This window comes from Hordeum vulgare, chromosome 5H (genome assembly GCF_904849725.1).
Source record: "Hordeum vulgare subsp. vulgare chromosome 5H, MorexV3_pseudomolecules_assembly, whole genome shotgun sequence".
Lineage (NCBI taxonomy): Eukaryota > Viridiplantae > Streptophyta > Magnoliopsida > Poales > Poaceae > Hordeum > Hordeum vulgare.
Window position 1 is genome coordinate 298,313,360 of NC_058522.1, and position 72,089 is coordinate 298,385,448.

A 72,089-nucleotide genomic window follows, 5' to 3' on the forward strand; every position below is an offset into this window, starting at 1 on the left:
TTCGGGCTCCCAGTGGGAGATTTCTTCGCCCGCTTCCTCAAATTCTTCGGCCTGCAGCCGCACCATCCGGCGCCTAACGCCATTCTACAGCTTGCCTCCTTCATTGTCCTATGCGAGGGCTTCCTGAGGATTGAGCCCTGCCTCGACCTCTGGCAGAAGCTGTTTTTCTTTAAACAACAATCTATGAAGATGGACAAGGTCGAGGTGGCCAAGCTCAAGGGCCCCCGGCCAATGATGTCGTGTGGCGCGGTGCTGGTGCATCACCGGACGTCGTCTGACTTCCCCCAAATGCTTCTTCCAGACTCCATCAAGATGTGGCAGAAGGGGTTCTTCTACGTAAAGAACGTCGATCCCTCCCGTGACTGCATCAACCTCCCCCCCCTTCGCCATCTCTCCTCCAACGACGAAGATGAACTGGAAGTCAACGTACCCGAAGCCCATCGCCGAGGTGGTGCAGATATGCGCCCACCTCGAGAACCTGAAGATTCGCGGCCTTCTAGGCCGCGACCTGCTCGCCACCATGGTCTCTCGCCAGATCATGCCTCTATAGAGACGGCTGCATCTAATCTGTCAGATGGGTGGCCGCCACGACCCTTGCCGGCTCTCCACCAAGAATTTCCAACCTGACACGGTGGTCCGGAACGTGAACTCGATCTCCTCCGCCAACATGGATGACGACGGAGACTGGGATTGGGGAATGCCCCCCTACGACCGAGCCCATCCGGCTTCGGCGGTAAGTACCTCCCCAAATGCCCTTTATTCATCATGCACTTGCTGTTTTGCTTTCTTGAGCCAGATGCCGACTCGTTTATCTAGATGTTCGAGCGCCTACACGAGCTTGATCCGCCAGCCGACGACGTGGAGGCGTCAGACCCCTCGGAGATTGAGGATGAGGGGATGATGATCCATGAGCAGCCGCCTCCAGAGATTCGGAGGAAACATTGGAGTCGGAGGGCTCCGAGCCGGCTGATGAGCTTTTAAATCCTTCCCTTCTTGACTGCACGGACGATGATGAGACGCCGCCTACTCTGCACGATGCAGCCTTCGGAGAGGACCCAGTGGATCTCGAGGAAGTCCCCAGCCATCCCCTGACTCGAGGCCTCCGCACTGCTGGCGACATGGCAGCGCCTAGCGAGGCGGCCCGGAATAAGGGCAAGCACTACAAGAAATATGTCAACTAAAGACCTTCAATATTGGTCACTGAATGGTCATTGATTTCCATTTGTGACCTTTTTATGACCAAGAACAGAAGGTCTAAAGCTGAGGGTCTTTAGTGAACTATAACGACCTTTTTTCTGGATTGGTCGTAGGATTTTATGACCAAACAGAAGGTCGTAGGTTTAATGACCAAAAGATTTGGTCACTAGCAATCTGCCCGCACCATGTCAGATCCACCGTGGCATCTTGACGTGGCAGAATTATGACCAAATGAAAAGGTCGTAAATAAGATTCAGCCCCGTCCATTCCAATCGTCTACATGGGCCGGGCCCAATAATTTGGCCTTTTATTTTCTGGGATAGAATCTTTTACTGAGCAGGTTTTTTATTAGTCCACTTTTCTTTTGGGCCTTGGCCTACTCTTTTTTTAGGCCCAAGCCTTCTTAGTCTATTTCTTGTTTGGGCCTCGGCCTTTTTGCTGTCCAAACTAACTTTAGTGCCCAAACAAAATGGTCGAAACAAAACTTAAATAATTGACAACTTCACAGGTGCATAGCTTCACAAAATAGAGCAAGACATTGTTTCATCACCAGAATAACCAATCAAGTGGGCTAACTTCATCAGGTTCTTGAGAAGTTAGCCCACCTCACTATTTCTAGGACAGGTTCTACGACAGGTTCAACTTCTACAATGCTTTAGCGCCGAAGAGAGCCATCAAGTGGGCTAACTTCTCTTCCTGTTCCTGAGACTTCTTGCACAGCAGCTCAAGTTCCTTGTCGCGTGCAGCTTCATATTCTTCCGCCTTTAGCTTGATTGCTGCCATTTATTCTTGCATCACTTCAGCTTGAAGCTCCAACCTCTCCAGCTTCTGCTGAAGATCACGAACATGAGCAGCCACAACAGCAGTTCCTTTGCCAGAGTTGTTACTAGATGACTTGAGCCCAACATTCCTGAGGAATGTGCTTTGGTTGACTTCGGTCTTGAGCACTTCTTCAACAATCTCAGCATCAGACTTTGGTTCTTCACCTTCTGGTATCGGCGCGTCCTTCATTTTTTCCATCTCAAGCTAGCATATGGAGAAAAATGATAGACGTTAGTGGCAGATCTATTTCACATTCTGCAAGAGAAACCAAACAAGAATGCCACCAAACCAGACCAAGAAATGGATTATTTGAAGTAATCAAACCAGCACACAAAATCTATATGTAGATATTTTACTCAAACTCAAACAAAAGTAGATGATAACTACTAAACTTAAAGCATTATTTGAATGTGGCTACAACAAGTGTACACACTTATGTGATGTAGAGACATTCAATCGGAACAATATGGTGGTTCTATATAATATGGCTTCTTTGTTGAGAAATAACATTCAGATCAATTTTCATCATATCATAAAAATGCAACAGATAGCTATAGCAAATTCTGATATCTTTGTTGAGAACTGTACAACAAATTCCGATATCTTTGTTGAGATACCAAACCTATCTTAGGCTCTAGCAAACAGCATCAAATCATGGAACGTAGTGTGTGTTCTTGCTCGCTGTGAATCAAACAGGGCTGAGGTCTATAGACAAAAGTTTGAACTAGCTGGACAAAAGCATGGAGTGACTTACTATAGCAATCTTGACTCGCTCTGAAAACCCGTGCTTCTTGCTGTTGTGGGTGGCCTTGAACAAGTCAATCGCAGACAGCTCCTCACCCTTACGCTGTTCTTTCTGAAATGTTTTTCAACAAAAATCGAAATGTTATTCAACAAGAATAAGAAATGATATTCAACGAGGATCAAATAGTAAGGTCTTTAGAAAAAGGTACTCATAGTGGCAAAAATGTGTGTGGTGTAGTGCTTGGAACCAGTTCTCTGTTGGTACACGACCTTTTCTCGATTAATCTTGTTCGACACACAGGTTTCCTACAAAAACGCATAATGTTATTTGCCAAGTTGAAAGAAAGTGGAATAGGCAATAGTATAGTAGGACAATACGAGTCTAAGCATATTTTATTTGGAAATATTTCAGTTATCCTGCACTAGCACAAGTACATGAACAACTAGTACTATATAAGAGTCAGTGTATTACATATGGTGTTGATTTTGAAAGTTGATGCTCTCTATTGTTCCTACTCTGATCAAAAACATGGAAGAGGAAGAAGGGGACCATGGCCCATTCCCATCCTGATGTGCAGAACATAAATCAGCAAACATAGCATATACATACCTTGTGTCTTGGGGTAGACCACATCTGCACCAGAGCTTGCCATTCACCGTCCCTCAGATCTGGCACCGGAGACTTGGTGCTCCCTTTGTTTGCTGCTACGGTATCAAAATACTTCTTCTTGATATTATGGCATCGATTCTTTGAACTTTTCTGCAGAACATCTTTGCACGCGTACTTGATGGTCTCCGAGTCTGTGTTTATCTCAAAATTTGCCTACCAAGACAACAAACAAGGAAGTAACAACATTAGTGATCATTAACTACATAACAGAAAATAGAGTAGCACATTAACTATAAAACAAGTAGCTTACATCAACTTTCCCAATGTAGTCCTCCACTAGAGTAGCATTATTTTTGTATTCCTTGAAGTGAGGAAGAACCGGAAGATGGCTTCTTGCAACGCGTCCACACTCAGAAGCAAACTTTGCTGCCTGTAGAGGTTTCTCTGGACGCTTCATCCCTTGGGCAATTTGGATAGGCACCTTTCTGCCAAGCGCCTTGGTGATTCTCTCTAGCCCTTTGCCCTTTCTAAGTCTATGCTTGTTAGTCATTGCATATGAAAATGAAATTGAACTCGTAAATTAGAAGAGAAATCGACAAATGCAGGAATGGTTCTGCTAAACAGGTAAGCATACATGATCACTTACATATGCAAAATGCACTAGTAAAAGAGAAGGTGAACTTGGCTGGTTGAAGCACAAGCTGCTGTTCTTCTTCACTCACGACATCATTCCTGTCAATAGAAGGTGCACCACGCCTGAGGGGTACGCACATAGTGTCTCTTTCATCCATGCAGACAGTGGTTTCTTCGTCCATCGGCGAAAACTCATCACGCATTTCCACCGAGCTCTCAAAGTCCATGCCCAGCGGACTTTCCTGATGGTCTGTCGCAGCCGCCATAGTTGCTTTCTTCCTTGTGACTCTATGAGGTTCATCAGGTCCTAGGATCCTCTTTGTTTGTCCTGGAGGTGGGGCCATCACCCTTCCTGGAGGCATTGCAGCAGATGCTTCTTAGCTCTTCCTATTCTTGCTGGTTGTCTTCTTAACACCAGGCCTCTTCGTTCTAGATTCCTTCAGTGCCTTGTATAAATAGCACAGAAAAAATTTAGATCACAAGATAAATATGTGAGCACAAGGAAACACAGACCAGACAAGAACCCGAACCCTCCAAGCAAGACAGAGTTTGCACCTTAACATTCTTGTGCACTACAACTTCATCCTCCTTAGGATTGTACTCTGGGTCATCACTGATAACTCCACTACCTTCTTGAACCCCATTAGTTGTACCTTGTTGTACATCATTCGTTTTCCTAATCATTGACGCTATTGCATCAATGCCAAGGGACTGGAATATCCGATTGTTCCTCGTCATATTTCTAGCCATAACCTTCTCGTACTCGGTGAGAGGAGGTTCATCTTTGCAAGGCAAAGGAAACATAATTATTAGGTTAATTGTTGGAATGCATGGACAGACACCCAAACATATCTTATGATATTTTATTATCATTTAATCCTACTTATTCAGCTAAGGAAGAGTAACAGCACACAGGCACAACTAAGACAACTAATTCAGATTACACCAATGTATTTGCATAATAAAATCTGACAGTATTTTACATCACCAGCCTCCAAGATATTTATAAATCTTGCAGTATAACCACAAGGAGCAACTTGCATACCACTGGTTGGCCTCGGGTTTGACCTTGTCATCCTTGACATGGATGATCTTGAGGTGGTGCTTGCAAAATAGAATAAACAACAATCAGATACAACATGGATAAAGTAAAATGATGCACTTATATCAATAAAGGAAAGCATTTAGACGAGCATGCACATACATGTGAAGCAAACTTGTTGGATCAACAATATAGTGATGTAGTTAATGCATCAGTACTAATACATGTAAAACACTTGGACCAGCATGCACGTACACGTGTAGCAATGCACATACAGTTAATGCATCAGTACTAAACTGATAGTTGAAGCAAGCAACTAAGCTGAAGCACTTGGACTAGCATGCACATACAAGTGTAGCAATGCATGTAAACTCTAATTAACCATGTATGCTAGCAAGCAAGCAAGCCATAGTAGTCAAGCAACATGAACCCTAACCTTATGAACCACGTCAGCGGACATATTTACCCCATGAACCCTAACCCTAACCCCATGAATGTACCGAACCATCCCCATTGATCCAGCCCCATGAACCCTAGAAGAACACATGAGGGGGGTCTATCAAACCCTAGAAGATCTACTAGAAGAACACATGAGGGGATCTATCAACGGGAGATGGGTCGAGGGGAGAGGTACTATCGTCGTCGATGTAGTCGTAGCCATCGACATCGATGTAGATGTAGCCGTCGTCGTCGATGTAGATGTAGCCGTCGACGTTGTCGATGTAGTCGTCGTCGATGTAGATGTAGCCGTCGACGTCGTCGATGTAGTCGTCGTCGGGGAGAGGGGAGAGGGGCGGAGGGGCGGCGGAGCGGCGCGGAGCAGGGGAGGGGCGGCGGAGTGGGGAGTGGGGAGTGGGGAGTGGAATGGAGAGGGGAGTGGGAGAGGGAGTGGTGGGTTCCGCGTGGTAGTGGGAGAGGGAGTGGAGGGAAATTTTGGTGGGGTGAGAGGGAAAATTTGGTGGGGTGGGAGGGAAAATTTTCACTAGTTTTTTGGGGTTTGGAGGAAGACTTTTTCTTTTTCTTTTTTATAAACATTGTAGAAATAATGGTTAAAGTCATACCGAATAGTTCAAGAAGACATCGGTACTCAAATTTATATATCTTTTCTAGTTGGCAGGTCACATGTGATGATGCGACATGAAGGTTTCCCATTTTTTTGATTTTTTTTTTGAATTTTTCATGGCCATTTCGAAATGCGGTCGAAACGGCGGGCATGACCATTCCTACCTAGTGGTTCGGGAAACCTTTTGGAGTTTCTATGATTAAATAGATACTTGTGTACCTACAAATGATTTTTTCAAAAAATAAAGAGAAAACTATAAGGCAGCCGCAGTTCAAATTTGACCCGCTTCCAACTGATTCGACATAGATTTGTCTTCTTCACGAGAGATGGATAAAAGCTTTTGACACCCAACCATTTTGTCAATTGTACATTAAATATGGCCTAGTATGTTAGAAAAATGATTTGGACCAATTTTGAAACAAATATATGGTAGGTCCTTCACAAAAAATCTCATTTCGGGCACTTGAGAAATGAAAAATAAATTTTTCATACAAGGAAGATGAACACTTCCTCAATCAACATTGTTTGTCATCCCAACATGCACCATTATGCAAAATATGAGACCATTTCAACAAACTATGCCATTAGTATGGCCATGAGATTGATCATGTGGCTTGAAAGCGATGAATCTTCACACATGATAGCTCATTTGTGTGAACACTTTTTAAAAATAATTGTCGTATTACAAGTTTATTATTTTACATGGTAACTTTATCACATATGATTACATAATGCAAAGGTTTCCCTTTTATTTAATTTTTCATGGCCGTTTCAAAATGCGGTCGAAACGGCGGGCATGACCGTTCCTACCTAGTGGTTGAATCTTGGAAACCTTTTCGTGTTTCTATGATTAAGTAGATACTTGTGTACCTAGAAATGATTTTTTGAAAAAATAAAGAGCAAACTATAAGGCAGCCGCAGTTCAAATTTGACCCGCTTCCACCTGATTCGACAGAGATTTGTCTTTTTCACGAGAGATGGATAAAAGCTTTTGACACCCAACCATTTTGTCAATTGTAAATTAAATATGGCCTAGTATCTTAGAAAAATGATTTGGACCAATTTTGAAACAAATATATGGTAGGTCCTTCACAAAAAAACTCATTTCGGGCACTTGAAAATGAAAAATGAATTTTTCATACAAGGAAGATGAAAACTTCCTTAATCAACATTGTTTGTCATTCCAACATGCACCATTATGCAAAATATGAGACCATGTCAACAAACTATGCCATGAATATGGCCATGCGATTGATCATGTGGCTTGAAAGCCATGAATCTTCACACATGATAGCTCATTTGTGTGAACACATTTTAAAAATAATTGTATTACAAGTTTATTATTTTACATGGTAACTTTATCACATATGATGACATAATGCAAAGGTTTCCCATTTTTTGATGTTTTTGAATTTTCCATGGCCGTTTCAAAATGCGGTCGAAACGGCGGGGATGACCGTTCCTACCTAGTGGTTGAAGCTTGGAAAACTTTTGGTGTTTCTATGGTTAAGTAGATACTTGTGTACCTAGAAATGATTTTTTGAAAAAATAAAGAGCAAACTATAAGGCAGCCGCAGTTCAAATTTGACCCGCTTCCACCTGATTTGACATAGATTTGTCTTTTTCACGAGAGATGGATAAAAGCTTTTGACACCCAACCATTTTGTCAATTGTACATTAAATATGGCTTAGTATGTTAGAAAAATTATCTGGACCAATTTTGAAACAAATATATGGTAGGTCAATCACAAAAAAATCATTTCGGGCACTTGAAAAATGAAAAATGAATTTTTCATACAAGTAAGATGAACACTTCCTTAATCAACATTGTTTGTCATTCCAACATGCACCATTATGCAAAATATGATACTATTTCAACAAACTATGACATGAATATGGCCATGAGATTGATCATGTGGCTTGAAAGCCATGAATCTTCACACATGATAGCTAATTTGTGTGAACACTTTTTAAAAATAATTGTCGTATTACAAGTTTATTATTTTACATGGTAACTTTATCACATATGATGACATAATGCAAAGGTTTCCCATTTGTTTGAATATTTTTGAATTTTTCATGGCCATTTCAAAATGCGGTCGAAACGGCAGACATGACCGTTCCTGCCTAGTGGTTGAATCCTGGAAACCTTTTGGTGTTTCTATGATTAAGTAGATACTTGTGTACCTAGAAATGATTTTTTTAAAAATAAAGAGCAAACTATAAGGCAGCCGCAGTTCAAATTTGACCCGCTTCCAGCTGATTCGATATAGATTTATCTTTTTCACGAGAGATGGATCAAAGCTTTTGACACCCAAGCATTTTGTCAATTGTACATTAAATATGGCCTAGTATGTTAGAAAAATGATTTGGACCAATTTTGAAACAAATATATGGTTGGTCCTTCACCAAAAAACTCATTTCGGGCACTTGAAAAATGAAAAATGATTTTTTCATACAAGGAAGATGAAAACTTCCTTAATCAACATTGTTTGTCATTCCAACATGCACCATTATGCAAAATATGGTACCATGTCAACAAACTATGCCATGAATATGGCCATGAGATTGATCATGTGGCTTGAAAGCTTTGAATCTTCACACATGATAGCTCATTTGTGTGAACACTTTTTTAAAACTAATTCTCATATTACAAGCTTATTATTTTACATGGTAACTTTATCACATATGATGACATAATGCAAATGTTTCCCATTTTTTGATTTTTTTTGAATTTTGCATGGCCGTTTCGAAATGCGGTCGAAACGGCGGGCATGACCGTTCCTACATAGTGGTTGAATCTTGGAAACCTTTTGGTGTTTCTATGATTAAGTATATACTTGTGTACCTAGAAATGATTTTTGGAAAATATAAAGAGGAAACTATAAGGCAGCCGCAGTTCAAATTTGACCCGTTTCCACATGATTCGACATAGATTTGTCTCTTTCAAGAGAGATGGATAAAAGCTTTTGACACCCAACCATTTTGTCAATTGTACATTAAATATGGCCTAGTATGTTAGAAAAATGATTTGGACCAATTTTGAAGCAAATATATGGTAGGTCCTTCACAAAAAACTCATTTCGGGCACTTGAAAAATGAAAAATGAATTTTTCATACAAGGAAGATAAAAACTTCCTTAATCAACATTGTTTGTCATTCCAACATACACCATTATGCAAAATATGAGACCATTTCAACAAACTATGCCATGAATATGGCTATGAGATTGATCATGTGGCTTGAAAGCCATGAATCTTCACACATGATAGCTCATTTGCGTGAACACTTTTTAAAAATAATTGTCGTATTACAAGTTTATTCTTTTACATGGTAACTTTATCACATATGATGACATAATGCAAAGGTTTCCCATTTGTTTGAATATTTTTGAATTTTTAATGGCCATTTCAAAATGCGGTCGAAACGGCGGACATGACCGTTCCTGCCTAGTGGTTGAATCTTGGAAACCTTTAGGTGTTTCTATGATTAAGTAGATACTTGTGTACCTAGAAATGATTTAAAAAAAATAAAGAGCAAACTATAAGGCAGCCACAGTTCAAATTTGACCCGCTTCTAGTTGATTCGATATAGATTTGTCTTTTTCACGAGAGATGGATAAAAGCTTTTGACACCCAAGCATTTTGTCAATTGTACATTAAATATGGCCTAGTATGTTAGAAAAATGATTTGGACCAATTTTGAAACAAATATATGGTTGGTCCTTCACAAAAAAACTCATTTCGGGCACTTGAAAAATGAAAAATGAATTTTTCATACAAGGAAGATGAAAACTTCCTTAATCAACATTGTTTGTTATTCCAACATGCACCCTTATGCAAAATATGATACCATGTCAACAAACTATGCCATGAATATGGCCATGAGATTGATCATGTGGCTTGAAAGCCATGAATCTTCACACATGATAGCTCATTTGTGTGAACACTTATTAAAAATAATTGTCGTATTACAAGTTTATTATTTTACATGGTAACTTTATCACATATGATGACATAATGCAAAGGTTTGCCAGTTCTGAAAACAATAGCAACATGCAACATCTCAATTCAGTTCTCTGATGTAGATAGCAACAACTTTGTGATGTAGTTCTGAAAATAGCTCTGAAAACAACATCTCAATTCAGTTCTGAAAACTTCAAGATAAGCAACAGTTCTGAAAACAACAGCAACATGCAACATCTCAATTCAGTTCTCTGATGTAGATAGCAACAACTCTTTGATGTAGTTCTGAAAATAGCTTTGAAAACAACATCTCAATCAGTTCAAAAAAACTTCAGGAACATCACAACCAACAGTTTGCAATATTTTGAATTACAACACAACAGTTTGAATCAGGATCACATCACAACCAACAGTTCTCACCAAAACTAAGAAAATGGCACCAAAACTACATCATTTTGCCTCTCCAACCATTTCTGAATACAACATTTTGCCTCTCCAGCCATCATGATCACCAAAACTACATCATTTTTCCTCTCCAGCCATCATGATCTTCACCACCTGCCTCTCCAGCACTACAACCATCAGTCTCATGCATTTGGCTACCTGGAGAGAATTGTAGTACATAAACTACATCAGGATCACAACAACAAAAACTATAGAGAAGGTTGATCACCAATCAAAACAAGGAACATGCAATAATAGTTTTAGATCACCAAGGAGACAATATTTACCTTCATGTCTATTCGCTACTCATCGTCGTCGATACCAAAACCAGGAACTCTATGCCCACTTCTGTTTTCCTCATCGTCACTACAATATTGTAGCATAGTATGATCAGTCCTATTTTCCTCATCCTCGCTCTCATGTCCATGCTCTACCACCTTTCTTCTTTTCTTGATGCCTTCAACTGCTGCAGCATCAATGAGCACACGTTCCCAGTCCCTACGCACTCTGCTTTGCACCGGAACTTCCATAGAGTCATCACCATCTTGCACCGGAACTTCCGTATAGTCATCATCCTGATATGTTAGGCCACTACCACTAGGGCCCTTTTCCACTTCAGTTTTAGTTTCAGACACACTCCACAAGTGTCTATGCTCAAAGTTTTGCACAACTCGCCATTTTCCGTGCAAAAGAGTGTCTGGCAGGTAAAACACCATTGTTGCTTGTGTTGTTAGAATAAAGGGATCACTCTTATACCAGCACCTTGAAGTGTTGATGCTTTTGAAGTGGCCATCATACTTGACACAAGAGCGTCTCTTCTTCTTGTTACCAAGATCAAACCAGTCACATCGAAATAAGACAACCGAGCGATGGATGCCTCCACTAGAGTTGTACTGCAACTCTATGATGCTTCTCAGCTGACCATAGAAGTCAATGTTCTCCGATCATGTGACCCCTCAGTGACGATTCCACTATTTTGTGTCTTCCTTTTTTCCTTGCGATCAACGGTGTGGTACCGTACACCATCAGCAATGCATGTTGAATACACTCGCACTCGCTTATCTAGTAAGCATGCCAAAGCAAATAGATCATCGGTGACTTTCTTCTCCTCATGCAACTTTCCAACATGACTCTTAAACCATTTAGCAAATCCCTTGGCAACCCTTGTATCAACATTGATCTGGATTTCTTCCTAATTTAACTCTTCCTTGCATTTCCTGGAATGCCAACAAAACATGTGAATTAAAATATTAGGCTGGTGCCAACAACCCAAGCAAAAGTAAATAAATAACGAGTGCACAAGATATAACGTACTCGATATATGGTATAACCTTGGCGCAATTGCTGAGCACATACCAAACCATCTTGTCATACTCATCACCAGCCTCCAAGTATCGCGAGGCTCCAAGAAAGTTCACACCATGGTTGAAAACCGAGACATCACCAATATGCGAATCAGATCGCTCTCTATTTCTGCCCGGCCGGTTCCATGTTGTTTCCACATTGCCAAAGTATCTAGAGCAAAATTTCAAGCACTCGTCAACGACATATGCTTCAGCAATCGAACCTTCAGGTCTTGCCGTGTTTCGCACATAACGCTTACAAGTAAGCAGCCTTCTTTCGATTGGGTACATCCAATCGTATTGCATAGGGCCTCTAAGCATTGCCTCTTTTGGTAAGTCCACCGCCAAATGGACCATCACGGTGAAGAAAGCTGGAGGGAAAATCTTCTCAAGCTTGCAAAGAATAATTGGGATTTCTTTTTTAAGTCTTTCCAGAACAGTTAACTTAAGTGTTTTGTAGCACAGTTCTCTAAAGAAATTTCCCAGCTCAGCAACCGCTTCATATATATCATTGTCCATGATTCCACGGAGGCCAGCCAGTAAAATCCTTTGGAGGAGGATGTGACAATCATGGGTTTTCAGTACTGAAAGCTTGAATCCATCAGAAGTAACACACTTTGCTAGGTTAGAAGCATAACCATCTGGAAATCTCACCGCTCTTATGAATTCACATAATGCTAGTTTTTTTTCTTTACTCATTGTATACCATGCTCGTGGCATTTCAAATGTATCTTCAGCTTCATCATGTTGTAGATGCAAATCTTCTCTTATGCCCATGTCCTCCAAATCAAGCCTAGAACTAACCGTGTCCTTTTTCTTCCCTTCAATGTTCAGAAACGTCCCTAGTAGATTCTCACATATGTTTTTCTCAATGTGCATTACATCGAGATTATGCCTTAATTTCAGACCAGCCTAGTATGGCAGGTCCCACAAACAAGACCTCCGGTCCCAACATTGACCTTTCGCGCGCTTTATTTTCTTTGCAAGATTTCCTGGTCTCACATCCTTCACCTTCTCAAGTTGCTGCTCCAGCTCTTCCTTAGTGAATTTAGCTGGCTTGTCACGGGTTTCATTCTCACCATTAAAATCTTTGCTTCTTCTCCAGCGATGGTTTCGGGGAAGAAAGCGGCGGTGCCCAATATAGCAGATCTTGCTCCTTATTCTCTTTGAGCAAGGGTCTTTGTCACAATGTACACATGCCTGATAACCCGTTGTGATCCTCCCAGACAGAGTGTGTACTGCCGAGAAATCGTGGATGGGCCATATGACTGCAACACGTAGATTGAACTTTTCTTCTGGACTAGAGGCATCGTGTGTACGTACACCAGTCCAGAGCTGGAGCAGTTCTTCTATGAGGAGCTCCATAAAGACATCAAAATCCTTTCCTAGAGACTCTGGACCCGGGATAAGCAGTGACATCATGAAGTTGGACTCATCCATGCATGCCCATGGTGGCAGGTTTGACGGCACCACAAAAACGGGCCACATGCTATAAGAAGTGTTCATGTTCCCAAACGGATTAAAGCCATCTGTGGCAATGCCGAGTTTTATATTCCTTGGATCTACAGAAAAATCTCCATGTTCACTGTCAAATTCTTTCCATGCCTCTCCGTTCACTGGATGGCTCAGCTTATTGTCCACAGGTTGCCGCTAAAGCTTGTGCCATTGTACCTCCAACGATGATTTCTTCGAGATAAACATCCGCTGCAGCCTTAGTATTAATGGAAAGTGCCTCAGTACCTTCTCTGGTATTGACTTCTTCCCATCAGCATCTTTCCACCTTGAGGCATTGCATTTTGGACAGTTGTCATGCCTCGCAAAATCCTTCCGCAACAAGACACAGTTATTTGGGCACACATGTATTGAAACATAACCTAGCCCCAACCTGCGGATTATGCTCAATGCTTCATCATAAGACCTGGGAACACAACTATCAGGGAATTGCAAGGTCAAAAGGCGGAGTATTGCGTTTAATGCAGCATTGCTAATCCGGTAGAAAGACTTGATGTGGAGTAACTTCACGGTGAAGGTAAATCTTGAAAATTTACCCCCTTCATGAGCTGCGCGCTTAGCCTCCTCCAACACCTCAGCAAACATTCACTTCTTCCAATCAGCACGATCTTCAGCATCGTACAGATCCTTCAATAGGTCAGGAATCCTATCATCTTCATGCCCATCCTCTTCATCCAAACCAGCATTCTCTCGCAAAATATTTTCCATAAAATTAATGCCAGCATCACCACCACCCATCATATGAGGGGCCTGTGTATCAGCTTCAATATGTTGAGGTTGTCCGGCTAAAGGTTCTCCATGATATATCCATCTATCGTATGTGCTGGCCATCCCATTAAGAAGAAGAAGATCTTCCACTACTCCTTGAGCTTTTCTCGAACGGTTGAGGCAATTACAGCATGGGCACACAATGACAACATCCTTGGAAACTTTTTCCCGAACAAATTGCATGAATTCATCAACTCCTTTCATATGTTCTTTCGAAAACCTTCTAACTCGTTTTCTAATCCAGCGTCTGTCCGGCGGCAGCAACGAGTCCCCCATGCTCGGCGGTGAGTCCCTCATGATCGGCGGCGGGGATTCCCCCATGTGTGGGCGAGGTCGCTGTCCGAGGCGAGCGGCACCACCACCACTACCAGTGGGCGAGGTGGCTGAGGCGAGCGGCACCACCACTGGCCGGGCGAGGACATCGTGGCCGAGGTGTAGCCGATGTGGCCGTGGCGTCGGCACCACCACCACTGCCGATGGGTGAGGTGTCCGTGGCATCAGCACCACCACCGTTGGTCACCGCCCCCGTCAATTGCCGCCGCCCGGTCCCCGTCGTCGGCGCCGCCCCCGAGATCTAGATTTGCTCGTCGGCAAAGTATTGGCCAAGTGTTGGCCGTCCTACTTGTCAATGATACGGGAGACCCGCAATTTAATATAATATACCACCAAATACAGATACCTGAGCAACAATCCCTCTCTAGCCCAGCGGTAGCAAACACTTAGCGGAAGCGCTTGGTCGTGGGTTCGAGTCCCACGGGAATTAAGGGAGGCTCGCGCATGTTTTTCGCCTCCTCACCTGCCTGTCAAATGGGTCCTACCTCAGTGACAAGTAAGCGAGGCTGCTGAGGTGGCTGCCTAACCAGCCTAGTGCATTCGAACTATTTAGTAACGACCATTCATATTGGTCATTATCACCTAGAAATAAGGTAGTGCCAGGTGATGTCTGCTTTATGACCTTTTCCAGTAAGCCAGTGATGACCTTTTTGATGAAAATGGTCATTGGTTTTTGGGGCTAGGACCCCTCCAGACAGCTTACGACGAAATGATCTCAAATGGTCATAGATTTATAACCATTCCTTCCAGCATCACTAACAAAAGTTCGTTAGTTGACATATTTCTTGTAGTGAAGGGGGCCGCCACATCCAAGCCGGCTCCTAAGCATGTCGCAACAGGACCTCCAGCCGGATGCCAAGGCGGCAGCGCTAAGAAGCACCGCGCCGGCACCGGCAGGAAACGGGTGCCCGTCGTGGCTGGGTAAGCTCTCTTTGTTATCTCCTTTTCAATTTGCTGTGCGAGGATAGATTCCTCAAATTGTACTTGACAGGGAGGCCGAAGATGTGGAGGAAGAAACCGCCTCCGCCGCCGAGCGAGCCACCTGGAAGGCTGCTGATGCTGCCAAGAAGGCGTTGGACGATGAGTCCACCCTTCGCTGGGAAATAGCGGCTCGCTAGACGGCCGCGGGCCAATCTAAGGCAAGCCGGTCCGAAAAGCCCACAAAGGAGAAATGGTCGAAGACCAAGCACGACCCCGCCAAGCAAGCGCACGTGGAGGAGCCAGCCAGGGAGGCGGCTCCGAAGCGCGCCCAGGGGGCCGAGCCAGCCGATCCACTCCAGTGGACCTTGAGGTGATCCCCGACACGCCTGAAGCTGATGTAGACGGCACACCAGAGATGACCATGGAGGCGCCGGAGACGGCCGATCCACCCCCTGATGCGGAGGCGGCTCTTGCTGGAACGTCAAGGGAGCCGGCCACCAACCCACGACCTGGAGATGGCACCATCATCATGGTCAACCGCGGCCCAACCGCCCCAGGAGCCGGCCCCATCACCGGGAGCCGGCCCATGAGCATGCAGCACTGCCCCCAGGCGCCGAGCTCAGCGGCATCCCGGAGCAGGTGTCGTTGTTCTCCAGCAGTCGTGACAAGGTGAAGCAGGCAGCCCTGGTGGCCAAGTACGACTTGGAACGCCTCGAAGACCAAACCAGGGTGAGTCCTCTATCTTTTGCATCTTCTCTACTTTGGTTTGGATTTTTCTTTCTTGCTCTTGAATCAGTGGGGGGCGCCAACGCACCCACTGGGTGTAGCCCCCGAGAATCGGCCCGGCCAAGCATTGGTCGGGCCGAATCTCATTGCGCTATGCTCGTATTTGCTTTTTTAGTGGGGGCGCGCTAGCGCACCCACTGGGTGTAGCACCCGAGAATCGGGCCGACTAAGAGTTAGCTGGGCCGAATCTTACTTTTTGCTTTATTTTTCTTGTTTGTAGGAGCTTCATGACGTCGAAGTGCAGGCGTATAACATACTGTGGGCCTAGATCCAGGCGGCTGAAGGCCAAGTCGGCGATCTTTAGGGTCGGCTGGTGCTGCCGTCTCGGAGCGAGATGCCTTGCGCGAGGCGGACAAGCAGCTCTAGCAGCAATTGGGTCTTCTCCAGACAGAGAAGAAGGATCGCGATGCGGACCGTCAGGCTGAGCTGGAGCAGCTGCCCGCCTCCCATCAAGAGAAGGACACCTCCCACGCTGCCGACACGGAGCGCCTCAAGGCGGCTCATCTCGAGGAGATGAAGCTCACGGACGCTGCCGTGAAGGAGAAGGAGGCTGCCCTGACCCAAATGCAGGCGCAGTTGACGAAGGAGACGGAGGCGGCCCAGGCCCTCCGAGGCAAGCTCTCCCACGTGGCTCAAGAGAGCGCGACACGGGAGCGCGAGGCCTTGGAGGAGGCCTGTGGGACCGACATCCATTTCAACCGTAATTTTTTCTTCATCTTGGCTTGATCTTTTTTTGTTGGCCTCCCCAGTTATTATTCTTCGCACCACTTCCCATACCCTAGGGATCTTTTCTGGGACACAGGAAGCGGATGGAACGGCTGTGGAGACCAGACGCGAGGAGTGTCGCGCTGCTGGTGAGGAGGTGGATGCCGACACCGGCTGGTATGTGAAGGACATCGCCATCGGCGTCAAGGCCCTCCTGCTCGTACTGGCCAACTCCTATGGAGAGGCTCCAGAGCACAGGCGTGGAGACGATGAAAGCGCTGTGGCCCGACGTTGTGGAGCCGGCATCAATGAGCCGACTGTCCCGCTGGCTTGAAGCTGCCAGCGCCCGCCTCGACGCCTGGCGCACCTCAGCTGCGCGCGCTGGTGCATACCTGGCGCTTCGCTTGGCCAAGTCTTGGTACCGAAACCTGGACTTGGGCAAGCTCACAACAAAGCGCGGGGACTCGGAGGGAAAGCTGGCCGTGGAGGATCAGCTGCAGGTGAGGGCCAACGGCATTGCTTCTTTTGCCGCCTGGGACGAGTTTAGCTTGGAGCGTGATGAAGATGGCAACGTGGTCCTTGAGGACTTGTTCCATCTTCATCCTTACGACGCCGAAGGCAGTTCTGCCGAGGCGACCCTTGAGGAAGAGGCTGCCAACTCCAGCAGTGAGGCCTACGCGGACTCGACCGGAAGGAAAGTGCCAAAGGCTCTTGCGGTGGAGACGACACATCCGCCTCAGGCGTAGCCGCCGATAGTAATTCCACCACTTCAGGAGCTGCGGCCAGGGCCGCAGACAGAGCCGCCGCCCCTTAGCTTGTCCTTTTTGTTTTTTGTCTGCATTTTATCATCAGTCCAACAGTTCTACCCACCGGGGTTGTCTTTATTGTAATGAACTTCGGTCGTGGGCCTTTGAATGATTTTGAATGTGATATATGCTATGTTATTCTGCATTAAATTTGTAAGCACTATGCTTGTTGGCTCGCTCTTTCGTCCTTTGATTCATGTTTGACTCCTTTTCATCCAACTCCTTTGTTCTCTCTAACATCTGCCTCGCCAGCCCGACAGCCGGGAGCCCGTCTGTGACTGGGACGAGGCTTCTGCCTTTGAGAACTTTTGGACATAGATTTTTCGAAGCCATCAAGACTTTTAGACTAGAAAGTGAGCCAGCAGAGGTTGGCTAGAGAATAAGATCGAAAGCAATCAAACCGACCCGAGTCGGCCACCATTTTTTGTAGTTGAGCTTTTTATGCAACCAGCCTTCCCTGCCACCACCTCGTTAGCCGGACAGCCGGGAGCCGGTCTATAGCTTGTGCGAGACGGCAAGGGTTCGACCTGGCGTACACTATACGCTCATCTATAACTAAGGAAATCGTTCGGGCCAGCTAGCGAGCCCCCGAGCCCGTAGAGCCGGGCCAGGGGACTCACTAATAAGTGAAAAAATCTTGGCATGAATATGAAAAAGGTGTGTCGCAAGCACCGGCTTGAAACACCCATTGCATTCATTCATTGGAAAATCCCGAAAAGGGAAAAATATACATACGTACATGCTATTTCTTTTGCTTTTGCACTCTTAGCAATAGAATGGGCGAAGCAATGCCGCGTTCCATGGACGCTCCGTCTCCTGGACGGAGTCGTCTCTCTTGCACTTCATTGGCTTCTGGGCGTCTATCAGATAGTATGCATTGTTGTGCAACGCCCGGCTGATGATGAAAGGTCCCTCCCATGGGGAAGAGAGCTTGTGTTGTCCAGCTGTTCGCTGGATTCTTTTGATCACCATATCCCCCTCTCTGAAGGAGAGAAGCTTGATCTTCTTGCTGTGGTAGTATCTCACCTTTTGTTGGTATATGGCCGTCCGGCTCAAGGCTAGATCCCTTGCCTCCTCGAGCAGATCGACGCCATCTTCTCTTGCCTCCTTCACCTCCGTCTCTGTGTATAAGGTGACCCGAGGCGAGTCGAACTCGATATCCGTGGGGATGATTGCCTCGGACCCGTATACCAGAAAGAATGGTGCGAAGCAGGTTGACCGGTTCGGCGTGGTGCGGAGGCTCCACAACACAGCCGTCACTTCTTCAATCCAGCAGACGACTAACCTGACATGTGGCGCCACCAGCCTTGGCTTGATGCCGGCTAGGATTAGGTCGTTCGCCCTTTCCACCTGGCCATTGGATTGTGGGAGCGCCAACGAGGCCAAGTCGAGCCGGATGCCTTCCTTGGAGCAGTACAGTGCGAAAGGACCCTTGGCGAAGTTGGTACCATTGTCGGTGATGATGTTGTGGGGGACGCCGTAGCGGACAGCGATGTCCTTGATGAACCTGACGGTCGTGGGGCAGTCAAGCTTCTTTATGGGCCTAGCCTCAATCCACTTGGCAAATTTGTCAATAGCCACCAAGAGGTGCGTCATGCCGCCTCGAGCGGTCTTGAATGGTCCCACCATATCCAAGCCCCAGACAGCAAACGGCCATGACATGGGGATGGTTTTGAGGATTGAAGCCGGCATGTGGCTCTGCGCGCCAAAGCGTTGACAGCCTTCACACTTGTTGACCATGTCCATAGCCTCCTCGAGGGTCGTGGGCCAGTAGAATCCACGGCGGAACGCCTTGGCCACTAGGGTTCTAGAGGCGGCATGATAGCCACACTCACCCTGATGTATGTCTCTGAGGATCTCCTGTCCCTTTTCTGACTCGACGCGGTGCTGGAATATACCAGTCACGCTACGCCGAACCAGCTCGCGATTGATGATGGCGTAGGCTGCTGACCGACGCTGACTCTACCTTGCCTTCGCCTCATCTTAAGGAAGTTCGCCGCGAAGAAGGAAGGCAAAGATGGGTTGATCCCACGACGAAGCGGACACAGGAGCTGGCTCCATCTTGACTTGAGTATCAGGGGCTTCTGCAGCCCCCGCGCTTGTTGATGTAGTCGCAGGCTCGAGACTTTCTGTCTCCGATGCCGCTGTGGTAGCCGGCACGCCATCTACCTCTATGACAGGCACCCACTAGGTGTCGAGCCGACAGGATTCGAGGCTTGGCGTAGCCGGAATTGTTGTTGTAGCCGGCACAACAGTTGGAGTCGGCAGAGCCAGTGTAGCGGACACAGTAGCTGTAGCCCGCGAAACTGGCGTTGTCGACGTTGTTGGTACTAAAGGATTTGCCGGCACAAAGATCGACGCCGACTCGGGAGACGACTTGATGGATGGCTTGTGCAATTTCTCGAGGGAGACGCCGGCTGGAATTGCCTGCCTTGTAGAGCCGATCTTGGCTAAGGTATCGGCCGCCTCATTGTCCGCTCTGGGGACATGATGAAACTCACAACCCTCTAAAGGGCCGCTGAGCTGCTGGATGAGGAAACGATAACTCGCCATGTTGGCATCCCTGGTGTCCCATTCGCCAGAGACTTGCTGCATCACAAGATCCGAGTCGCGGAAGCAAAGGATCCGCTGGATGCCAATCTCTCTGGCAAGCCGGAGGCCATGAGCGAGTGCTACGTACTCGACGACGTTGTTGGAGGCGGCGAAGTGTATTTGGAGTGCATACTTGCGTTGGTCTCCTTTCGGAGACGTCAAGACGATGCTGGCTCCCAGACCAGTTCGCATCTTCGAGCCATCGAAATGCATCCGCCAATGAGTGGAGTCTGGAGGTGGCGGCATGAATTGGGTTTCAGGCCAATCGAGGAGGAAGTCGGCCACCACCTGTGATTTGACGGGAGTGCGCGGCTCGTAGCGGATGTCGTGCTCGGCCATGGAGAAAGACCACTTGGCAATCCGGCCTGTAGCATCACTGTTGCCCATGATTTCTAAAAGTGGAGCAGTCCTCACCATAGTGATGGCATGCTCTTGGAAGTATTGCTTCAACGTTTTTGCGGCAAGGTAAACACCATAACACATCTTTTGATAGTGGGGGTAGTTTTTCTTGGAGGCGGACAAGACCTTGCTGAGGTAATAGATAGGGCGTTGCACTAACAGTACTTTGCCCTCCTCCTTGCGCTCTACTACCAGAACCACACTAACCACGTGAGTGGTCGCTGCGATGTATATGAGAATGGGTTCCCTTTCAGCCGGCGCTGCCAAGATTGGCAGGATTGAGATGACGCGCTTGAGGTCGCGGAAGGCTTCATCCACCTGGTCGTTCCACTCGAACTTGGTCGTTTTCTTCATTAGTAGATAGAGTGGAAGCGCCTTCTCGCCCAGCCGGCTGATGAACCGGCTAAGGGATGCCAGGTAGCCGGCGAACTTCTGGACGTCAAGGATTTGAGCCGGCTTCACCATCTGCTCGATGGTTCCGATCTTCTCAGGGTTCGCTTCGATGCCACGAGCGGACACGAAGAATCCCAAGAGCTTGCCGCCTCGAACCCCGAAGACGCATTTCTCCGGGTTGAGCCGGATCTTGTACTCGCGCACATTAGCGAACGTCTCCCACAAGTCTTCAAGGAGATTGAAGTGCTGCTTGGTCTTAACGATGATGTCATCCACATAGACATGAATGTTCCTGCCGATCTACGGCGGGAGGCATTGCTGCATGCAGTGCTAAAACGTAGCACCAGCGTTCTTCAAACCGAACGTCATGGTCATGTAGCAGTAGGCCCCGAAGGGAGTGATGAAGGCGGTCTTCAGTCGATCTACCGGATCCAGCTTGATCTGATGGTAGCCGGAATAGGCGTCCAGAAAGGACAGCAGTTCGCAGCCGGCTGTGGAGTCGATCACTTGATCTATCCTAGGCAAGGAGAAAGGGTCTTTCGTGCATGCCTTATTCAGGCTCGTGTAGTCGATACACATTCGCCATGTGTTGTTCTTCTTCACCACCAGGACTGGATTGGCTAACCAGTCAGGGTGGAAAACCTCCATTATGAAGCTGGCTGCAAGAAGCCGGGCGATCTCTTCTCCAATTGTGCGCCGCTTCCCCTCGGCGAAGCGGCGCAAGGGTTGTTTCACCGGCTTGGCATCCGGCCGCACATGAAGCTTGTGCTCGGCGTACTTCCTCGGAACCCCTGGCGTGTCTTTTGGAGACCATGCAAAGATGTCCCGATTCTCACAGACGAAGTCGACTAGCTCGCCTTCCTATTTGGTGTTGAGATTAGCACCGATGTTGACACACTACTTGGGGTTCGTAGGGTCGAGTGGCACCTGGTTGGTCTCTTTGGCCGGCTTGAATGATCCCTCGCTGGCCGACTGGGATGGTGGAGTAGGGATTGCCGGCTGCTCGGTAGCCTGAGGCACGAGCCGGTCGATCTGCCTTTTCTCCTCAGCAATCACCATGGCGTCGACCATACGGCTGCTGTCTTGTGCACACTCGAGCGACTTCTTGTAGTCGCCGACAATGGTGATGATGCCCTTTAGACCCGACATCTTCATCTTGAGGTAGGCGTAGTGGATGATGGTCATGAATTTAACCAGAGCTGGACTGCCCAACAACGTGTGGTATGGGCTGTTGAGATCCACCACCTCGAACCATATTGGCTCTCGGCGGAAGTGCGCCTTGTCACCGAAAAGGACATCCAGCTGGATTTTGCCGATCAGCGAGCAGGACTGTCCCGGCACGATGTCGTGGAATACAGTGCTGGTCGGATGGAGGTCCTTCTCTAGCCCAAGCTTGAGCAAAGTGTCATGGTAGAGGATGTTTATGCCGCTGCTGCCGTCGACCAGCACCTGGGAGAACCGGCAGGTGAGCCTCTTGGAGGCGAAAGTGGGTTTGGCATCACCGCAGGATGGTCAGCCCGTCTCCACGTAATTGGCTTTTCTGACCAATGCATCAATTGGGTAACCGGGGGGACCGTGGCGTTCACCACACGTCGGCGTTGTCGCTGGTTGTGCTTGTCATCACCCTCACTGGTGAAGACGGCGTAAGTTACGTCTTGACGGGGGTAATCGTCGTGGAGACGACCGTCATTGTGAGGCGGCGGTAGTGGACCGGAGCCGGCCCAGGAGCCGAAGCACGAGGCGCAGCAGCAACTCCTGGGGGAGCCGGCACACCCTCTCCTCGTGATAGTCGCTATGTGAAGCTACACTGTCGGAGCGCATGGGTGGCCGGCTTCGCCGCAGTATGCATCTTGCATTGCGCATCAAGCATTTGCTCAAAGGTTAGGTTGGGCTGCCAGTTGTTTTTGTTGGTCCGCTACCGCTGAGAGCCCGCTTGAGTAGCCAACGCGTCTTCCTCCATGCTAGCCACCTGCTTGCTTGTGGAGCGTGAATCAAGTTGATCCGCCTTGCGCTTCTTGTTCTGGCCGACTCGGTTGTCGCGAGCCGGCTTGGGAGTAGTCCGCGTGGGACAATTTTGTCCGAGGCGGTGACTTTGACTCGCATCACGCAGTCGGCCGTGGCGTACTTGTCCGCCTTGTTGGAAATATGCCCTAGAGGCAATGATAAATATTTATTACTATATTTCCTGTTTAAAGATAATCGTTTATTATCCATGCTATAATTGTATTGAATGAAAACATAGATATATGTGTGGATACATAGACAAAACAATGTCCCTAGCAAGCCTCTAGTTGGCTAGCTAGTTGATCAATGAAAGTCAAGGTTTTCTGGCTATATGCAAGTGTTGTCACTTGATAACTGGATCACATCATTAGGAGAATCATATGATGGACTAGACCCAAACTATGAACGTCGCATATTGATCGTGTCGTTTTATTGCTATTATTTCTACGTGTCAAGTATTTGTTCCTATGACCATGAGATCATATAACTCGCTAGCACCGGAGGAATACGTTGTGTGCATCAAATGTCACAACGTAACTGGGTGACTATAAAGGTGCTCTACAGGTATCTCCGAAGGTGTCCGTTGAGTTAGAATGGATCAAGACTGGGATTTGTCACTCCGTGTGACGGAGAGGTATTTCAGGCTGACTCGGTACTACAACATCACACACAAGCCTTGCAAGCAATGTGACTAAGTGTTAGTCACGGGATCTTGTATTACAGAACGAGTAAAGAGACTGGTCGGTAAGGATATTGAAATAGGTATCCGGATACCGACGATCAAATCTCGGGCAAGTAACATACCGAAGGACAAAGGGAATGACATACGGGATTATATGAATCCTTGACACTGAGGTTCAACCGGTAAGATCTTCGGAGAATATGTAGGATCCAATGTGGGCATCTAGGTCCCGCTATTGGATATTGACCGAGGAGTGCCTCGGGGCTTGCCTACATAGTTCTCGAACCCGCAGGATCTGCACACTTAAGGTTCGATGATCTTTTAGTATAGTTGAGTTATATGTGTGGTTACTGAATGTTGTTCGGAGACCTGGCTGGATGTCACGAGGGTTTCCAGAAACAAAGATTGATATATAGGATGGTTTCATTTGGTTGCCGGAAAGTTTTGGGCAATTCCGGCAGTGTACCGGGAGTGACGAATGGGTTCCGAGAGTTCACCGGGAGGGGCCCAACCACCCGGGAGTGAGCCCAAGGCACCTTAGTGGGCTGGTGGAGTAAGCCCAAGGGGCCCATGGCGCCACATAAAGAAATACCAAAAGAAAAGAAAAAGGAGAAGGGAAAGAGGGAGGTGGGAAGGAAGAGGAGGTCTCCTCCTTCCCCAAACCGAATTGGAGGAAGAGTCCTCCTCCTCCTAGTGCCGGCGCACCCTTGAGGGCCTTGTCCCTCAAGGAAATCCCCTCCCCCTCCCTCCTATATATAGTGGTGTTTTAGGGATGATTTGAGACAACTTTTTCCACGTGCAACTCAACCCTAGACCACATAGTTCTACCTCTAGATCGGATTTCTGCGGAGCTCGGGCGGAGCCGTGCAAGAGTAGATCATCACCACCACCGGAGCGCTGTCACGCTGCCAGAGAACTCATCTACTTCTCCGTCTTGCTTGCTGGATCAAGAAGGCCGAGATCATCGTCGAGCTCTACGTGTGTTGAACGCGGAGGTGCCATCCGTTCGGCGCTAGATTGAAACGGATCGTGGGACGGTTCGTGGGACGGTTCGAGGGACATGAAGATGCTCCACTATGTCAACCGCGTTTCTTAATGCTTCCTGCTGTGCGATCTACAAGGGTACATAGATCCAAATATCCTCTCGTAGATGGACATCACCATGATAGGTCTTCGTGTGCGTAGGAAATTTTTTGTTTCCCATGCAACGTTCCCCAACAGTGGCATCATGAGCTAGGTTCATGCGTAGATGATATCTTGAGTAGAACACAAAAGGTTTGGTGGACGGTGATGTTCGATTTTCTGCCCTCCTTAGTCTTTTCTCGATTCGGCGGTATTGTTGGGTTGAAGCGGCCCGGACCGACATAACTTGTACGCTTACCAGAGACTGGTTTCATGGATTGACATGCAACCTCGTTGCATAAAGATGACTGGCGGGTGTCGGTTTCTTCAACTTTAGTTGAATTGGTTTTTACCGAGGCGGTCCTTGGAGAGGTTAAATAGCAATTTGCACATCTCCGTTGTGGTTTTTTGCGTAAGTAAGATGCAATCATACTAGATACCCATAGCAGCCACGTAAAACATGCAACAACAAATTAGAGGACATCTAACTTGTTTTTGCAAGGTATGCTTGTGATATGATATGGCCAATGATGTGATGTGATATATTGGATGTATGAGGTGATCATGTTTTAATAGTTAATATCGACTTGCACGTCGATGCTACGGCAACCGACAGGGGCCATAGGGTTGTCTTTAAACTAACGTTTGTGTTTGCAGAAGCATTTACTATATTGCTAGGACGTAGGTTTAATAGTAATAGCATAAGTAACACGACAGCCTCGATGGCGACACATTGATTGAGATCATGGTGGCGCTGGTGACAAGAAGAACGTGCTGGTGCTTTGGTGATGGAAATCAAGAAGCACAAGATGATGGCCATATCATGTCACTTAGGAATTGCATGTGATGTTAATCCTTTTATGTACCTTATTTTGCTTAGAACGACGGTAGCCTTATGAGGTGATCTCTCACTAAAATTTCAAGACGAAATTGTGTTCTCCCCGACTGTGCACCGTTGCTACAGTTCGTCGTTTCGAGACACCACGTGATTATCGGGTGTGATAGACTCAACGTTCACATACAACGGGTGCAAAACAGTTGCACACGCGGAACACTCGGGTTAAGCTTGACGAGACTAGCATGTGTAGACATGGCCCCGGAACACATGAGACCGAAAGGTCGAGCATGAATCGTATAGTTGATATGATTAGCATAGAGATGCTTACCATTGAAACTATTCTCAACTCACGTGATGATCGGACTTGAGTTAGTGAATTTGGATCATGAACCACTCAAATGACTAGAGAGATGTACTTTTTGAGTGGGAATTTAGCAAGTAATTTGATTAGTTAAACTCTAATTATCTTGAACATAGTCGAAGTCCACTTTGAAATATTTGTGTTGTAGTTCAATGGCTCATGTGACAATCACCCTGAATTTTAATACGTTCCTAGAGAAAGCTAAGTTGAAAGATGATGGAAGCAACTTTGTAGACTGGGCTCGTAATCTTAAGTTGCTCCTGCAAGCTAGGAAGAAGAATTATGTCCTTAATGCTGCGCTATGAGATGAACCACCCGCTATGGCTGACCAAGATGTTAAGAACGCTTGGTTAACACGTATGGAGGACTACTTAGTAGTTCAATGTCCAGTCTTGTATAGCTTAGAGTCGGGACTTAAACGTCGCTTTGAGCATCATGGAGCATTTGAGATGTTCCAGGAGTTGAAGTTTATCTTTCAGAAGAACGCCCGGATCGAGAGGTATGAGACCTCCGATAAATTCTATGCTTGCAAGATGGAGAAGAATTCATGTGTCAGTGAACATGTGCTCAAAATGTCTGGGTACTCAAACCGTCTAGCTGAGTTGGGGATTGAACTCCCGCAAGAGGCTATCACTGACATAATTCTTCAATCACTGCCACCAAGCTACAAGAGCTTTGTGTTGAACTATAACATGCAAGGGATGAACAAGTCACCCGACAAGTTATTCGTGATGCTGAAAGTCGCATAGTCGGAACTCCGTAAAGAGCATCAAGTGTTGATGGTGAATAAGACCACTAGTTTCAAGAGAAATGGCAAAGGCAAGAAGGGTAATTCCAAGAAGAGCGGCAAGCCTGTTGCCAATCCGATGAAGAAACCCAAGGCTAGACCTAAGCCTGAAACGAAGTGTTATTATTGCAAGGGACTGGGTCACTAGAAGCGCAACTGCCCCAAGTATCTGGCTGATAACAAGGCGGCCAAGGAAAAATCAGGTATATTCGATATACATGTTATTGATGTGTACTTAACCAACTCTCGTAGTAGTGCCTGGGTATCCGATACCGGTTCTGTTGCTCATATTTGCAACTTGAAACAGGAACTCTGGAATAAACGAAGGCTGGCGAAAGATGAAGTGATGATGCGCGTGGGAAATGGTTCCAAGGTTGATGCAATCGCCGTCAGCACAGTTTCACTTCATTTACCATCAGGATTAGTTATGAACTTAAATAATTGTTATTTAGTGCCTGCGTTAAGCATGAACATTATATCTGGATCTTGTTAATTGCGAGACGGTTACTCGTTTAAGTCAGAGAATAATGGTTGTTCTATTTCTATGAGTAATATATTTTATTGTCATGCACCCAATGTGAGAGGATTGTTCATATTGAATCTTGATAGTGATGATACACATATACATAACATTGAGACAAAAGAGTTAGAGTTAACAATGATAGCGCCATGTTTTTATGGCACTGCCGCTTAGGTCATATTGGTGTAAAGCGCATGAAGAAACTCCATTCCGATGGACTTTTGGAGTCACTTGACTTTGATTCACTTGACACGTGTGAACCATGCCTCATGGGCAAGATGACTAAGACTACGTTCTCCGGAACAATGGAGCGTGCAAGTAACTTGTTGGAGATCATACATACCGATGTGTGCGGTCCGATGAGTGTGGAGGCGCGCGATGGATATCGTTATTTCCTCACCTTCACTAACAATTTGAGTAGATATGGTGTCGTCTACTTGATGAAGCACAAGTCTGAAACGTTTGAGAAGTTCAAGCAATTTCAGAGTGAAGTTGAAAATCATCATAACAAGAAGATCAAGTTCCTACGGTCTGATCGTGGGGCTGAATATCTGAGTTTCGAGTTTGGTGCTCACTTGAGAAAATGTGGAATTGTTTCACAATTAACACCGCCTGGAACACCACAGCGTAATGGTGTGTCCAAACGTCGTAATCATACTTTATTAGAGATGGTGCGATCTATGATGTCTCTTACCGATTTGCCGTTATCGTTTTGGGGTTATGCATTAGAGACAGTTGCATTCACTTTAAATAGGGCACCATCAAAATCCGTTGAGGCGACACCATACGAACTGTGGTATGGTAAAAGACCAAAGTTGTCGTTTCTTAAAGTTTGGGGATGTGATGCTTATGTCAAAAAGCTTCAGCCTGAAAAGCTGGAACCCAAAGCGGAAAAGTGCGTCTTCATAGGTTACCCAAGAGAAACAGTTGGGTATACCTTCTATCTCAAATCCGAGGGCAAAGTGTTTGTTGCTAAAAACGGAGCTTTTCTTGAGAAGTAGTTTCTCTCAAAAGAATTGAGTGGGAGGAAGATAGAACTTGATGAGGTTGTCGAACCTCTAATCCCTCTAGATGGTGGCGCGGAGCAAGGGGAAACCCCGTGTCGTTGCGACGCCGGTTGAGGAGGAAGTTGATGCTGATGATCATGAAACTTCAGATCAAGTTCCTATCGGACCTCGCAGGTCGACAAGATCACGTACTGCTCCATAGTGGTACGGTAATCCCATCTTATCAATTATGTTGTTAGACAACAATGAACCTGCGAATTATGAAGAAGCAATGATGGGTCCGGATTCCAACAAATGGCTGGAGGTCGTGAAGTCGGAGATAGGATCCATGTATGAGAACAAAGTGTGGACTTTGCAAGTACTACTTGAAGGCCGCAAGGCTATTTAGAATAAATGGATCTTTAAGAAGAAGACGGACGCAGACGGTAATGTGACCGTTTATAAAGATCGACTTGTGGCAAAGGGTTTTTCACAAGTTCAACAAGTTGACTACGATGAGACATTCTCACTGGTAGCGATACTTAAGTCCGTCCGAATCATGTTAGCAATAGCTGCATTTTTCGATTTGAAATCTGGCAGATGGATGTCAAAACGGCGTTCCTTAACTATTTTCTTAAGGAAGAGTTGTATATGATGCAACCCGAAGGTTTTGTCGATCCAAAGAATGCTAACAAAGTATGCAAGCTCCAGTGATCCATTTATGGACTGGTGCAAGCACCTCGGAGTTGGAATAAGCGCTTTGATGAGGTGATCAAAGCATTTGGGTTTATACAAGTGGTTGGAGAATCTTGTATTTACAAGAAGTGAGTGCGAGCTCTGTGGCGTTTCTAATATTATATGTGGATGACATATTGCTGATTGGAAACAACGTGGAGCTTTTCGAGAGCATAAAGGATTACTTTCATAAAAGTTTCTCTATGAAGGACCTAGGAGAAGCTTCTTACATTCTAGGCATTAAGATCTATAGGGATAGATCGAGACGCCTGATAGGACTTTCACAAAGCACATACCTTGATAAAGTTTTGAAGAAGTTCAAAATGGATCAGTCCAAGAAAGGGTTCTTGCGAGTATTACAAGGTATAAAATTGAGTAAGACTCGATGCCCAGCAACTACGGAAGATAGAGAACAAATGAGTTACGTCCCCTATGCTTCAGCCCTAGGTTCTATCATGTATGCAATGTTGTGCACTAGACCAGACGTCAGCTTGGCCATAAGTATGGCATGCAGGTTTCAAAGTAATCCAAGAGTGGATCACTGGACGACGGTCAAGAATATTCTGAAGTACCTGAAAAGGACTAAGGAAATGTTTCTCGTTTATGGAGGTGGCAAAGAGATCGTCATAAAAGGTTACGTCGATGCAAGTTTTGACACCGATCCGGATGACTCCAAGTCGCAAACTTGATACGTATTTATTCTTAATGGGGGTGCAGTAAGCTGGTGCAATTCCAAGCACAGCGTCGTAGCAGATTCTACATGTGAAGCGGAGTGCATGGCTGCCTCTGAGGCAGCAAAGGAGGGTGTCTGGATGAAGCAGTTCATGATAGATGTTGGAGTTGTGCCGAGCGCACTAAATCCAATAACTTTGTTATGTGACAACACTGGTTCCATTGCCTTAGCAAAGGAACTAAGATTTCACAAGAAGACCAGACACATCAAACGACGCTTCAACCTCTTCCACGACTATGTCGAAGGTGAGGACGTGAATATTTGCAAAGTGCACACGGATCTGAATGTACCAGACCCGCTGACTAAACCTCTTCCACGAGCAAAACATGATCAACACTAGAACTGTGTGGGTGTTCGATTTATTACAAAGTAAATCGCATGGCGATGTGAGGACTAGATTATTGACTCTAGTGCAAGTGGGAGACTGTTGGAAATATGCCCTAGAGGCAATGATAAATAGTTCTTATTATATTTCCTCATCAAAGATAATCGTTTATTATCCATGCTTAATTGTATTGAATGAAAACATAGATACATGTGTGGATACGGACAAAACAATGTCCCTAGCAAGCCTCTAGTTGGCTAGCTAGTTGATCAATGATAGGCAAGGTTTTCTGGTTATATGAAGGTGTTGTCACTTGATAATTGGATCACATCATTAGGAGAATCGTGTCATGGACTAGACCCAAACTATGAACGTAGCATATTGATCGTGTCGTTCTATTGCTATTGTTTTCAGCGTGTCAAGTATTTGTTCCTATGACCATGAGATCATATAACTCACTAGCACCGGTGGAATACCTTGTGTGCATCAAATGACACAACATAACTAGGTGACTATAAAGGTGCTCTAGAGGTATCTCCGAAGGTGTCCGCTGAGTTAGTATGGATCAAGACTGGGATTTCTCACTCCGTGGGACGGAGAGGTATCTCGGGGCCCACTCGGTAATACAACATCATAAACAAGCCTTGCAAGCAATGTGACGAAGTGTAATTCACGGGATCTTGTATTACAGAACGAGTAAAGAGACTTGCTGGTAACGAGATTGAAATAGGTATGCGGATACCGACGATCAAATCTCGGGCAAGTAACATACCGAAAGACAAAGGGAATGACATACGGGATTATATGAATCCTTGACACTGAGGTTCAACCTCTAAGATCTTTGGAGAATATGTAGGATGAAATATGGGCATTCAGGTCCCGCAATTGGATATTGACCGAGGAGTGCCTCGGGGAATGTCTACATAGTTCTCGAACCCACAGGGTCTGCACACTTAAGGTTCGATGATGTTTTAGTATAGTTGAGTTATATATGTGGTTACCTAATGTTGTTCGGTGTCCCGGATGAGATCACGGACGTCACGAGAGTTTACGGAATGGTCCGGAAACGAAGATTGATATATAGGATGGTTTCATTTGGTCACCGGAAAGTTTCACGCAATTCCGACAATGTACCGGGAGTGACGAATGGGTTTCGGGAGTTCATCGGGAGGGGCCCACCCACCCGGGAGTGATCCCAAGGCACTAGGGTGGCGCCAAAAGTCCTTAGTGGGCTGGTGGTGTCAGCCTAAGGGGACCATGGCGCCACATAAAGAAATACCAAAAGAAAAGAAAAAGGAAAAGGGAAAGAGGGAGGTGGGAAGGAAGAGGAGGACTCCTTCCCCAAACCGAATTGGAGGAGGAGTCCTCCTCCTCCTAGCGCTGCTGCACCCTTGAGGGCCTTGTCCCTCAAGGCAAGCCCCTCCCCCTCCCTCCTATATATAGTGGTGTTTTAGGGCTGATTTGAGACAACTTTTTCCACGTGCAACTCAACCCTAGACCACATAGTTCTACCTATAGATCGGATTTCTACGGAGCTCGGGCGGAGCCCTGTAGGAGTAGGTCATTGATACGTCTCCAACGTATCTATAATTTTTGATGGTTCCATGCTATTATCTTGTCAACTTTGGATGTTTTATATGCATCAATATGCTATTTTATATCTTTTTTGGGACTAACCTATTAACTCAGTGCCAAGTGCCAGTTTCTGTTTTTTTCCGTGTTTTTGGCCCATTTTCAGACGGAGTCCAAATGGAATGAAACTTTACGATGATTTTTTTTGGAACAAAAGAGACCCCCGAAGCTTTGGAAGAAGGCCAGAAGAGCTACGAGGGAGTCACAAGCCCTGACGCCGCCACCACCCCCTAGGTGGCGCAGGGCAGGCTTGTGACCTCCTCGTGGCCCCAACTGACACAATTCCACCACCATAAATTCCTATAAATTCAGAAACCCCAAGAAAGAAACCTAGATCTGGAGTTCTGACGCCGCAAGTCTCTGTAGCCACCAAAAACCAATCTGGAGCCCGTTCCGGCACCCTGCCGGAGGGGGAATCCATCTCCAGTAGCCATCTTCATCATCCCGATGATCTCCATGGCGAGGAGGGAGTAGTTCTCCCTTGTGGCTGAGGGTATGTACCAGTAGCTATGTGTTTGATCTCTCTCTCTCGTGTTCTTGAGATGTCTTGATCTCGATGTACCGTCGGCTTTGCTACTATAGTTGGATCTTATGATGTTCTTCCCCCTCTCCCTTCTTGTAATGAATTGAGTTTCCCCTTTGGAGTTATCTTATCGGATTGAGTCTTTGAGAACACTTGATGTATGTCTTGCACGTGTCTATCTGCTGTGATCAACTTGCGGGTTTGTGACAATTGGGAACCTATGCATATGGGTTAGCACACGTGGATTCATGTGAGTACTTGATGTATGTTTTGGTGATCAACTTGTGGGTTCCTGACATTGGGAACCTATGCACAGGGGTTGGCACACGTTTTGACTCTCTGGTAGAAACTTTGGGGCACTCTTTGAAGTTCTATGTGTTGGTTGAATAGATGATTCTGAGATTATGTGATGCATATCGTATAATCATGCCCATGGACACTTGAGGTGACAATGGAGTATCTAGGTGACATTAGGGTCTTGGTTGATATGTATCTTAAGGTGTTATTCTAGTATGAACTCTATGATAGATCGATCAGAAAGAATAACTTTGTGGTGGTTTCGTACCCGACAATAATCTCTTCGTTTGTTCCCCGCTATTAGTGACTTTGGAGTGACTCTTTGTTGCATGTTGAGGGCTAGTTATATGATCCAATTATGTTATCATTGTTGAGAGAACTTCACTAGTGAAAGTATGAACCCTAGGCCTTGTTTCCACTTATTGCAATACCGTTCGTGCTCACTTTTGTTACTAGTTACCTTGCTGTTTTTGTAATTTCAGATTACAAAAACCTATATCTACCATCCATATTGCACTTGTATCACAATCTCTTCGCCGAACTAGTGCACCTATACAACTTACCATTGTATTAGGTGTGTTGGGGACACAAGAGACTCTTTGTTATTTGGTTGCAGGGTTGCTTGAGAGAGACCATCTTCATCCTACGCCTCCCACGGATTGATAAACCTTAGGTCACCCACTTGAGGGGAAATTGCTACTATCCTACAAACCACTGCACTTGGAGGCCCAACAACGTCTACAAGGAGAAGGTTGCATAGTAGACATAAATCATCAGCACCACCGGAGCGTCGTCACGTTGTCGGAGAACTCATCTACTTCTCCGTCTTGCTTGCTGGATCAAGAAGGCCGAGATCATCATCGAGTTGTACGTGTGCTGAAGACGGAGGTGCCCTCCGTTCGGCGCTAGATCGGAACAGATAGTGGGACGGATCGCGGGACAGTTCGTGGGACGGTTCGTGGGATGTCAAGACGTTCCACTACATCAACCGCGTTTCTTAACGCTTCCTGCTGTGCGATGTACAAGGGTACGTAGATCCAAATATCCTCTCGTAGATGGACATCACCATGATAGGTCTTCGTGTGCGTAGGAAATTTTTTGTTTCCCATGCAACGTTCCCCAACATGCCTTGTCCATGAGCACCGCCAGAGAGGTGGGCTCGGAGCACATGAGCTTGTGCTTGAGTAGAATGTCATCTCGTCAGCCATCAATGAAGTATTGAATGGCATGTACCTCATGCACTCCTTCGCAGGAGTTGCACAACTCTGTCTAACGCGTACGTAGTCGCGAATGGGTTCGTCGGGCCTGTGGACCCACATGGCCAGCTCACGAGGCCGACCAGGGTGCTTGTAGGTGCCAGTGATGTTGCAGACGAACGCCTCCTTGAATTCAACCCAAGAGTTGACGCTGCCGGCTGGAAGGTTGTTAAGCCATGTCCTGGCCGAGCCGGCCAGCATTAGAGGCACGTAGCGGATGGCTACGCGCTTGTTGCCCCGTGCGATGCCGACTGCGATGGTGTAGTCGGTCAGCCAGTCTTCTGGCTTAGCTGTGTTGTTGTACTTGGGGGTGTCCCGAGGGAGAGTGAAGCCTCTAGGAATGGCTCCCCTCGGATCCAAGGGCCGAAGCATGCCAGATCAATGGGGCCATCCTCCTCAAGGAGAGCCGACTGTGCCAGGAGGTTGAGGCGTCTGCGAGCATCATTGTCGTTGTGTGTGACGCGAGGGCCGATCCGGGCCGTGATCGGAAAGGTATCCTGGGAGCTTGTGGCATTGGCCCCCTCCCGATTCTTTGGAGAAGGAACCTCACGCACCGAATCCCCCTCGTCGCCACCATCTCTGCGATGCTGGCTTGAAGACGGCTCGCTCTGGCGCAAAGAACACTTGTCTTCGCTGCCCTCGGCCTTCCGGCCGGAAGTGCGATGCGAGGAAAATCGTTTGAAGACTTCCTGCACTTCAGCTTTAGACATAATGATATGTACCCAAGTGTATCGAGAATAGTCATCAACGATGACAAAGCCATATAAGGATGATGCGTTGGTTAGAGTAGTATAATGAGTAGGTACAAACAGATCCATGTGAGGAAATTAAAACGTACGAGTAGTAGTCATGATAGTCTTCGAGGGGTATTTGGATCTGGTCATTTTTCCAAACTCACAAGCACCGCAGAGGTGGTCCTTGAGGATTTTGACTGACTCGATGCCAATGACATGCTTCTTCTTCGCCAATGTGTGCAAATTCCTCATGCCTTGTCGTTGTTTACTCACAACATATGCCATGGGTAGGATAAAGATGGTGTGAACCGAAGTGACACCAGCGGGCGCTGGGGACGGGGTTGGTATAAGCATGGAACACACGATGTACCCAAGTTTGGGGCTCTTCGTGGAGATAACACCCCTAATCCTGCCGGAATGTATAATGCACCAATGAGGCTACAATGTGCTACTGGAGCTGTTCTACGGAGGAGGAAGAAGGAGCAGCCGGCTTGTGTCTACCTCTTCTGTATGAGTGTATGTGTGAAGGATTGGCCGACCCTCTGCATGGGGGGGGTCGGGGGGTTTTATAGACGAACCCACCGACCTACAATAAAGATAAAAGTACATGAGTGGGACCCGGGTGGCAGGCTCGCCGGCTGGCCAGGGGCCCCACAGTGGTCTTGTCTTGTCCAGTGGCTGCGAGGTCCCATCTGGCTATGGGGACCGCCGGCTAACCAATGAGGCTCTCGCGTAGAGCCGACGCGGGACACATGTTGTATGTTCGGCGTCGCCTGGTGAGTTCGTCATGGGTTGCCAGTACGGCCGTCTCCATTGTTCCCACGCCGAGTGTGGTAATGGAGTGGGAGTTTGACGGGCCAACACTATACAAGATGATGGATCGGAGCCGGAGTAGGTCAGCGGCATGGCCGCTGACACTATACCTACCGTGCGCTCCAATCATGTACCTTGGCTGACGAGTATTCACCTTTAACCCTAGGGTATCGTCATGACCTACGGTGTGATGTGACTTGTGCTCCCCAGCCGGCTAGCCGCCTCACTAGCCGGCCTGGGAATGGCCGTCTCGCCTCTAGTCGGCCGGCGCAGTTTAGACGGCCAGAGGGAGGTAGCTGTCTCGCCCCTAGCCGGCAGGAGCTTCCTAGCCGGCCAGGGAGATTCGGCCGCATAGAATGAGTCGTGCTTTTCCTTCGAGGTAGAAGGCAAAGGAGTAGGCTCGATGAGCCTACCCCGAGGTTATCCCCCCATCATGCCTGCATGACCCAGACGTCGATGCCATAGTCACCCTTCTAAGGTTTTTGCTAGTAAGCATGTGGCTGGTTGAGGACCAGTGGAGAAATCAACAATGTACAAATCTCCTCTCCTAAAGCCTTCGAAGAATTTGGATTTGTCAGATTCCATGATGACTACGCATCTATATTTTCCAAAGATAACAACCATATCAAGATCTCAAAGCATTGAGACTGACATGAGGTTAAACCCAAGGGATTCGACAAGCATGACTTTGTCCATGTGCCTGTCCTTGGAAATAGCCACTTTGCCAAGTCCCAATACCTTGCTTTTTTCCTTTATCAGCAGAAGTGATTTGCTTGAGTGTTGATGGAGTCAGTGGCATATTCATCAACAAGCTTTTATCACCAGTTATGTGGTTTGAGCAACCACTATCAAGAACCTACTTGGTATTCTTGGGTTTGTTATCCTGCAGATGAATTAGTACATCTTACCATCTCACATGCTTCAGACTTGAAGAATATGATTTCAATTTCATCAGATAGGAATTTCATCATAAACAGTAAATTTGAGGATGTGTGAAATGTTATCATTTCATCAATTTTAGCTTGCGTCCAATCAAGCATTTTCCTCAGGTCTCCAGTAAATTGTTCATATGATGATTTTCATCTAGAGACCTGACCTGCAGAAGTGATTAGTTCAATTTCTTCACCACCCACATCTGAAGGGGTGGCAAAGAGTTCATCATCCTACGAGCACCATATGAGAAAGGGGCATTGAAGCTAATGCACTTCTTTTCACAATAGGGGGATTAGAGTACTCAAATGAATAGGCAGAGAAGTTCTTTGAGGATTTATGAACATAATGATTTTAGGAATAATGCTCATATTCATATCCCTTGTAATTTCCCTGCATATCAGAAGCATTAACACGAGTACGAGTATAGTATTGACCATTTGAGTATTTTGATCCTCTTGAAAACTTTGGTCCACCTGAGGAATTTGATCTGGGGTTCAGGTTCTTCATAGGTTGTGTCATGAGGACATTCACGTGAAGATTTTCCAAACAACTTTTGAGGACCCAGATTTTCCTCACGGGTGATCCATTCCCACAGTTAGTTCCAATGTATCGAGCAAATACTCCACAGATTGATTTTTGAACAGTTTATAGTTGGACTCAAATGACTCATGTGAGGAATAGGATAATTCACATGCAAAGCATGTAAGAGTGGATGGATCAACTGGAGGACCTTTAGCAGCAACCCATGAGGTTTTGGGGTACTACTCAGGTTTCCAGTATGATCCATCATCATTCAATTTCCTCTCAAGGCAATTCCTTCTTTTCTCGTGTTCCTGTTCAAAATCTGCCTTTTGAGCACATCGCAAAGGGTTTGATGCCCTTTGAGACTTTTGTATATGCCTGTCACATACAATTCCTTCAACCCTGCATTTTCGTCAGTAGAATTTGGGGTTTCCTCAAGTGAAGAATTTGATACCACAGGAACAATTAAAGAATTTGTAGCGATAGAAGCATTTGATGATTCTGGTGAAGAATTGGCACTTTCACACTCGATGCATCTGAGACATGGTGGAGTGATGAATTAAATGCAGCAAAAATAGCGCAGGATCAGAAGTGCAAAAATTACTACAGCATATTACTTGGTGAAGATTATGAGAATCGGTTTGCACAGTACGCAAGTACAGAGTAAGCAGGTGAAGATTATCTTAAGTGAAGAATTTGAGGTTGAGGAAATTCAAAGAAAGTCTTCAAGCAAATTCTTCAATAGTGCATATCAAAGTCTTCAACATACAATTTCAGGAATTGAAAGAGTTTAAGAAGTAGAACACGTATCACGATGAAAACAGTTGTTAATGACCCAGTTCCAACTACTGTGACAGTTGTACGTCTAGTTCGGAGCGGCTTGGTATTGAAACCAAAGGACACATAGTCCCTGTCTTATTCTCCTTGAGCTAAGGACACACAGTCCTCATCCTACACTCGTGGTAAGTCTTCAGGGCAGACATCCAAACCCGCACAAACTCGGTCACCCGGCGATCCACAATTGACTGCTGGATGCTCTAGACCATGACGCCTAACCATTTGGAGGATGCATAGTCCTCAAAGGTAAAAGGCTTCAGTTCCACATAGGAACAAATTCTTAAGTGATGCTCAATCACTTAGATTTTAGTTTCGGATTTGGGGTTTGGGGTATTTCCTCACTTGATGATTTTCTCTTGAAGACTCTGAGGAATTTTGGTTGCTCTATATGACAAGTGTCAGTTTCTCTCAGAGTAGCCAACCAGCTAGTGGTTGTGGGGGCGGCTATTTATAGCCTGGGAGCATCCCGACATGATTTGACATAAATGCCCTTAAATAATGTGACCGTTGGGTGGATAAGATCGGTGAGGTGGCGCATGTCGCGGCAGCGGTCGGAACTTTCAACCGTGAAAGTCCTCATGTCTCTCATATTCCTCACTTTGAGGCTTTGATAGGTTTAGGCTTGGGTTGAGCATCATGAGGAAATTCATTCCATAATATTACTTAGACCCTCTTCAACAGTACGGTGTTCCTATGACTCAAGAGAAAAGAAAATGATAGAGAAAGAGTAAATCTTCACGCTTCAAACTCTTCAGGCACTTTTTCTTCAGGACACACCGAATTCATCATCTTCAATATCTTCATGAGGAATATCAATTTCATCGAAATGTTTTCGCGATCAAAGTGTTCAAGGTAAGACCAAAGTCTTCACCCGAAAACATACATTTTTAGGGGTCGATATTCATCGTATAACTAAAACTCCTCAGCCACTTATAGAGCTTGTGTACGTTTACAAACACATTAGTCTCTTAACCTATAAGTCTTCAAAGCACCAAAATCACTAAGGGCACTAGATGCACTTAGACTTGGTCCGCGAAAAATTAATGCTATATAATGGTTAGACCTGACTGTATGCTTGTGCGACTCATATTTTAATGACCCCGTGTACTCTTGGCAAGTTAATCCATTGTGGAACCTGAACTTGTCAAAGTTAAAACATCGTGCTGCATCGCGTGAGAGCCAGTCTATGGAAAAATGATAAACCATGGGTTAACGTACCCGCTTCACTGAAGCTCGACTTGAGCCACATCAGTCAATCTCCTCGCACAGTCTCATTGAGCCGGCTTATCATATTTCTTATGGGTTATTACACCCGCCCAATTAAGGGTAAGACTTGAGCCTTGCAAGCCGGTCTCCCTGCCGAGTCTCACTGAGTAGGCTCCTTCATGGTAACACATTGCCGCCATATGGTATTTTCCTTCACTTTTACAAGGGTGATCGAATGACTACTACCGGCTCATACACAACGGCCGGGTTGTAGATCTCTGGTCCTATGATGGCGAGTTATGCAGCTCTAGTCCTATGATGGCGAGTTATGCAACTCTAGCCCTATGATGGATATACGGTCTCCAAAGCAAAGATGTAAAAGAAGGAGCAACACTTGATTCATATAATAGTCCTTTAACAACTTAAGCTGGGAGACAAAGGCTTAAAACATGCACGAAGGCATGTAACAAGCAAAGTTTTCAAATTCAGGCTATTACAAGGCTACAAGGAGCCAAGCGTCTTGGAAAAATATTTCTCAAGAATCGTACACATAACTCGGTTGTCATCTTATTCAGGTTCACTTCGTCCGGGTTAGCCCAGGCCGTTCTATCGCTTAATACACCTTAGGGTCATCCTTAGGGTTCCTGGATCTGAAGGTTGTACGTATCCCAGTTGCAATGGGTTAAGGCGTGGAATTCAACTTCTTCATGCAAGACGGGGGACGGGTTAACATCTGGGGCAAAGATGTGCTTATGACGTTGAGGAGTCAGATTCACCGGCTCAAAAGTGGGCGGATGAACACGCAAGTTGTTGTCGTCATAAGCCGCGTGATATGTCTTCCCCTCCATGGCCAAACGACTCGCCACCACTTGAGACATCTATTATATACTTAAAACGATAGAAAACGAACGGTGAAGATTTATCACTTTAGAGTTATTATTTTTTAACGGCCTAGATTTAACAGCCATCCCAACGCACTAATCTTATTTGACCCCACATGCTAGATTAAAAAAACCTACAACCATCCATACAAGCCAGTCTACCTGCAGCCGTACACGTGACCTATAGCCATCCCATACAAACCGGTCTACCTGCAGCCGTACACGTGACGGACACCCACGTGCTGGAATAAAACCTGCCTAAGTAAATCTGAATTGCTTATACAAGCCGGTGCATTATTTTCCAAAGGAAACTATATAATACGTACACATGACAGACAACTTGAAGTTAACACGTCCAAGTATTGAATTATAATCATACCACAATTATGATTGCTAATGTAGATATACTGTTGCAGGCGGACACTCATCCGTACAGAAATCAAACACAACAACCCTGGGACTAATATAAAGGTTGGGGCACACACCCCAAAACACCCACCGAAATAACACATACCAGAACACCCAACACCACCCGTACGAAGATTGAAAGGAGATCCATAGAACGACATATCAACACATGTCAGGAACGATCGATTGTGCCAGCAAGTTTTGATCGAGGGGGCGACATACGGCAGGACGCCCAACACATCGGAAGGACGGAAGAAGAAACGGCATAAACATCATCAACTTTAGGTAATATATAGCTTAAATCTTGAGGTCTGCTTAGATCTTTACATCCCTGCATGTCTTTGCAACCTCCTTATGAACATCATGTTTTCCTGTTCATTTACAATTAGTCAGAACACTTATTTGTAATCAAATTTCATTAGCACATCATCATATGAACCACTCTTTCAAAATTGTTTTGAAGGCAACACCTCTATGGCGTACACAAAGTTGAGTGAGTTAACCACAAGAGGACAAACATGGAATATTAAAGCCAAAGTAATGAGAATGTGGGACTCAATCAACCCTTCGACTGATGAACTTATAAGCATCGATATGATCTTGATGGATGAGGAGGTATTTTATTCATATAATTAACAATGGGATTGTTCTACTGTTAAAATTACTACTAAGATTTTTCTTTCATTAAATTTTGAAGGGCCATATAATTCATGCTACTATATGGAAGAATCTAATTGACAATTACAAATCAAAGATCGACGAGGGTTCTATATATGCTTTTAGCAATTTTAAAGTTGTAGATTCGACAAAATATCGACCAATCAGCAATGACATTAAAATTACCTTTTTATACAATACAAAATTAAAGGAGATGAAAGGTTCATCGGATAATTTTCCAAATTACTACTTTGAGTTTGCTAGCAAAGATACCCTACAAGAACGGCTAGAAAAGGACAAACAATGCTGAGGTATGTTGATAGTCATATTCCTATTTCTAACTTCCAAGTGGTAAATTTAAATATGACTTCCTATAATTTTTATGTCTTTAATCTTCTAATTTTCAGATGTCATCGGGTTACTTACCAACATTAAGCCAATAGAATCAAGGATAACAAAGAAGAAAACACCTTCAGATATACGTGAGATTGAAATTCTAATGCCAGAGTAAGTGTATATCCATGCGTCAACTTTTCACTACAGGTTAAAGACTGTTTTCTTCCACTTATATTATTATTATCATTAATTTCTTTGGAATGAATTATTCAGGGGAGATAAAATCAGAGTATCATTGTGGGGAAGATTAGCTCATCATTTAAGTGAGGATGTAATTGGCAATCAAACAATTATTATTGTTACCTCAACAATGGTGCAAAAATTCAATGGTAAGTTGAATATGTTTACATGTCTTTTTTCATACCAAAATAAGAAATCTCACGGATTTATTTTTCATTAAATAGGTTTTTTCCTAAAGTCAACTAGCGCCACAAGATTATATACCAATCTAGATATACCTGAGACTTGGGAACTTCGTGGCAGGTATTAAGCACAATTTGTAGGTTCTGGTCATATAGAAGTCCATAATATATCTTCATTTACTAACATTTACTTATAGCCACTCCACCGAAGAAACGTTACCAAAAATGATGGAGATAGATAAAAGTACTCAAGGGACATTGGAAGATCAAATGTTTTATAGAAGGATAACCTTAAAAGAACTTACTCGAATCCGAAACGACAACCCAACAGATGAGGTAATGAATCAGAACTCTTCTAAGATACGATATTGTATAAGCCTCCAATACCTACGGAATGTATTTGACATATTTGTACCAATGGCTGCATATTCTTTAAAGAGATATATTTTCTTCATCAACTTTCAGGACTTCGTGTTCACAACAATAGCAACAATTGATCGGTTACAAGAAAATATTCAATGGTGGTACATGTCATGCGATGTTTGCAACAAAATCTCTACAAAAGAATCACATAATTATTATTGCAAGAATTGTGATGTGTATCTAGAAGGTTTAACACCTAGGTAAGCTTATTCTCTTGATTTGACCATCATTATGTACTATCACATTTGTGTTACACTAACGGAATGTGATTCTAGGTATCGTATTCGGCTTCAAATTAGTGATCACAGTGCTACTACAAGTTGCACTTTATTTGATGAAGAGGCTGAAAGAATGCTCAATACACCAGTCTCATTCCTGTTGGATTCCTTAGATGGAAAATGTGAAGAAGTCCCAAAGATTATACAAGAATTGTGTGGACAAAGACTTGTCTTTCGATTCAAACTCAACAATAAAAACCTCACTCTAGGCATGCAGAACTATGCGGTAAAAAATATATTTGTGCCTGATGAGAAGCTTGAGAAGCGATACTTAGAGGATAAAACTGAAGAGGTAATGGTCTGTTAAATTATCAAATATATTTAAACACCAATTATTTTACTCTTTTATATGGAACTATTGAAGCAGGTATTTACAATTCTTGATTCATTATGCTCAACAGGATTTAATGGATGATGAAGTGGACAACATATTAAAAAAAGAAACAAAGAAACTGAATGAGCCAGTTAAAAAGGTGATTCAATACTTCAGCATACAAACTTCTATTTGCATAAATTCATCTCTTAATTCATCCGTTTATGTGATTTTGTAGGTAAAAATCACCAAGTATGAACTTAGCAAAAACATATGGGAGTTGGTCCCTATGAAAGAGGAGCCAGAAGATAAAAGCAATGGGAGCACAATACATCAGAAGGAGCATCAACAAAAAAAGTCATCAACAAGTTTCGAAGGCGTGAAAAGGAGGCGAAGATCTGTTGTATTATCAGACTCGGAAGATGAAGAAAATGAAAATAATATATGAGTAATATCAAAAAAAGCAGTGCCCGAAAGTACCAGAAGTGTTCAGGCAAAAAACAGAAAGACAAAGGTTGAACATCAAGGCTCATATGATTGTAATGCCAAAGATAATAGTATCGTCAATGCAGCCACAAGGATGACACGAAGTTTGACTAAAAAGTCTAACAACATCAAGACCAAAGAAACTGATGTAAAATTGGAGGACACAAGTCGTCAACTGGAAGATCAAGTTTGCGAAACAAGACCCAAGAGAGGAAGGACCTCTTCGAGAAACTTTTTGGGACAATAGTTTATCCACGAAAATAAGCCAGAGTATATCCTCATAACAGAGGAGTAGATGTTGTTTACTTGGTGAACTTTGGGTATAGAACATATTCATTATTTTCATGTATCTGAAAATCGGCAATATTTAGCACATTTATATATATGGTCAATATGTATGAACAATATGGCATTTTGTCATTCAAGTATTGTATACTATTCAGAAGAGAGAAGGAGCAGTACATCCATTTGTTCTTAATCAATTTAAGTGTTAAGTAGCATTCAGAATTAGAATTGCATTTGCGTGGTTGGTCAAAGATCTGATGTGCTTACAACATTTGTCAAAACAATATTTGTATATATTTGGCCTAGAATATATGAGAACAAATGCTCAACAGTATATAAAAAGATTTAGTTGCAAATCCATATGGAATACTATGAAAAAAAATTCAAAATAGTAGCTTCGAGTGTGAATTGATCCATGTGAAGCCACAATGAAATTTAAAGTTGTCGAAAGCGTATGATGGTGACTCGCATACCAAAAGCTTAATTTATTTTTTTCACTAACCCTCAATTAATCCGACCAAAATTATTTTCTCACACAAAATATATTTTTGCTAGAAGCATACCTAGCTGGAAATAGTTGAAGGCCAAACCTGCGCTGCTACTTACGGCGTTGATGGGTCGCGCTGCTCCATCCAGGTCAAAGGCTTCTTGGTTGACCTCACAGCAGCTCGCCTGTGCCGGCGTCGTTGTGCGGCCGCGCCATCGTGTGCCCTCCTTGGCGCAAGATATTCAACGGATCCAGTGATAATCTGAGCTTAGCAGGTCGCCGAAAGCTAATCAGATGCGATTTGCTCATGCCGAAGAATATCCCTTTACAAGAACTATGTGGAAGAAGAACAGTCCATTGATATGAAGTCAAAAAGTTAAGCGGTGAAGTGGGGATGCTTTCTTTCTTTATTTTGAAAGAACAGCCCTGTAGCAGGAGCATTGAAGTGCAAATAAAATACAGCCAGGCCCAAATTAGTGCAGGCCTAACTGCTGTTTAGTCCATCTAAATTTCCTTAAAAACAATACGTATTGTATTGTCCGATTTCGACTCAGTACAAGATTCCTAAGCATACGCTCTAGGGAAACAACTGATGATTCCTAATCGTACGCTCTAGGGAAACAACTAGCTATATCATTATATAACGTGTATCACACCACGCCCTACTAGCACAACAAGCCTCATCGCCGACTGATGCGACTTCTCGAACTCGAAGCAACTCGACGACTAAACAGGCAAGGGCTTCGGTGTATTATATATTTCCTCTTTTTAATACACGCATTATTTTTAATTTTTTATTATCAGCTAACATATTCTTATAAAACCTTTGCCCTCAGGTAATCTACATAATACAAATCCCTACGTGAAGACACATTAGTCAAATTGCTAGATCATAGTCTCAGAAAACAAACAAGAGGTATGGTCACACACTCATCCTTTCTCCTTATATCACATAATTTCAAGCATAATTTTACAAGACAGACGTTCATAATTGACCCATGATGCACTTCTTAATAGCTCCTTTTTCAAGATGTCAGGGCGATAAAATACAAAGAGACGGCCGGCAAATTGAAGGCATGGCAACAACTCCAGCAACTTGCATCCAATATACGCCTGCGACGCCCAAACAATCGAAAGCACAAAGAAACGTCCAACAAGTTGAAGACACGACATCAACACCATCAACCTCGGGTAATATCCACATGCAATTCTTCATGTGTGTGCCTGCATTTTGATCTCAGCTCAACTTTGCTTATAATGAGATGAGGCAAAGCTTTTGCCTCCGTTTCGAAATAAAAACTTTGCTTATAATCTTCTATCTCAAAACTCTTCTGATACTGAACTATAAAGCATTTTTCAATGCATCCTGATACTACCATGATAGTTTTGTGAAATCTACGAAAAGAGAAACACGGTTGAACAATTATTGATTTATGGTGCCCTGTCAGATAAACAACATTGATCTCCAGTTGTACTGTATGTGACACATCCATTAGTAGTCTCTTACATCTACAAATGCACTTGCATATCTGCAACGGCAAAACACTATTAAGTACAACATAAATCATATTACATGATACTATGTTAAGAAAAATCTATACACACTGACAAAATCACATTTGCAGAGATGGGAGTCCAGCATATGTCAGCTCCAGCAGCTCACCATACGAACAGAAAAAAAGAACAACCTTTAAACTCAAGGAGTACAAAGCAGACAAGGACTGCAAAGGGAAGAAGAAATACAAACACAGAGGATCCTGAACGATTGAGAAAGGCTAATGCTGAAGAAGATAAGGAATTGAAACGGGGAAGAAGAGATACCAACAAACACAACATTAGAGCAAATGTTGGAGACAATAACAGAACCAGAACCTCAACAAGTGCAAATAGCAAACCGTGGAACTTCGGAAGGCCGATATACAAATGCCAATATTGCAAAGCATTGCTATGGTGTGAAGAAAGATTAAATTCAAACAAAGGAACTACGACACCCACTTTTGGAATATGCTGCAAACAGGGGAAAATCGATCTGCCGCCACTAAGAGAACCTCCACCATACCTCATAAACCTCTTAAGAAGTGAAGGGCAGGATTCAGTAAACTTCAAAGAAAATATAAGGTCATACAACTCAATGTTCTCATTCACATCGATGGGAGGAGTTGTGGACAAGGAAATAAACACTAGCAAAGGACCTTATGATTTTCGTTTGCCTGGACAGAACTACCACCATATAGGAACTCTTTTACCTGAAGGTACAGACAAACCTCGGTTCGCACAGCTGTACATCTATAATACAGAAAATGAGGTGGATAATAGGATAAGTGCGTCAAGATGCAATGATAGTAAATCAACAGTGGACCCCAACATCGTCAAAGAACTGAAAGTAATGCTCGACGACAATAACATCCTCGCAAAAACATTCAGAATGGCAAGAGATAGATTCCAGGAAGGAGACTACCATGATTACACACTTCGGATACTAGGCAAAAGGAACGGAACACACAACCTTCCATCTGCATCTGAAGTTGCAGCATTGGTAGTAAGAGATCCAACCGGAGAGAGTGAAGGACGTGACATTGTTGTTGAGTACAAAAATATGGAGCCGCAAAGGATATCAGAGATCCACCCGAAATTCATGTCCATGCAATATCCGTTGTTGTTCCCATATGGAGAAGATGGTTTTAAACTTGAGATACCGTACAAGAAAACAAAAGGAGGTGCAAATAGCAGGAAATATGTAACGTTATTGGACTACTATGCATTCTACCTACAACAACATCCCGATCAAGGAATGTTACTACTCAAATCTGGGCATCTGTCACTGCAATTTTGGGTGGATGTATACACATGTATCGAGCAAAATAGACTAAACTGGATCCGACACAATCAAGGAAAGCTACGAACTGAACTTTACAGTGGATTGCAGGATGCAATTGAGAGAGGGGACACAAGAACAGAGCAAGTTGGAAAGAGGATAATTGGTGCCTTCATCTTTTATAGGTGGTAGAAGAAATAAGGCACAATACTTGCAAGATGCCTTTGCAATATGTCGTTGGGCTGGATACCCAGACCTATTTATAACATTCACATGCAATGCAAAGTGGCCTGAGATCCAATACATGCTAGATGAAGCGGGAGGTGGCCAAAAGCCAGCCGATCGGCCAGATATTGTTGACAGGGTATTCATGATCAAACTAAAGGAGCTAATGAGAGACATAAAAGAAAAAAAGTACTTTGGAGAAACAGGTGCAAGTAAGTCCATCGACTATCAATCTTTACTCTTTCATGACTCTTCCTCTTTAGTAACATGCATCATCTTATAGTCCGTCAGACTCTACCTCTTCAGTAACATGCATTCCAGTTTTAGCTAAATCTGACAAACTATTAATCAACTGCAGTCATCTACACAATAGAATTCCAGAAGAGAGGACTCCCGCATGCCCACATACTAATATTTTTGAAGGATAAAGACAAGTACCCAGAACCATCGCAAATCGACAAAATAATAAGCGCTGAGATCCCAAACAAGGATGAGGATCCGGAGGCATTTGAAGCTGTTGAGAACTTCATGATGCATGGCCCGTGCGGAGAGGCTAAGAAAAACTCACCATGCATGGTGGACCATAGATGCACCAAGCATTTCCCAAAAAGATACAATGTCAGTACTACCATTGACGAGGATGGGTTTCCAGTATATAAAAGGAGGGATGACGGAAGGCAGATCAAAAAGGGAGGAGTGATGCTCGACAACAGATTTGTCGTGCCATACAACCGGAATCTTCTGGTCAAATTTCAAGCTCATATAAATGTCGAGTGGTGCAATAGGTCCAGATCAATCAAGTACCTATTCAAGTATATCCATAAAGACGATGACCATGTTACAGCCTTGCTCAAGGAAAGGGGCATGGCAAATGAAACTGACGAGATCAAGAAATACCTACAGATGAGATACATATCAACATCAGAAGCATGTTGGAGGATATTTCAGTTTGATCTTCAGTATCGTGATCCAGCAGTTGAGAGACTACCTTTCCATCTTGAAAATGAGCAGCAAGTCGTTTTTCCAGACTCCACTGACCTTGAAAAGATAGTAACAAGGGAAGGATCTAAAATTACCAAGTTCACTCAGTGGATGGAGGCAAATAAAATATACGAGCTAGGGAAAGAATTGACTTACGCAGAATTCCCTACAAAGTTTGTATGGAAAAGCGAAACAAAAACTTGGCAAAAGCGAAAAAGGGACTACGCAATTGGAAGAATCTATTATGCACATCCCGCAAGTGGAGAGCGATACCATATGAGGATGCTTCTAAACACCAAGAAAGGATGCACATCATTTGAGGATATTAGGACCGTTGATGGAGTCACTCACCCAACATACAAATCAGCATGCCAAGCCCTCGGATTTCTCGATGATGACACTGAGTGGATTGACTGTATCAATGAAGCATCAAGTTGGGCATCCGGAACACAACTGCGTTAGTTATTCACCACCATATTGTCCCATTACGAAGTCACAAACCGAAAGGTACTGTGGGATTCAACATGGGAGGCGCTGTGTGAAGATATGCAATACAAAAGAAGGACTATTCTAAACTTTCCGGCACTTCGGCTCACAAACACACAGAAAAAAGCCTATGGTTTGATTGAGATAGAAAAACTGATGAGGCAAGTAGGAAAGTCACTAAAGGACTATCCAGACATAGAACTACCAAATGCCGCAGAGCTAGACGAACTTGGGAATAGGCTAATAAACGAAGAGATCAACTACGACATGGACAAACTCAAGGATGAGCACAATATCATACTAAACAATCTTAACCAAGACCAGAAAAAAGCCTATGATGCAATTATGGAATCAGTTGACAGAGGACAAGGAAAGCAGATATTTCTCAAAGGCTACGGTGGCACAGGAAAAACCTATCTATGGAAAGCAATAACGACAAAGCTAAGGTCAGAGGGGAAGATAGTGCTTGCAGTAGCATCATGTGGCATTGCAGCATTGCTTCTCCAAGGTGGGAGAAAGGCACACTCAAGGTTCCGCATTCCACTTAATATCACTGAAGAATCAACGTGTGAAATAAAACAAGGGTCGCATTTGGCTGAATTGCTAAAGAAGACATCACTTATATTGTGGGACGAAGCTCCTATGGCAAACAAACACTGCTTTGAGGCACTAGACAAAAGCCTTAGAGATATTCTCAGGTTCACTAATGAAAACAGCAATGAAAAGCCATTTGGTGGAATGACAGTTATACTAGGAGGCGAGTTCAGACAAATCCTGCCAGTTATAACCAAAGGAAGGAGAGAGCAGATAGTTAATGCTTCAATCAAAAGGTCATATCTGTGGAAACACTTTGAAATTTTTGAGTTAACACAAAACATGCGGCTGAAGTGTTTGTCGGATGATCCAATACAAAAGCAAAAAGTAGCTGAATTTGCAGAGTGGATACTACAGATTGGCGATGGGAAAACAACATCAGATGAAGGAGAGGATTGGATAAAAATACCAAAGGACCTACTGCTAGAGAAAGGAGAAAATCGTAAGGAACAAATCGTCAAAAGCATATACCCAAACTTACTGCAAAAATACCGTGAGCGGGATTACCTAGAAGAAAGAGCAATATTATGTCCAAGAAATGATACCGTCAAGGAGATAAACGACCACATAATAAGCCAAATACAAGGTGAAGATGTCACATACCTAAGCCTGGACACAGTGTGCAAGGCCACGACAAACACCAACATCATGATGAACATGCAGCCTACTGAGTTCCTCAACACCTTGACATCCCCAGGAATCCCAGACCATAAGTTAACACTGAAGGTGGGTTTGCCGGTAATGCTACTACGCAACATCAACCAAGCAGCAGGTTTATGCAATGGTACAAGAATGACAATTACACAACTTGGAAACAAATACATCGAGACACAAATAATCACAGGAACACAAGTCGGCGACAAGGTATACATACCTCGAATCATCATGTCACCAAGTGACTCAAAATGGCCATTCGTACTGAAAAGAAGGCAATATCCATTATCAGTGTGCTTCGCGATGACGATAAACAAGAGCCAAGGTCAGTCCTTAAACAAGGTAGGCATATATTTGCCTAAGCAAGTGTTCTGCCATGGACAACTATATGTCGCACTATCAAGAGTGACAAACAAAGAAGGATTGAAGGTGCTGATTGATGACGAAGAGTGTCCAACTGAAGATGTCGCAAAGAATATTGTCTACAAAGAGATATTTTGACTGACTGTGCAGTTGATCAAGTCTATAAAACTATAATTCTCGCTAGACAATTCATGTATGATTATATAGTCACAGACAACCTTACCATACATAATCAACAACATGTGTACTTGCTCGACAACTATATATATATATGTTTGATCTTTCCTCAAAATATTAATTTTTAATTAGTTATTTATCCTTGAATGTTTTAACACAATAAATATCAGCAGATGAAACAATGAAATCACCAATGGATTCCACCTACAAAGCCACGATCAACAACAATAAAATCTATTAACGAATAATATCAAAATCCAAATCTTTTAACATTCTAAAGAAAGTTCACCAATTAATTACGCCTAAATAGGCATTACTAATCTCTCACACTCAACAATCAAATCTCTCTCACGGATAGTTTCCAAGTCCCCATATCTACTCTATTTGTCCCTCTAAAAAAAGATATTAGCCTACTCTATGTATGTGTACATACTGATCTTTTCTCTTTCAGTAAACATACAAATTTCTGTTCATCAGTTCTGTGTCCGTGAACTGAGTCTTTCATGTTTGTACAGGTAATTTCTTTCTACAATAATGTTTCTATAAACTTCGAGAAGTAAATTTTTAGAGCAAAAAATACAGATCGTACATTTTTCATTTCGCAATGGATACAAAATCTATTGAATGTACCATCATATCTCCAGTACCAATTACTTCTAGAAGATCACAATCCTAATTTTAATTCCTCTAATGAATAGTCCCCAAATCTCAATCTCCATTGAATCAGCTCCATCAAAAAGTGCATGCAGCATGGAGATTTCAATATCTTCTTTATTCAATCTTGAGCGTGTTTGTCGCATGGATATTTTACTAAACAATTTCTAATATGGGATGAAATTACAACGCATAATCTGCTACAATATAAACATGAAAGCTTCTAATTTTGGAAAACGTATAGCCAAATATCCAAATTTAATTCAACAGAAAAAATATGTTAATGAAATTATGATGCACATTATGCAAAGCAAGAGGCAAATGGGATAGCACAAAGGGATTCATACCTGTCAGTACGTCTACAGCCTAAGACGACAGGAACAACACACAGAAGATGGCCCCTCAACCAAATCACAAAGCTATATGTCCGAGCGCCAATGGACGGCCTCGCTGGTGGGCAAGACCTGATCCGCAGCGCATGTCCTGCCCTCGGCAAAAACTGGCCACAAACGTCACCTCCTCCAAGATTTGGCCATGGATGGGCAAGCAAATCAATCTGGTACAAGAACAACACTTACAATTTGGTACAACATCTCCCCATGTACGGGAGGGCACTCAAATTTGGGGCGGCAGCATCAGTTTCTTTTTCCGCTAGCAATTTGGTACAACATCGCTCCATGGACGGGCAGGGCACTCAGATTTGGGGTAGAATCACCCATGGACTGGCTGCCTCGATTTCTTTCAATTCCCTTCAAAGGCGAAGAAGAAAGGAAATGTTTTCTTCCACTCTACAAAAGCGGTGTACATCCCTTCAAGAGAAAAGAAAAACGTGCACATTTCTTCTCACAAAAATAAAATGGTGGGATGGGAAATTGAGAAGCACGTTATACAATATATTTTTAATTAAGCGCGTTCTACATTGGTCTGACTAAACTGAGAGGAATGAAAAAATGAAGATGCAACTTTAATTTAAATTTCTTATACGATTGGGTCCATTTCGCTTCATAATTTCATACAAATAAATGGACGAAAGATCTAGCAAATAATTGTTAAGTAGACAAAACATACAAAGAAAACATCTTCGCTCGGTGAAAAATAGCATGGTCAAAGCACACCTTAAATTTTGGTCCAATCATTTTTTAAAGATATTTTGATCCAATCTAAGAACAAAGTATGCATGGAATAAAATTTAAATAATCGTATGCGTAGATCTTTAAAACATAACTTCACATTAAGATTTTGTTTGAAATTATATAAAAAGCATACAGTAATGTTCTAATCAATACAAATGTAAATGCTAATACATACGAACATACAGTCGTTCCTATGATTGAACACACGCATATCCTACATCTATGAGCACTTTCGAAAGACTGAATCGAAAAATCATTTTCATATTGACAAAGTCGCCACAGAAGCATTCGTAGTCGACAGGAAAACTTCTCCAACTGATCCCACATCGTCGGAAGGCCTAAAACAAATCTAGCAAATTGAGATCACGAGTGTCAAGTCTAGAACTTAAACCTATAGACTAGGGATACCACCGTCCTCCTGACCATTCAACTATATATTGGTTCGCAAAAAAATACCTTCTAAAACACTCACAAATACATTACAAATCTTTACAATAAATATATCATATATAATTTTCCGTATAATAGGAAAAATGAACACATACAAAGAAAAAATATTTGCATGTTAAAATATTTAATGAATGCTAAAATATCACATTACGATGTTAAATGCATAAATTAAGTCAAAAGTCAAAGAAAATCTAATCATAATAAATATCTAGCCGCGCAAATGCGCGGGTAGCCCCGCTAGTTCTCATGAAGTGAGCATAGTCTTGTTGTGTGAAATTTGAGCCGTCATCTTTTAGGTGAGGAAAACCTCCAGCCATCTCTTCAAGGTTAAGTTCTGGTGCGTAAGCCAAGGCCCGGCTCGAAGCAACTATTGCACCCTTACGAGCGGCTGATCTCTTCAATTCTTTGATCTGCATGGGAATCGTTGAGAGGCGCCCCGACACGTCTTTGATGAATTTGGTCGGGTCTTTATCCCCCATAACAACCTTGATGGTTAACAGGCTCCCAGCATACAACTGTTGTTTTGGGGATTGTGAGTTCGGCGGCCTGCAAACAGTTCAAGCATGTAAGTTGCTTGGCGGGTCTTTTTATACAAAGGTGTTGCTTATAAACGTTATCACAAGCTCAACAAATAATACTTACCAAAGACAGATTCGGTCATCTGAGCAATGTGCCGTTTCAGACAAGTTAGCTCCTCGGTAACAGGCTTTAGCTGACCTTCAACGTCCTCTTCACGTTTAATCAGGGCAACTCCTTCATCCTCAGAAGATTCCTTGTAGCCGTCAAATTGGCTTTGGTTTTTTCTAGCTCTTCCAGGGAGACCCATAGCTTTTCACCAGCTTCAGCTTGGGCGTCTTGCTGCATGACCAGATTTTTCCTTGAATCAGTTAAACTTGACTCGGCCACATTTGAAGCTTCGTGCACAACAAAGTTATAAGATGGATACCCACCCAATCTAAGTTGCCAGCACGACACATATTTACACTTGGGGGCTGTAAAGAAGTTTGTTACAAGTCTTAAGCATATTGCAAGCAATATACTTGACACTTGGGGGCTAATGCATGTGATTTTTTGCAAGCATATAATACAAGAAGACCCGACTCATCTTTAAGAAGATAAGCCGGCCCTTGGGGGCTACAAGTGGAACTTTTTCATATAAGCATAATAAGACCCGACTCATCTTCAAGAAGATGACTCGGCCCTTGGGGGCTACAAGTGGAGCCTTTTCATATAAGCATAATAAGACCTGACTCATCTTCAATAAGACGACTCGGCCCTTGGGGGCTACAAATGGGGCTTCTTCATATAAGCATAATAAGTACCGGCACATTATTTTCATAATGACCCGGTCCATGGGGGCTACAAATGGGGCTTCTTCATATAAGCATAATAAGTACCGGCACATTATTTTCATAATGACCCGGTCCATGGGGGCTACAAGCTGATTCATCAAAAAATCCATATCATCAAAGACTCCACTCATCTTCAAGAAGATAAGCCGGCCCTTGGGGGCTATGTAAGGATATACAGAATACAAGACAAAGATAACCATACCTCATATCTTCTCTTCATCATGGCTTCCATATCCCGGCTTGTGGAGAGGCGGCTCAAGTATCTAGAATGCAATTCTTCAAAACTAAGCTCTTCAAGATTGGGAAGTTGAGGGTTAGTCTTAAATTTCTCAAGTAAAGGTTCCTCATCTTTGGTGGTATGCTTGGCAAGCACGGTGGAAGCAGGAGCTATATAACCCGTCCCAGTAATAGTGCCTCGTCGTCATGAGAAGCAATGTTTTCACTTGCTTTCAAAGGACTGGGCGGGTTAGGATTGACTTCCGGGTCAGCTTCCATGCCCATTTTATCAGAGCTTGTTGGGTGAGCATGTTGGAGTAGGTCATCATCGGTGCCTTGCTGAGCTCTAGAGGGTTCAACATGAGTTTCAGGAGCCGCAAACTTTTGATTCTCTTGCTCAGAGGCGCCAGGATTGGCAGATGACCTGTCTACTCTCCTTTTCTTGGCTTTGGCCCTATAAGCACACACAACATGTTAAGACATGTGCAAGGATAAAGAGTTAATAAGAAGTATCAGATGCAAAGGGAATTGTTACCCTTGATTAATAACCAAATATGGCAGTTTTGTAGTGGCCGAGTCGCCCAATGAAGGTGGTGAATCCTGATATGTTGAAGCAGAAGGGTTAAAAGGTAGTTATATAAGGCCAACTGTTGGGAAAAGAAAGTGTAGCATTACAAAGTACCTCATTTGGCCGTTTTCGGGCGATAGACTTCTCAGGTAAACATATCACAAAGTCACCCGAGATGCTTCGGGTCTAATGCCCTGATGTATAAAGAGTTTTCTTCAAAAATAAATTGGGATCCCGATGAGCTTCTGGGTGAGACAAACGTACATTTCTAATGAACCGCCTTGGTGGCCTTGGAAACGACAACTCTCAGTTGGATGGAACAAAAGTTACCTCAATATCTTCATCCTGGCTTGCTGCTTCATCATCTTGAGACTGAAGGGATGTTCGCAAATCTAATTAAAAGATAGTTAAAAAAGGGTGAAAGTTTCTACGTGAGTTTTCTCATCAACACCGTGTGACTCATCCATAATTGACGATTCTGCTACAGCCTCCTTGCCCTTTTTCTTGGTCGTGGTGACTTTATGTTTCTTTGCGGTAACTTTCTATTGTTTCCTCTTCCAAGATGAATAGTTCACCTGCAGAGGTATATTGACAAAAGGTAGCAAGTTTGAAAGATGAGTAATTTTATAAGCAAAGTGAAAGATATCAGGGATTATTACCTTAGGAGCCGGGTTCTGAGTGTAGAAGGGTTTCAAACCATCTTAGTTGCAAGCTTCTTGTGTTTCACCCAATAACTTCTTCACAATTCTATTTACATTGCTTGAATCAACAGTGATGTTGTTGTACCTTGTGCATTGTTCAAATCGCCATCATACTGACACATTAAGGCATCACGCTGACTAAGGGGCAAGATCCTCCAAGTCAACCAGCACTGGGTCAGATCAACGCGAGTCAACCTGCTGGATGTCAAAGCTATGAGTTATGGCCATACAAAGGCAATTTTAGCATGTTCTTCTAGAGAAAGATGACCAGGAGATGAAAGTTCAGAGGAAGGCGTTGTTTTCTGAAACCCGATAGGGGATTCTCGTCAGTAGGGGTTCTCTTCTTACAATAGAACCAAATCTTGGACCATCCTTTAGGGTGGCTAGGAAGGATAGCAGTAGGAAAACTAGTTTCCCTCCGCCTTTGAATTGTGACTCCACCAAGTTCTAAGCTAGGCCCGTCAGCACATTCTGTTTGGCGATCGAGATAAAAGAACTCTCTGACCAAAAGGACAGTGGGCTCCATTTCCATATACACCTCACAAAACACTTGGAACTGGCACATGTTGGTTATGGAATTAGGATCTAGGTCTTGAGGGCAGAGATTGTAAAAATACAAGATGTCTTGGAATTTTTTTGACCCGGGAGGAGAAAAACCCCGTTCAAGATGATCTGTGAAAATCGCTACTTCTCCTTCGCCAGGTTGTGGTTGGTTTTCTCCAAAGGCGAGCCGCCAAGCAATCTTCTCTTTAGGTGGCAGAGCCCCAAACTCCACATACTCTAGGAACATAGCTTCGGTAACTAGAGAAGGCGCCCAATCATAAGAGACAGGCTTTCTCATGATGGCTTATTCAAGAGAAGGGAGTTGCAAAAGCATATTTGACGGGTTATTAAGGGAAAGGCAGATTGTTTGGTATAATCAGACAAAGATGTTCTGGCGGCTCTAGTCTAAGGTGACATGGTAAACTATAACATGTGAGCCGTCCTAGTATGGGTCACCATCTAAAGTGAAGCAGTACATGAAGCTGGCGGGTTACCATCATATAGATGAGCCGGCTGAATATAACAACTACTTAGAACCATTAAAGATTTCGGGGTGTTTTCATGCTAAGTAAGGTACAAACAAGTTCCTACCAAATTGTTTACAATTACAGATCTACAAGATGGGTCGAAAAGGAAGTTTTTTACTATCCCATGCAACAAGGGACGAAAGTAATGGTCATTTAAGCTACTGATTTCAAAAGGAATCTAAAGAGTAATAAGTAAGGGATGGAATAACTATTTTCACCACTGCATTTTTGTAAGAGAGTTTCATCTTGCTACTTCTTGAGCTTGCGTTGGTTTTCCCTTGAAGACGAAAGGGTGATGCAGCAAAGTAGATAAGTATTTCCCTTAGTTTGTTGACAACCAAGGTATCAATCTAGTAGGAGGAACAAGCAAGGCCCCAATCTTAACACGTACACAAACAATCAAACACTTGCACTCAACGCTAAAAAGGGGTTGTCCATCCCTTCACAGTTATTTGCAAGGATGAGATCTGATAGAGATAGATAAAAGATTGCTAGAACTAAAAGTAAAACAAAAGTAAATAAATGACATCAATATAATTTTCGTAATTTTGGTAATTTTGGTTTATATATCTGAAAGTATAATATGGAAAATAGACCCGCTAGCCATAGGTTTCACTAGAGGCTTCTCTCATGAAGGAAAATAATACAGTGGGTGAACAAATTACTGTCGAGCAATCAATAGAAAAGCGAATAATTATGAAGATATCTAAGGCAACGGTTATGCATATAGGCATCACGTCCGTGTCAAGTAGACTGAAAGGATTCTGGATCTACTACTATTACTCCACACATCGACCGACTCATGCCTGCATCTAGAGTATTAAGTTGATGAGAACGGAGTAACGCGTTAAGTAAGATGACATGATGTAGAGGGATAAACTCAAGCAATATGATGAAAACCCCATATTTTTATCCTCCATGGCAACAATGCAATACGGCCTCGCTGCCCCTACTTTTTCACTCGGTGAGGACACAGCAAGATTGAACCCAAAACTAAGCACTTCTCCTATTGCAAGAATTAACAATCTAGTTGGCCAAACCAAACCAATAACTCAAAGATACTTGCTAAGATATGAAATCATGCATATAATAATTCAGGAAAGATTCAAATAATATTCATAGATAATATGAAAAAAAACCAAAATTCATCGGATCTCGACAAACACACTGCAAAAGAGTATTACATCGGATAGATCTTCATGAAGATCATGAAGAACATGGTATTGAAGAACAAAGAGAGAGAAGAAGCCATCTAGCTACTAGCTATGGACCTGAAGGTCTGTGGTGAACTACTCACGCATCATCAGAGGTGAAACGGAGTTGATGTAGATACCCTTCGTGATCGATTCCCTCTCCGGCAGATTATCGGAAAAGGCTCCCAAATTGGACCTCACGGGAACAAAGCCTCCACGCGATGGAAAAGTATTTTCGTGGCTCGTTCTGGTATTGGGGGGATATTTGGGAATTTATAGGCCAAGGATTAGGGTTAGGAGAGCTCCAGGGGGGCGCACCTTGCAGGCTTGTCGTCTCCCGGCTGGTCTCCTGCCCCCTTCTCAAGGTGTGGCAGGTTTCTTCTGGTCCAAGAAAAATCATTCCGGAGATTTTATTCCGTTTGGACTCCATTTAATATTCCTTATCTGCAATACTCAAAAAGATGGAAAAAACAGAAACTGGCACAAGGCTCTAGATTAATAGGTTAGTCCCCAAAATAATTTAAAATGGCATATTAATGCATATAAAACATCCAAAATAGAGAATATAATAGCATGAAATAATAAAAAAATATAGATACGTTGGAGACATATCAGCCGCCAACATCAAGGTAGAAAATATTGATGTGAATAATTTCAAATCAATATGCGGCCTATTGTTGGGGATATAACCCCGAGGTATAACCTGCCCTATTTAGCCGGGTCATCACGTGGCCTTGGTGCTCTCGGAACAAAGTTATAAGGCAGCTTAGAGACTAAGCTGGCAGGCGGCCCAAGACACGAAGATGGTGAGTGATAGCTTAGGAAGCGGAGATTCGCCGGGAGTTACCTTACTTGGGAGGCACGGCGACTTAGACACATATTAGGACATGAATCATAGCACGACCCGGCCACTTGCAAAACCTTGGGTCTCGACCTGTCTATAAAGGCGAGCTCGTGAGGTCAATAGGGTTAAGTTACAATCCATCTATAGCTAGGTCAAGAGAATCCACTCCCTTGTAATCGATTCCATCATCAATATACACAAAGCAGAACGTAGGCTTTTACCTCCATCGGAGGGGCCGAACCTGGGTAAATTCGTCTCTTGTTCCCGATCAACCACTTTGAGTCACCACATAGTTGCGATGGCCTCATCACTAAGTCCTTTCACGAGGACATTTGTCGTGACAAAACCACGACAATCCCCGTAATACCCCAGACCATAACCAGTATTTAAATTAGACTCCCTAACCTATTTAATCTCAATTGTCCGAATGAAATTCGAGGGCTCTAGTTGAACCACATTTAGATACTGTACTATATATAGACTGTGTGACCAACCCTAATTTCTACTGATTCCTTCTGTTTGTCTCGGCGCCGCCGCACTCCAATTACTCTAGGGATCCCCTTCAGATCCACTCCACCAATCAATCTCCCTGACCACCTAGCTCGTTGTTAGGCTTGCCATAGTGGGAGTATCTTAGGTAGTATCATGTACTTGGGAATAGCAAACATGTTGATGTGACAGACATTTAAAGAAGAGAGAGGGTTAGAGTAACATAGGTAGATACCATAACATGTTAAATGCTATGCTACTATGTGTCATGCATGTCAATAAATGAGGTCATCTATGATACTAGTTTATGATACTATGCATTATGGACAAAATAACTAAAATAACTAAAGTTGAGACAGTTATTTTAGGACGGAAGGAGTACTATAGTATCATATGCATGATACTATTATATGATACTCCCCACTATGACTAGCCTTAACAGCCAGGGAACCAACAAGCATTTGGCCATTGCGCAACCATCGGGAGAGGAGTTCCACTGCCCCAACCTCGTCACTGACCTCCTCGGGCTCGTCCAAGTCCAGGGAGATAAGCTCTATATGCACCTCCTCCTTGTTCTGGTGGAACCCCGCGCCCAGGCCAACCATCCTCCTCGTGCCCGTCCATTGCATCCGGTGCGATGCCGACGAGCTGCAGCACCATTGCCGACAAGCTTTTCTCCCGGGTTGCCTCCTTGCCCCTTGCTTCCCATCTCCCCTTTCTTTTCTCTTTTCTCTCCTCACTCAATTTCCTCTCTCTATCGCCTCTGTCCAAGAGCGACAGCACGGCATGGGCGCTTCCCCGAGCACCAGTTTGCTTCACAACCGTTGGGAACTGTTGTTCCGTGGTTGGACCCGTCGCCAGTGCCTCCCCCAAGATGAGGTCGGGACCCCGTCCATGCCCAGCGCCCGCCGGTGTAGGTCGAGTCGGCCTCCCTTCGTGACATCAAGCAGCAACAGTTCGTGCAAGGAAGGATGGCGTCACTGCCTTGAGCCTGTTGAACGGGAGAGAGGGATTGGTGGAATAGTTGTTGTATGGCTTGAGACTCGTGGGCATATATATATAGGAGTACATGATCAACTTGGAGTACAAGACAAGCCAGAATAATTCCTAGTCTATCTGATATTTCCTAACTAATCAATATACTCAATATCCCCCCGCAGTCACAACGGTAGCGACACACACGGTGAGACTGGAGATGAATCTGAAGGTAAGCCAACGGTCATCCCCCTCATAGTCGTCACGGTCGATGCATCGCGCAAGTTGTGGCTGGAGTGGAAATCGACAAGGTTGCTCAAGCAAGGCGTTAGCCCTTTGTGCGTTGGTCGAGGTAGCCAAGAGCGTAGGGTGGTGTAGCCGTGGTTGAGGTAGTCATGCGAAGAACGTCGTAGTCAATGTCGAGTCGGGGTAGCCGGTGTCGAGGAAGTCGTTGTGGAGCCGCGGGCGCAAGGAGGCGTCGAGTTAGTCATGGGTGCAATGGTGTCGAAGTAGTGGTGCGCCAGGAAGAAGACGTAGTTGAGACGCGTCGCGCTGAGTTTTCCAAGCCCGAAGACTCATCATGGACGAAGGCACGCATCAGTGTTGCCAGCACCGCACATGCGTAGACGGATGAAGTCGATGTTCACGATGCATCGCTCTAGGTTTGCCAGGCCTAGGAACACACCGGGGACGAAGGCACATGTCGGTGTTGCCACCACCGGGCATGAGTAGATGGGGACCTGCACACAACCTGTACGCCATGTCGAGGAGGCTAGCAGAGAAGGACTCGACGACGGTTGCGGCGCAAATCGGCGGGGGCCGATGTTGCCCGTGGTGGTCGAAGTAGATGAAGCAGTCGGGGAAGACGACGGTGACGCTGGCGATGAGCTGGTGGTGGACTAAGATGGAGGAGGTGGACGAGCGGTGCGGCTCGGGTGAGCGAGCTGAAGCAGCGCCAAAGAAGAGGGACGGCGACGGCGGGATGGCGGCGACGGTAGGTTAGGAGCATGGCGGCGATGCTCGACGGAGGTGAGGAAGAGCCCGATAACATGACGAAGACCGGCACGGACGATGGCATTCCCACACCGAAGGAGACGGCGTGACACATACCATAGAAAGTCGATGCACGGGGACGGCGGAGTGGACCACGCGTCGTGATGCGACAACCCGAAGTGGCCACGAAGCGGCAGTGTGCGTGTCGGAGCGACGGCGGAAGACCTCGGGCTGACGGCATATACCGCGTTCCGCAACGCTACGTCCCAAAGGGGCGACGCAGCAGCGGTGCGCGGGTCGGTTCAACCACGGGGACGGCCTCAGGTGGCGGTGGGGACCACGTGCCGCTGCACTACAACCCGAAGGGGCGGTGTAGCAGCGGCTCGCGGGTCGGGGCAACCGCAGGGAGAACCACTGGGCGATGGCGCTGCAGCCTGATGGGGTGACACAACGGCAGCCCGATGCTCGATCGGTGGAGGGGCGCGCTTTACTCGGGACAATCTTCACAAGGCCTGCGGAGGTGCGTGCAACAAACAGGCCAGGTCGATCGCACGACACAGATGAGGCGGATCGCAGGCGGGCGGGTGATCAATCCGATCGCACGCGAGGCCGTGAACGTCGCTCGATGGAGGCGGGATGGCGGCCAGGCCTGGCAGACGAAGCGACGCAGGCGGCCCGAAGCAGTCAGCATGACGCAGGCGACGCAACAGTCGGCCCGAGCGGCCGACGCGATGATGCCGGCGAGGACGGAGCCGGAGCCGGCACGACGCAGCCGGCCTGACGCAGGCTGTGCGGCCGGAGGTGGAATCCAGCCCGACGCAGCCGTGACGACGCAGCCGGCAGCCAACCCGAGGCAGGCGGCATGGCTGGAGGCGACAAATGGCCCGAGGCAGGTGGTGCAGCTGGATCGACGCAGTCGGCCCGTAGTAGTCAACTCGAGGCAGGCGGCGCGTGAACCGCGGTTGTGATGGGCCGCTGCATGGCGAGGCCGTCGGGTCGAGGGCTATGCAGGAGTCCCGATCGAAGCAGGGCGATGACAGCCGACGAAGAACGATGGGCGTGCCGACGGATGACCGGCGACATTGAGTGGCCGCCGGGTTTGCGCGAGGCCGCCCGGTCGAAGGAGAAGCCGGGTCGCGCCGATGTCGGAGTAGAGGCGCGGTGGTCGACGGCGGCGGCGGGCGACACAAACCGATCTTAGATCAGAAAACTAAAAATAAAGAGCGTCGATCAAGAGATCGATATGAGAGAGAAAGCCCGGATCAAGAGATCGGGAAAAAGACTCTCTAGGGCAGCCGGTCAACACGACCGGCGGACGAACCCTAGGTACGGGCGGCGCGGCCCCCGGCGGCGGTCAAGGAGGCCAACCGCCCCGGGGGCGGCATGCGGGACGGAAGCGGTGATGGCGCCTAGGTCAAGAAACTTGCAGCAGATACCATGTTGAACAGGAGAGAGGGATTGGTGGAATAGTTGTTGTATTGCTTGAGCCTCATGGGCATATATATAGGAGTACATGATCAACTTGGAGTACAAGACAAGGTAGAATAATTCCTAGTCCATCTCATCTTTCCTAACTAGTCAATATACTCAACAGAGCCGTTGCGTCCTGTGCCTCGGTCTGGATGCCCTCGCCCGTCCCTCTACAGTTCCTCGTCGGATCCGCGTCGTTGAGTCCGCTTCAAGCCTCGTCGGAGCCCGCTGTTACCTCGCATTGACCTTCTATGCCGTCACGTTGTCTCTTTGTCGAGTGAGATGGACACCGCTCGAGCTGCTCCCTGTCGTGCACCAGGTGGTCCACCACAAGCCCAACCAGAGCACACGAGATCCGCTCGCCCCAAGTCCCGCGTGGTGAGCGCCTCCCTTAGCCCAATCTTCCGCCCTAGGCATAACATAGTTGTGTTGCGTCCAATAGATTCGACCCATTATATTTTTTTCCTTAGAAAGAATTTTCTTAACTATCGAGTGAATAACAGATTCGCAGAAAAGACCCTCAATTTCATGCATTTAATATCTTACAAATCGTGCATGGGAGTAAAACATGTTAGATATGAAAAATGTTCAAAATTTTGTGTAGATTAATAATATCCAACTTTCACACATGATAAAAATACTTAAATGTGCCGTTTGATTTAATTTGCATAGAATCCATGTTAAAATAATTTATTTCATAACTAATTAACCATAGCTCCGATTAAAATGATCTACATATGTAACAGATACGTCCATTTTGCATCATGTTTTATTGCTGCTATTTATAAAGTTTTTGATCAATATGACATGTCATGGAGTATTTCTATTGCCTTTTCTCTCTTAATATGCAAGATTTACTCAAGGAGGGAGAATGCCAACAACTAGATTTTAGGACCTGAAAAAGCTACAACAGAGGTACCTATCGTGCACATCTCCAAATGGGCTGAAATTCCAAGGAGAATATTTTGGAACATATAAAAAATACTGGGCCGAAGATCCACTGGAGGAGGCAAGCCACGTGCCCACACAACACCAGGGCGCGCACCCCTTATTTTGGAATTTATAAAATATACGACCTATCCTTTGCACTTAAAAGGATTGAGCTATCTTTCTGCACTTTATTTACATTTGTCTCTAATTACTCGCCACAAATTATCTTGCTACCAAACTATCTGTTACCGCTTGTTTTAGTGCTTGCAGAAACTACATTGGTGAAAACCACTTGCCATTTTCTTCTGCTCCTTGTTGGGTTCGACACTCTTACTTATTGAAAGTACTACGATTGATCCCCAATACTTGTGGGTCATCAATACTCCTTTTTGGCGCCGTTGCCAGTTACTGAAGCGCCTTTGGTGAGTGGAAATTGGTAAGGAAATATTTGTGTTACGTGCTGAAATTTATTTCTACTTGTCACTATGGAAAGTAATCCTTTGAGAGGCTTGTTCGGGGTATCTTCACCTCGACCGGAAACCACTAGAGTTGCCTCTATACCACCTACTGAAGCTACTGAAGATATTTCTTATGAAATTCCTACTAGACTTATTGAGACACTTTCAGCTCATCCTTATGCAGGCTATGGACCTAAATATCCTGATATGCACTTAATTTATGTGGATAAAATTTGTGGATTATTTAAGCTTGCAAATTTATCTGGTGACATGGCTAAGAATAAAGTGTTCCCTTTATGTTTGGAGGGGAAGGCATTGACATGGTATAGACTATGTGATGATACTGACACATGGGATTGGAATCGTTTGAAACTGGAGTTCCACCAGAAATTTATCCTATGCATTTGGTTCATCGTGATCGGAATTATATTTATAACTTCTGGCCTAGTGAAGGAGAAAGTATCTCTCAAGCTTGGGGGATGCTCAATTATATGCTTCACACATGCCCCAATCATGAGATCTCAAGAGAAATAATTCTTCAAAAAATTTATGCTCGACTTTCTCATAATGATCGAAATATGCTTGATTCTTCTTCAATTGGTTCTTTTATGACGAAGACTATTGAATTTAAATGCAATCTTCTTGAAAATATTAAGCACAACCATGAGGATTGGGAGCTCGACAAAGGTAATGAGTCAGGTATAAGTCTTGAGTTTGATTGTGTTAAATCTTTTATGGAAACAGATGCCTTTCAGAAATTCAGCACCAAGTATGGACTTGACTCTGAAATAGTAGCCTCTTTTTGTGAATCTTTTGCTTCTCATGTTGATCTTCCTAAGGAGAAGTAGTTTAAATACCATCCTCCTACAGTAATTAAGGAAAAACCTCCTCAAATTAAAGAAGAGAAAAATATTGTCTACAATGTTGATCCAGTTGTTCCTACTACTTATTTTGAGAAACCACCTTTTCCTATTAGAATTAAAGATAAGGTTTCTTCCATAGTTAGGAAAAGTTATGTTAGAACACCTACACCTTCTGAGCAAATTAAGGTTGAACCTAGCATTGATTTAGTTAAAGATCGTTTAGTTGATGAATTGGATGAACATGTTAATTCCTTCTGTGATAATGCTTCTAGAATTGCTAGTCTTGATCTTAAGAATAAAAATAGACCCGTAGTTGGCATATCTGTTATTTCTGTTAAAATTGGAGAACATTGCTATCATGGTTTATGTGATGTGGGTGCTAGCATAAGTGCTCATCCTTTTACTTTATATCAAGAAGTCATGAATGATATTGCACATGCGGAGATTGAGGATATTGATGTCACTATTAAGCTTGGTGACAGAAATACTATTTCACCACTTGGTACTGTCAGAGATGTTGAAGTCTTATGTGGTAAGATCAAATACCCTACTGATTTTCTTGTTCTTGGTTCTCGGCAATATAGCTTTTTTCCAATCATATATGGTAGACCTTTCTTGAATACTGTTAATGATCAAATTGATTGTGCTAAGGAGATTGTTAGTGTCAACTTTGGTGGTGTGTCTCATGAATTTAATTTCTCTAAGCTTCGGAGACAACCACTTGATATAGAGTTGCTTAGTAAAGATAAAATTGTTAGTCTAGCTGCTATTGTTGTGCCTCCTACTGATCCCTTGGAATAGTATTCTCTTGAGCATGAGAATGATTTGCATATGAATGAAAGGAATGAAATAGATGAGGTATTCTTTAAGAAGCCACGTATCCTTAAGCATAATTTTCCTATTGAAACTTTGGGAGGTCCTCCTCCACCTAAGAGTGATCCTGTGTTTGAATTGAAGCGATTGCGTGATACTATGAAATATGTGTATCTTGATGAAAAGAAAATATATCCTATTATTATCAGTGCTAACCTCTCAGAGCACGAGGAAGAGAATATTAAAAGTTCTAAGGAAGCACCATGCCGCTATGGGATATACTCTCGATGATCTTAAGGGCATTAGTCCCACTCTATGTCAACACAAGATTAATATGGAACCAGATGCTAAACCCATTGTTGACCACCAACGACGATTAAATCCGAAGATGATGGATGTGGTAAGAACTGAAATGTTAAAGCTTCTGGAAGCAGGTATTATCTACCTCATAGCTCATAGTAGACGGGTGATTCCAGTTCATTGTATTCCTAAAAAGGGTGGTATTAATGTTGTTCCTAATGATAAGAATGAACTTATACCTCAAAGGATAGTAACTGGTTATAGGATGGTGATAGATTTTAGAAAGTTGAATAAAGCTACTAGGAAAGATCACTACCCTTTACCTTTTATTGATCAAATGTTAGAAAGTATGTCTAAGCACACACACTTTTGTTTCTTGGATGGTTATTCAGGTTTTTCTAAAATACATGTTGCACAATCTAATCAAGAGAAAACCACCTTTACCTGCCCTTTTGGAACTTCTGCTCATAGACGTATGCCTTTTGGTTTATGCAATGCACCTTCTACTTTTCAAAGATGTATGACTGCTATCTTCTCTGATTTTTGTGAACTGATTGTTGGGGTTTTCGTGGATGATTTCTCCGATGATGATTGCTTAAGAAACCTTGACAGAGTTTTGTAGAGATGTGAACAAACAAATCTTGTCTTGAATTGGGAGAAGTGCCACTTAATGGTTAATGAAGGTATTGTCTTTGGACATAAAATTTCTAAAAGACGTATTGAGGTTGATAAAGCAAAAGTGGATGCTATTGAGAAGATGCCATGCCCGAAAGATATTAAAGGTATAAGAAGTTTCCTTGGTCATGCTGGTTTCTATAGGAGATTTATTAAAGACTTCTCTAAAATTTCTAGGCCTCTTACCAATCTTTTTAAAAAGATGTTCCTTTTGTTTTTGATGATGATTGTGAAGAAGCCTTTGAAACTTCTTAAGTCAGCTTTAATTTCTACACCTATTGTTCAGCTACCTGATTGGGATTTACCTTCAGAAATTATGTGTGATGCTATTCATTATGCTGTTGGGGCTGTTGTAGGATAGAGAGTTGATAAGAAGCTGAATGTTATTCATTATGCTAGTAAGACTTTGGACACTGCCCAAAGGAATTATGCTACCACTGAAAAAGAGTTTCTAGCAGTTGTGTTTGCTCATGATAAGTTTAGATCTTATATAGTTGATTCTAAAGTTACTATTCACATTGATCATGCTGCTATTTAGTATCTTATGGAAAAGAAAGATGCTAAACCCAGGCTTATTAGGTCGGTTCTTTTGCTGCAAGAGTTTGATCTTCATATTGTTGATAGGAAAGGGGCTGAGAATCTCGTGGCTGATAACTTGTCTAGATTGGAAAATGTGCTTGATGACCCACGACCTATTCATGATAATTTTCCTCATAAGCAATTAGCTGCTATTAATATTTCTCATAATACTCCTTGGTATGCAGACTATGTTAATTATATTGTTACTAAGTTTATACCCTCTAGTTTTACTTACAGCAAAAGAAAAAGTTCTTTTATGATTTGAGACACTATTTCTGGGATGACCCACATCTTTATAACGAAGTTGTGGATGGTATGGTTAGACGTTGTGTACCTGATCATGAACAGGAACAAATTCTTTGAAAGTGTCACTCCGAAGCTTATGGAGGACACCATGCAGGAGATAGAACCACACATAAGGTATTGCAATCCGTTTTTATTGGCCTACTCTCTTCGAGGATGCTCGTAAGTTTGTCTTATCTTGTGATGAGTGTCAAAGGACTGGTAATATCAGTATACATTAGGAAATTCTTATGAATTATTCTCTTGTTATTGAACCATTTGATGTTTGGGTTTTTGATTATATGGGACCTTTTCCTAAGTCAAATGGGTATACTCATATTCTTGTTGCTCTTGATTATGTCTCTAAGTGGGTTGAGGCTATCCCCACTGGTAGTGTTGATCACAACACTTCTATTAAAATGCTTAAGGAAGTAATCTTTCCAAGGTTTGGAGTCCCTACATATATTATGACTGATGGTGGTTCATATTTTATTCATGGTGCTTTTCGTCAGATGCTTGCTAAATATGATGTTAATCATAGAATTGCATCTCCCTATCATTAATCTAGTGGTCAAGTTGAATTGAGCAATAGGGAGATAAAGTTGATTTTGCAAAAGACTGTCAATAGATCTAGAAAGAATTTGTCTAAGAAATTAGATGATACTTTGTGGGCTTATAGAACTTCTTATAAGAATCGCATGGGTATGTCTCCTTATAAAATGGTTTATGGAAATGCATGTCATTTACCTCTTGAATTGGAACATAAAGCTTTTTTGGCTATTAAACAACCTAACTATGACTTCCATCTTGCAGGTGACAAGAGGTTATTTGACATTATCTCACTTGATGAATGGAGAACCCATGCCTATGATAATGTCAAGTTATTTAATGAAAAAGTCAAACGATGGCATGCAAGATGATCCAAAGAGAGAATTCAAAGTGGGTGAATATGTTTTATTATATAATTCTCGTCTTAGGTTCTTTGCAGGTAAACTTCTCTCCAAATGGGAAGGACCATATATTATCGAAGAAGTTTATCGTTTCGGAGCCATAAAGATCAATAATGCCGTGGGTACTAACCCGAAGGTGGTAAATGCACAAAGGATCAATCATTACATTTCACGTACACCCATTAATGTTGAAACTAACATTATTGAGACTATTACACCGGAGTAAATTTTCAAGGAGTCCTTCTGGAACACTCCAGAATACTAAAAAAGGAATAGGTACGTGATATGGTAAGTAAACAGACTTTGAAATTTCTGCAAAAATATATTCTGTCACTTTAGGAATATTTAGAAAAATATAAAAATAAAAGGAAGCCCAGAGGGTCCACCAGGTGCCCACACAGCACCTGGGCCTCCCCTAGGACGCGTCATGATGTTGTGTGGGGCCCTGGTGCACCTTTTCGACTCTGTTTTCCTCCCGCTTTACTTGTTATGAAAGATATAAAGCTATATATACTCCCCATAATGATTTGACCACTGCATCGACTATCTTCAAAATCAAATCTATGACCTCCAGTGCCAAAACTATGAGTATGAAGAAAAATTAAGAGGTATCAGTTTGGCTGCAAGTCTGAGGGCTCCAGAGCCTCGTTGCGCGTATTATGGTGGAGAAACCACCCCATGGAAGTCGGAGGATGGTCTTGCTTCTTCATCACCACCATCAACTAAGGAGGAAGCTTGATCATATGAGTATGAGCACTCCCCTTGGCTTGTGCCGAGCTTGAGGAGGTGCCCCGGTATCGTATCACCATCACTCTTATTATATTTACCTATTTTGAATTTGATCCTTAGTTATTTCGTGATCTAGTAGAATAATAGTTTAGTATGATATATCTTTGTGTGCTAGTTTCTTTCCATCTATCTATATAATAGTTTAGTATGATATATCTTGTGTTCAAATCGAAAGCGGTGAAATAATGAAAAGGAAAATATCATATGCTAATCTTATGGTGAGTAATGACATCACATAAGGAAGAGTATAAGTGGTAAAATTTATTGAACATTGACAAACATAGCATTGGTCAATGATGCAATTCATGAAAAAGTTAACAAGGAAGAGAAGATTCACATGCAAATATACTATCTTGGACATATTTTATGATTGTGAGCATCCATTAAATATTATATGTCAAACGGTTGATGTTGGACAAGGAAGACAACGTAATGAGTTATGTTTGTTCATATTCACATAGAAGTTATATTGTCTTGAATCCTCCAACATGGGCTGCTTGCCCAATATCGTTGCTAGCCAAAAACTCTGCACTAAGTAGAAATACTACTTGTGCATCCAAAACCCTTTAACCAAATACATGCCATAAGAGTCCACCATACCTACCTATGGATTGAGCAAGATACTTTAAGTAAGTTGTCATCGGAGCATTAAATCAATAAAAAATTCTCCTAAATACATACGGTATTTTATTGTAAGGGAAAATAAGCATGGTAAGAACTTGTGATGGCAAATAATACAAGCGACATACTACATAATAAATGTTGCTATCATAAGGGGCAATATCATGCAAAGTTCCTTTGCACTAAGAGTGAGTGCATCCAAAATTAAAAGCACGTGATAATCTCTGCTTCCCTCTGTGAAGAGCCTATCATTTAGTTTATGCAAAGAGTCAAAGTTTTACCTCTATTCCTTTTTATTTTATCCTTTGGCAAGCATCATGTGGTGGGGAAATTGTTGGAAATATGCCCTAGAGGCAATGATAAATAGTTATTATTATATTTCCTGTTTAAAGATAATCGTTTATTATCCATGCTATAATTGTATTGAATGAAAACATAGATACATGTGTGGATACATAGACAAAACAATGTCCCTAGCAAGCCTCTAGTTGGATAGCCAGTTGATCAATGATAGTCAAGGTTTTCTGACTATATGCAAGTGTTGTCACTTGATAACTGTATCACATCATTAGGAGAATCATGTGATGGACTAGACCAAAACTATGAACGTAGCATATTGATCGTGTTGTTTTATTGCTTTTGTTTTCGGCGTGTCAAGTATTTGTTCCTATGACCATGAGATCATATAACTCACTGGCACTGGAGGAATACCTTGTGTGCATCAAACGTCACAACGTAACTGGGTGACAATAAAGGTGGTCTACAGGTATCTCCGAAGGTGTCCATTGAGTTAGTATGGATCAAGACTGAGATTTGTCACTCCATGTGACGGAGAGGTATCTTGGGGCCCACTCGATAATACAACATCACACACAAGCCTTGCAAGCAATGTGACTAAGTGTAAGTCACGAGATCTTGTATTATGGAACGAGTAAAGAGACTTGCCGGTAACGAGATTGAAATAGGTATGCGGATACCGACGATCAAATCTCGGGCAAGTAACATACCAAAGGACAAAGGGAATGACATACGGGATTATATGAATCCTTGACACTGAGGTTCAACCGATAAGATCTTAAGAGAATATGTAGGATCCAATATGGACATCCAAGTCCCGCTATCGGATATTGACCGAGGAGTCTCTCGGGTCATGTCTACATAGTTCTCGAACCCGCAGGGTCTACACACTTAAGGTTCGATGATGTTTTAGTATAGTTGAGTTATATGTCGTTTGGAGTGGTGGGTCTAGCCATTGATAGACTATCTCACACACAAACGAGCAGGAAGAGAGAGTGCAACGGGCCAAAGAAAATGTGAAAGGAGAAAGGCAAATGAAAACAACAAAGGAGAAAGGCAAGTGAAAACGGCAAATGTGAAGTGGGGAGAGGAAAATGAGAGGCCACTGGCAAAAAAGAAAATGCAGGAGATGAGTTTGTGAGACCTACTTGGATAGATCTCTCCTTCCCCGGCAACGGCGCTAGAAATACTTCTGCTACTGCAAGAAAAGACCTTCCAACGGCGCCAGAAATAGGTGTGTCGACGGCACCAGGAATCCTTCTGCTACGGCTACGTCTTAAGGGACTTCCTAGGAAAATATGCAAAGGATTTCCCCGGTGGCCTTGGAGCCTTGCGTTGGTGTTCCCTCGAAGCGTAAAGGGTGATGTAGCGCAGCGATGGTAAGTATTTCCTTCAGTTTGAGAACCAAGGTATCGATCCAGTGAAGGAGTATCACAAGAGCCTGCACAAACACAAAAAAGCTTGCTCCCAACGCTATGAAGGGGTTGTCAATCCCTTATAGATTGTTTTCCAAGTGAGAACTGAAAGAAACAAAGTAACAAAACAAAGTAAAAGCGAAAGTGGAAACAATAAGTGTGAATAGACCCGGGGGTCGTAGTGTTTACTAGTGGCTTCTCTCATGAAAGCAAGTAGACGGTGGGTGAACAAATTACTGTCGAGCAATTGATAGAACCGCGCAAAGTCGTGACGATATCTATGGCAGTGATTATATCTATAGGCATCACATCCAAAAGAAGTAGACCGATACTTTCTGCATCTACTACTATTACTCCACACGTCGACCGCTGTCTAGCATGCCTCTAGTGTATTAAGTCCAAAAGAACAGAGTAACACCTTAAGCAAGATGACATGATGTAGATGGGAAATCTCATATCTACGACAGATCCCACCTTGTTACCCTTGATGGCAACTACACAATGTGTGCCTTGCTTCCCCTACTGTCATTGGGAAAGGTCACCCCACGGTAAGAACCCAAAACCAAGCACTTCTCCCATTGCAAGAATCATAAATCTAGTTGGCCAAACAAAACCCAGGACTCGGAGAGACTTACAAGGATATCAAATCATGCATATAAGAAATCAGCAAAGACTCAAATATATATCATAGATAATCTGATCACAAATCCACAATTCATCGGATCTCGACAAACACACCGCCAAAGAAGATTACATCGGATAGATCTCCATGAAGATCATGGAGAACTTTGTATTGAAGATCCAAGAGAGATAA

The 72,089-nt window shown here is 43.9% G+C and overlaps 1 long non-coding RNA gene across 1 annotated transcript; it reads right to left on the reverse strand.

Annotated features, from left to right (window-relative positions):
- Window positions 1–49,603: 49,603 nt before the first annotated feature.
- LOC123397628 lies at window positions 49,604–51,655 on the reverse strand. Its single transcript, XR_006609987.1, has 4 exons — window positions 51,428–51,655; window positions 51,197–51,348; window positions 49,876–49,919; window positions 49,604–49,748 (listed from the first exon to the last, which is right to left on the reverse strand). It is a non-coding gene; the product is annotated as an uncharacterized LOC123397628 (long non-coding RNA).
- Between the last annotated feature and the right edge of the window lie 20,434 nt (window positions 51,656–72,089).